This window comes from Microcaecilia unicolor, unplaced genomic scaffold (genome assembly GCF_901765095.1).
Source record: "Microcaecilia unicolor unplaced genomic scaffold, aMicUni1.1, whole genome shotgun sequence".
NCBI lineage: Eukaryota > Metazoa > Chordata > Amphibia > Gymnophiona > Siphonopidae > Microcaecilia > Microcaecilia unicolor.
The window spans coordinates 550-72,638 of NW_021963091.1; the positions used below are offsets into that span (position 1 = coordinate 550).

At 48.3% G+C, this 72,089-nt stretch overlaps 1 protein-coding gene across 1 annotated transcript; it reads left to right on the plus strand.

The window, feature by feature from the left end:
- Positions 1-1,558: 1,558 nt before the first annotated feature.
- On the plus strand, positions 1,559-43,951 carry LOC115458922 (ralBP1-associated Eps domain-containing protein 2-like; the record flags this gene model as incomplete). The annotated part of the gene is made up of 6 exons (XM_030188776.1): positions 1,559-1,623; positions 3,657-3,749; positions 21,661-21,744; positions 28,867-29,012; positions 31,484-31,589; positions 42,989-43,951. Coding segments are annotated over 6 exons (563 nt in total), but the record flags the coding sequence as incomplete, so codon positions are not given.
- Positions 43,952-72,089: the final 28,138 nt, after the last annotated feature.

Below are 72,089 nucleotides of genomic sequence, written 5' to 3' on the forward strand. Positions count from 1 at the left end.
AGATTACCACTCACTTTTCGTCTGCCTCCACAGACCAACGGCCTCGTGGAACGGGTCAATCAAACTCTCAAGCTTCCTACGGATGTACACTAACAGTCGACAGGGAGGGGAGAAGGGACCAGGGGGAGGGGGAATGCACCACCTGTAAAAAAGACATTTCAGCACCCCCAATCATTTTGAATAGTGGCTCCCTGTTCCTAGAGTAGTATGTTCTGAAGTAAAGCATTTTTAGAACATGTCAAATTTTTTTTGTTTGGTGTACATTTGTACCCCGCGCTTTCCCACTCATAGCAGGCTCAATGCGGCTTACATGGGCAATGGAGGGTTAAGTGACTTGCCCAGAGTCACAAGGAGCTTCCTGTGCCTGAAGTGGGAATTGAACTCAGTTCCCCAGGACCAGAGTCCACTACCCTAACCACTAGGCCACTCCCCCTCCACGGTTGCTACTAGAAGGCAGGCTTCTGCTTCTGTGAGACTGACATCCTGCACGTGCAGGACGTCAGACTCACAGAACAGAAGCCTGTGCAGCCTAGTGGAATAGCAACATTCCATGTAGAATCTCCAATAGTAGCAACATTCCATGTAGAATCTCCAATAGTATCTATTTTATTTTTGTTACATTTGTACCCTGCGTTTCCCACTCATGGCAGGCTCAATGCGGCTTACATGGGGCAATGGGGGTTAAGTGACTTGCCCAGAGTCACAAGGAGCTGCCTGTGCAATCGACTCAGTTCCTCAGTTCCCCAGGACCAAAGTCCACCACCCTAACCATTAGGCCACTCCTCCACTGTTGCTACTATTTGAGATCTACATGGAATGTTGCTATTCCACTAGCAACATTCCATGTAGAAGTCGGCCCTTGCAGATCAGCAATGTGGCCGCGCAGGCTTCTGCTTCTGTGAGTCTGACGTCCTGCATGTACGTGCAGGACGTCAGACTCACAGAAACAGAAGCCTGCGCAGCCTTCTACATGGAATGTTGCTAGTGGAATAGCAACATTCCATGTAGAATCTCCATAGTAGCAACATTCCATGTAGAATCTCCAATAGTATCTATTTTATTTTTGTTACATTTGTACCCTGCGCTTTCCCACTCATGGCAGGCTCAATGCGGCTTACATGGGGCAATGGAGGGTTAAGTGACTTGCCCAGAGTCACAAGGAGCTGCCTGTGCCTGAAGTGGGAATCCAACTCAGTTCCTCAGTTCCCTAGGACCAAAGTCCACCCCCCTAACCACTAGGCCACTGCCTCATTTGAGGAGGAAGAGGTGTAGTTGCCTGAAACTTGAATCAAAACTGTTTAAATCTTATTCAGGAAATACAAGTACACAACTTCCCCCCTCCCAGGCTGCTGCTATACCCAAAACATGCCCAGCGTCCATATTTTGCACCCCAAAGTAACTTTTAACCTGACAGTAGGAGGTAATGCCAAGTTCAAAGCAGTTGCCGTGTTAAATCTGTGCTTCTCGTCCACTTTCCCCACACTTTGGATGCTGGTTAAGATTTCCTCAGAGTGCACACTAATGCCAGTTAAAGCCTGAATTTCTACTTCTGTTTCAGCTGCTCGGACTGGTTGGTTACCACCTCCACCACCTGCCCTGCCCCCGAGACCTTCTGCATCGCAGGTAGGGAATAAAACGCCAATCTAAATACTGAAATGGAGGAAAAAAACAAAAAAAAAATCAAATTGCAAGTACTCTAGGGGGTATTCCATAAGGGCCGCCCAATTTGGATTCTTAATGCAGAGTGTTGAGCATGAGTTCTATTAACAGCAATTGGATGCTCAGATTCCATTATAGAATAGAGCATAAGATGGCAGTGGGGTAGCCACGAGTGGGCCCGGGTGGGCGGGGCTCCCCCAGTTTCACTTCAGGCCCACCCACTGGCGACACACATTGTTGGTGTAGCTGGCAGGGATCCCTGGACCCCTCCAGCTGAAGAGTCCTTTCTGCCAGGAGTTCCCCGAGCAATCTCAATCCAGCAGCAGTCAGCAGCATTTTTCCAGCTACTGATGCCTGCACTGCCCCCCCCCCCCCCACTTCTTGTGCACGCTCAGTTCAATTGGCACCACTGCACATGCGTGCACGGGGTTGCTGGTTGAGCTGAGCATGTGCGAGGGGGGGGGGCAGTTCCGGTGTTGGCGGCAGGATACACGTTGGTGACTGGCATGGGGATGAGACTTATTTGGCCTCAGGGGACTTGAAAGACTCTTCAGCTGGTGGGGCCCAGAGATCCCCCCAACCAAGGTATTTATCTTTATGGGGGGGGGGGGGAAGAGAGGAAAGTCCACCCAGTCCTCCACTATTTTCCATTATGGCCGAGGACGCCCATCTCTTAACCACGCCCCCGTCCCGCCTTCGCAACGCTACCACCATGCCCCCTGAACTTTGGTCGTCCCCGCGACAGAAAGCAGTTGAGGATGCCCAAAAATTGGCTTTCGATTATGCCGATTTGGCGACCCTGAGAGAAGGACGCCCATCTCCCGATTTGTGTCGAGAAATGGGCGCCCTTCTCTTTCGATTATGCCCCTGTTAGGGTGAAATCTATAATGATGCCTAAAAAAATCGGCACTGAAAAACCCTGCTTAAGCGCTATTCTATAAGTCGCGTCTAAAGTTCATTGCAGTTTATAGAATAACGCTTAAGCGGAGAGGTTGCGCGTAAATTTAGGCACCACCATTTGTAACAATGGAAATGTTAGTATTCTGTAACAGCAATTACAGTCGTAATTACCGATATTTGCACTTAACACACAGTATCCTGGTGCATCATTTTGGCTACCTGTAGAAGAATTTCCCCTATGAGGGTTGCGTACTAAAGGCTAGATTCTATATATCGCGCCTGAAAAAAAATTGGCCGCCGAATGCAAATATGCCTCGGCGTATTCTATAAAGTATGGCTACATTTAGGCATACTTTTTAGAATACACCTAAATTTCCACATGGTTTATAGAATACGCCGAGCGCCAATCCGTACAACTAAAGTTAGTCGCGGGCAGTTACGCCAATTAGGAACAAACACCACTGCCTAAATTAGGCGCGGACTGGGTGTATTCTATAACAACGGGCATAGATTTGAGAAATACCCACATCCCGCCTATTCCATGCCCATGACCACACCCCTGTTGAACTATGTCTTAGAATTTGCACACATCACCATTACAGGATATGCTTAGTCAGTTGTGTGCTTAAATTCTAATTAAAGCCAATTAGTGTAGCTTGTTAATTGGCAATTATCTACACTGATTGGCTTGTTAACGAATTAAGTTGCACATGCAAATCCAGTACACAACCGGATTTGTACGCACAATGTAAGTTGCGCTATATAGAATCCAGGGATAAGCTTATAGAATACTGCTTTGCACCCAACCAGAGCAGAGCGATCTGCTGCTGCCTGCAGCGCTTTCACATGGAGGTGAGAGGCACTGTCAGGTCAGTGCAGGGGAGAGGGAGCGGCGGCGAGGAGGGTAGCTGGAAATCTCGCCCGTTTTAACGGGCTTAACAGCTAGTTATAAAATAAAGAGTCTAGTGTATACAGCACCTTGTACATCCACAACAGTTAACAACGAGCTAATCCCGCTCTGATGATATGAATGCAGCCGGACAAGCAGGTGACCTACAAAATACATATGATTACTTTTCTGTTTTCATGTGCCGCAGGTTTCCCATTACACCACCCCCACAGAGCAGCTCGTCCAACACAAACCGGCCCTCCAGCAGCCCAGCTTTGCAGATTTTGGGATCGAAGAGCAGGTACTGTACTGAGCAAACGCTAAAAAGCTCAAAATCAGTGACTCCCGTTTCTAAGACTGAACTATGAACAACTGTGTCTTGTCCAAAGCAGGCGTGCGTTTATTTAAACTTAAAATATACTGTGTTTCAAATATTAATCAAACGGGAAAACACAAGAAACTAAGAAACGTACAGTTAGAATATGAAGCTTGGGCGTCCTGGCAGGGAATAAAATTACTGCCTCAGCAGAGCCTTTCTGCCAGCCACCACGGAAAGGGCGGGTGAGACAGGTTCACTTTGTTAGAACAAAAAAAAGGTCAAAGGATGTTATCGGGCGGAAGGTATTTCTAAGTTACTTCAGCGTCAATCTTTCCCGCTAAATAGTTCAGCTGTAAATGTGGCATATCAGACTTTGTTTTGGACAAAGGCAGAAACCAGTAAGATAGGGGAACAAAGTGAACTGCTATTACACTAAAGATTAGATTAAACGTGCTTTATGAAAACTGAGCTTCTGGGCTGTGTTATCAGTTCTGCTGCTTCCGGCTTTTACCGTACAGGGCATCCGCCGCTTTCTTTCACAGCAGTTGAAATGCTTTCTGATTTGTTTTCAAAGACATTGAAGTAGAGAGGAGCGATCTAGTGTTTTTGGATATATATCAAGGGACGTGTCATTCTGAAGAATGGGTTCAGGATTCCTCTCGCCGTGTGGTTTTATTTATTTGGATTTCGCTCACACCTTTTTCAGTAGTAGCTCAAGGTGAGTTATATTCAGGCAGGGGCGTAGCCAGACCTCGGCGGGAGGGGGGGCCAGAGCCCGAGGTGGGGGGGCACAGTTTAGCCCACCGCCGACCCCCCTGCCGCCACCCCTCCCCCATCGTCGCTGCTGCCGCCAGGTACCTTTGCTGGTGGGGGTCCCCAACCCCCACCAGCCCAAAGTCTTTTTCAGTGCTGGTCCTCCGGCTTTTCGCTGATCTGTTTCTGTGAGTCCTGACTCCTGACGTCCTGCAGGTCAGGACTCACAGAAAAGATCAGCGAAACGTGCCGGAGACCGGCACTGAAAAGACTTCGGCTGGCGGAGGTTGGGGACCCCTGTTAGCAAAGGTACCTGGCGGGGGAGGGTGGGCAGCGGTGGAAGGGGGGTTGAAATTGGCAGGGGAGGGTCGACAGCGGGTGGGGGGGGGGGGGGGTTGAAAGTAGAGTGGGCCAGGGCTAAATCTGTTGGGGCCCATGCCCCTGTGGCCCACCTAGCTACGCCCCTGTGTTCAGGTACACTAGATATTCCCCTGACCTTGGAGGGCTCACAATCAAGCTCATTTTCAAGCACTTAGCCTCCCAAAGTTCCATAGAAACCTATGGAACTTAGCCTCCCAAAGTGCTTTGAAAATATGCCTCAATGTAACTTTGTACCTGAGGCAGTGGAGCAAGTCACTCTGTTTCCCGGGCCTCAAAACCCAGTTAATAACAAGGAAGTCAGTGTTTATCTGTGCCATGAATTTTGAAGCCTCTAAATTAGACAGTTTCAAATACTGTCCATTTAGGCAATGCCACTGTATATCCACTAGAACTTGAATTGTTCATATTAGGCGATTCAAGTTATACCTGCTGTTTTATGGCTCTCTTGGCCACCTATTTTATATATCACCACTTATATTCGAGGTCTTTGATCATTTTTAAGTTGGGGCCACTTTGACACCAAAAGGGTGAAGGAAGGTGACAAAATCTTTCCATATGAAGCCACAATACAGACCAATAAGCACCAGTGACATTCGTCCCCATCAATCTGTGTCTCTCTCAAATGCCCCCTCTCTTACTTCGGTTTATGCACAGTCTCTCTTTCTCCCCCCCAGGTGCTTCTTCACCCTGCAACAAATTCTTGAAGTGCCTTCCCTACAGATTTGCTTATATCTTTGGTTATATCAAAAATTGATGACTGTAATTCCCTTTACCATGGTCTACCGTGTACCCTACTCAGGAAACTTCAATTAATTCAGCACACCATGTCAATTATGCCTTAACAAGAAAAAGTTCAACCAGGCCCACCCCCCCCCCCCCAAATCTCTGAGTACTGGGTTCCCATTTCTTCTCCCATTGCCTTCAGATCTGTAATCATTACACATCAAGTCATGCACATTGGGTCGTCTGCCTTTCTCTTTAGTTTTCTCTTTCCATATGTTCTCCTCGTACCTTCGCTCCTCCTCGGTCAACCTCTTCTTACAGTGGTTTTGTTTTGCTACATCTGGCTTGATACCACTTGTCACTCCTGCTTCACCGTTGTTACCTCGTCCCTTTAGAGCTCACTCCCAGCCCCCTCCCCCGGGGATGATTATCTTACCAGAAATTTAAAATGGCTCTTAAGATTCGCCTCTTCAAGCAAGCATTTCCCATAACCCAGTGGTTCCCAAACTTTTTCGGTTCACGGCACCCTTAGTGTCCAAGCAATTTTTGGGGGCTCCACCCCCCAACCACCACATAGGTCCTTTCCCTGCAGCCCCCTCCTCTCACTCCAACACACCTCTGCTCCCTGAAAGTTCAGCACACTCTCCATTCCCTGCAGACCCCCTATTCCCAGAAAGTCCAGCACACCCCTGCCTTCTCCAAATCCAGCATCGCTCGTTACCTTACCTTCTGCAGAGCCAGATCACTGCTGCTTCCTTCCCCTTCCCCCTCTGCCACTGCATTTTCAGGCTGTCCGTGATTCACACAGGCATTCCCTCCAGGGCCTTCCCTCTGCTGCATCCTTTCTCTCTGATGCAACTTCCTGTTACGAGGGCCGGACACGGCAGAGGGAAGTCTCCAGAGTGCCGGTGTGAATTGCGGAGGGCTCGAAATGTAAGCTTCAAAGCACTGCTGCGGCGGCGGGGGAAGAAGGAGGATGCGACAGATTCCGGACTAGTGGGAGGTGAAAGCGGGGAGAGAGGGGAGGCCAGGATTTGCCACAGCGCACAGTTGGGAACTGCTGCCATAACTTGATTTATTTTTTAATCTTTCCAAATTTTATACTTCTTGTCACAGCACATCTTGCGGTTGGCCTACACCTGCCTTCTCTTCATCCTCTTCCTATATAATAATTCTCACCTCCAACGTTCGAATGTCCTGGACCGTGCCTCCCTCAGAGGTGGTCTGCTAGGCAGGCACGCACTGACGTCAGTGACGGCTGATACCAAAGCAAGGGAGGAGTACCTACTCCTCTCCCTGTCTGGGCATCAGCTGTCATTGCGCCGCTCCCTGCCACTTCAGAGCAAGTGGCAGGGGAGCGGGGCACACGACCCCCCCCCCCCCTCGCCCACCGAGTTCCACACTCTGCCCTCCCTCCGATTATCAACAACGCAGAGGAACTTGAACACAAAATCACTGAAGAAGCACACCCGGGAAGGCCAGCACAGCACTTCGGCTGACGGGGGTTGGGGTCCCCCGTCAGCACAGGTACTGGACGGCGGCGAGGGACAGTTTTCGCCCGAGAAGGGGGGTCGACAGGGTCGCGGAAGGGGGGGGGGGGTGAAAACGGAGGGGAGGGCAGAGTCTGGAACAGCAAAGGAGGGTGGGGATGGCCTTGCTAGCGCCAGTTTCCTTCCCTTTGAAACGGGCATTTTTTACTAGTAATTCTATAAAAGTCGCCACAAATTGCATAGCACAAAGTTTGGTTCGTGCCCAATTTGCACTCATACGTACGTGAATAGTGTGCCAATAATGGCTTTTAACAAGTAATTATTACTGGCTCTAATTGAAATCATTAACATGTACATGCGTAAATTTAGGACGTGATCCATGCCTACATTTTATGTGTGTCCTGGAAAGGGGGCACAGAAATAGGGGGTCATGGGCATTTCAGGGCAGAGTGTAACATAGTAAATGACGGCAGATAAAGACCTGTATGGTCCATCCGTCTGCCCAACAGATAAACTCATTTTACATGGTATGTGATACTGTTATATTTATACCCTAGTTTGGATTTGTCCTTGCCATTCTCAGGGTACAGACCATAGAAGTCTGCCCAGCACTGTTCTTGTACTAAAAGTTCTGAAGATTCTGGAATCCTAAAGAGTTACAAGATTCCAGAATCCCAATTAGTAGCAACATTCCATGTAGAACCCCAAAGAGTAACATGGTAACATAGTAAATGACAGCAGATAAAGACCTGAACGGTCCATCCAGTCTGCCCAACAAGATAAACTCATTTACATGGTATGTGTTACTTTATATGTATACCAGTTTGATTTGTCCTTGCCTTTCTCAGGGCACAGACCGTAGAAGTCTGCCCAGCACTGTTCCTTTACTAAAAGTTCTGAAGATTCTGGAATCCTAACGAGTTACAAGATTCCGGAATCCCAATTAGTAGCAACATTCCTGTAGAACCCCAAAGAGTAACATAGTAAATGACGGCAGATAAAGACCTGAACAGTCCATCCAGTCTGCCCAACAAGATAAACTCATTTTACATGGTATGTGTTACTTTATATGTATACTCGAGTTTGATTTGTCCTTGCCTTTCTCAGGGCACAGACCGTAGAAGTCTGCCCAACACTGTTCTTGTACTAAAAGTTCTGAAGATTCTGGAATCCTAAAGAGTTACAAGATTCCGGAATCCCAATTAGTAGCAACATTCCATGTAGAAACCCAAAGAGTAACATAGAGGGGCATAATCGAACGGGGACGCCCATCTGTAAGGACGGCCCGGCGAAGGGGCGAGGAAACCCGTATTATCGAAACAAGATGGGTGGCCATCTTTCATTTCGATAATACGGTCGGGGACGCCCAAATCTTGAAATTTAGGTCAACCTTAGAGATGGGCGACCTCGGTTTTCCGCCGATAATGGAAACCGAGGCTGGCCATCTCAAAAACACCAAATCCAAGCCATTTGGTCGTGGGAGGAGCCAGCATTCGTAGTGCACTGATCCCCCCCCGTCACATGCCAGGACACCAACCGGGCACCCTAGGGGGCACATCAGCAATCTCTGTAAAGTTCGTAGGAAATGGGATGTAAATGGTGACATCGTCTGCATATATAAATGGATGAAGGCCAAGTTTTGAAAGAGCTGCAGCCAGGGGAATCAGCATTACACTGAATAGGGTTGGAGAGAGCAGCGAGCCTTGGGCACTCCACAAATCTGGTGCCATGGAGAGGATAACTGTGAGCCAGTCTTCACCTGGTAGGTCCTGGTGGTTAGGGAGCTGGCTAGCCAGGATAAGACATTCCCACTGACGCCAAAGTGATCGAGAAGCCTCAGCAGGATTGAATGGTCTACCATGTCAAAAGCGCTTGATAAGTCAAATTGGAGTAATACAATGCTTCTTCCTATTGCGATTTCTTGTTTGAAGCTTGTAAGGAGTGTAACCAGCACTGTTTTCTGTGCTGTGAAGGGCACGAATGCCAGATTGCGATGCATGAAATATGGAGTACCCGTCCAGATACTCAGTGAGTTACTTATGCTCTCCATAAATTTAACAAATAGCGGTATTGATGCAATAGGGCGATAGTGCCAATCTAACTAACTATCTTTTTTGGCATCTTTTGGACCGGGGTGAGTGGTATGTTCCCATGGGTGTCAGGGAAAAATCCGTTACCTAGCATGAAGTTCAGGTGCTTTGTGAGAATCAGTTATGAAGCAAGCGGGAGCATTTTAACAGATAGTTTGGGCAGGTGTCCAGGTAGCAGAACTTACTGGAAAATCTGTGGATCTCCTGTGTGATGGCATTGACAGTAAGCGTGGAAAAGCGTGACCTATAAGTTGCATTCACTCTGCAGCTCCTCAGTATCTCTCCACTCTCATCTCTCCCTACGTTCCGCCCCGGGAACTCCGTTCACTGGGTAAATCTCTCTATCTGCACCCTTCTCCTCCACCGCTAACCTCCAGACTCCGTTCCTTTTATCTTGCTGCAACCATATGCCTGGAATAGACTTCCTGAACCGATACGTCAAGCTCCATCTCTGGCCGTCTTCAAATCTAAGCTAAAAGCCCACCTTTTTGATGCAGCTTTTAACTCTTAACCCTTATTCACTTGTTCATAACCCTTATTTATCATCCTCCTTTTAATATTCCCTTATCTCTTGTTTGTCCTGTTTGTCCTAATTAGATTGTAAGCTCTGTCAAGCAGACTGTCTCTTCATGTTCAAGTGTACAGCGCTGCGTACATCTAGTAGCGCTTTAGAAATGATAAGTAGTAGTAGTAGGTTAAGTGACTTGCCCAGAGTCACAAGGAGCTGCAGTGGGAATTTAACCCAGTTCCCCAGGATCAAAGTCCGCTGCGTTAACTGCTAGGCTACTCCGTCACTCAGCCACAATGAACTTGTGCTTGCATGGGATAATGTGGGATATAAATGTCAAGAAATAAATGAACCCTCATACAGTTTCCTGGGGAAGTTTTCCTCACATTTAACCCCCCATATTTTACTGTACTGAGGCCACAGACCAGAGACCCCTCCATAACCCAATCTGTCTGCACCTGGAGCGAATTAATGGACAGTTCAGTAGTGTGAAGGCCGGCTCACCCGCCTCCTTTCTGCCTCCACAATCACTTTTGAAATGTTGTACAGCATACCATGAATGCTGGATAACCCTTTCCCTCTTCTGTACTAAACCTTCTCTTCCCCCCCTCTCCCCCCCACCGTTATTGTGCAGCTGTTGCAAACATTTCAGATACCGTTTTATCAATACGTTAAGGCCAGAAAGATTCCTCCTGCTTTTTTTGGGGTTTCCAGCTCAATCCGTACCAGACTCTCCAGCGCCATGAGTCTTCACGTAAACTTAGCAAGATTTTTTTTCCCTCCATGTTTAGTAATAAAAGTTGCTTTATTAGCATGCTTTGACCATCATCCATCTGTCTGTCTGTGACCTGATATCCCCTGCCAGTATCACAAAACAGCTGTTCTTTTGATTTGTGGCATCTAAGAACGGTAGTTTCGGAGTCTGGTATCTTCAGCTTTTGGTGGGATAAATTTAGTGCAGGAAATGTAGAGAGGCAGGCGAGATGCATTCCACCCGACATACCAGAGAGACAGACGCTGGGACCCTGCGCGAGCTGAAAAGTGATGCCACTGCTGTCACAGCAACGGGGACGCTACAGCACTGGATGAGGGGGAAACATCGCTGGGACATGGCCACATGGCAAAATACATTCCGCCAACAAAACAGCAGGACAGACACACACAAGCAGCACTGGGGTACTGAGGTGAAGGGACAGAAAGTGGTAGAAGCAGAACACCACTCTACACGTAGGGAGTAATTTTATTTACCTCCCCCCTCCTTCCTGCCCAGTCAGATATCACAGTGACAGTCCTCGGCTAGATCCCAAGGCTGCAGCTCCCTCCAGATCCAGTATACATGCACTGGTCCCTGCATCTCAAAAAAGATATAGTGGAATTAGAAAAGGTGCAGAGAAGGGCGACTAAAATGATAAAGGGGATGGGACCACTTCCCTATGAGAAAAGGTTGACGCGTCTAGGGCTCTTCGGTTTGGAGGGGGAGATATGATAGAGGTCTATAAAATAATGAGTGAAGCGGAATGGGTAGACGTGAATCGTTTGTTTACTCTTTTGAAAAATATTAGTACTAGGGGGCATGCAATGAAGCTACAAAGTAGTACATTTAATACGAATCGGAGAAAATATTTCTTCACTCGATGTGTAATTAAACTCTGGAATTCATTGCCAGAGAATGTGGTAAAGGCGGTTAGCTTAGCGTGGTTTCAAAAAAGGCCTGGACAGCTTCCTAAAGGAAAAGTCCATAGACTGTTATTAAATTGACTTGGGGAAAATCCACTGCTTATTTCTGGGATAGGCAGCATGAAATGTATTGAACTTTTTTGGGATCTTGCCAGGTATTTGTGATCTGGATTGACCAATGTTGGAAACGGGATGCTGGGCTTGATGGGCCTTTGGTCTGTCCCAGTGTGGCAATACTTATGTACTTGAGATTCTGAATGGAATCTTGCTACTCTTTGGGGTTCTACATGGAACGTTGTTGCACTTTGAAATTCTGCATGGAATCTCGTTATTCTTTAGAATTCTAGAATCTTGCTACGCTTTGGGCTTCTGCCAGGTACTTGTGACCTGGATTGGCCACTGTTGGATGCTGGGCTTGATGGACCTTTGGTCTGTCCCAGTGTGGCAATACTTATGTACTGTGGCAGCACCATCAGTGGTTAGTGCTCACTTGCCTAGGGGATGTGGAGTGGAGTAGCCTAGTGGTTAGTGCAGTGGACTTTGATCCTGGGGAACTGGGTTCGATTCCCACGGCAGCTCCTTGTGACTCTGGGCAAGTCACTTAACCCTCCATTGCCCCTGGTACAAAATAAGTACCTGAATATATGTTAACCACTTTGAATGTAGTTGCAAAATACCACAGAAAGGCGGTATATCCAGTCCCATTTCCTCTTCTCTTCTGCATCTCTGGGGCCCTGGCCAGCACAAAAAGGATAATTTGGAGGGTTTTTTTGTGTTGGGGGGGGGGGGGGGGGGGGAAGGAGTGGTTCTACTTTAGTAGTAAAATGGCCCTCACTACTCTCCAGATTTAATGTACTACTACTACTACTACTAACATTTCTAAAGCGCTACTAGGGTTACGCAGCGCTGTACAATTTAAACATAGAAGGACAGTCCCTGCTCAAAGGAGCTTGCAATCTAAAAGACAAGAGAACAATCTAAAGACAAGTGAACAATCTAGAGGACAAGTGAACAGTTAATCTGATAGGGTGGATAGATTGGGGTATTTTATATTTCTCGAGCGGTTAGGCGCCGAAGGCAGCCTTGAAGAGGTGAGTTTTAAGCAGAGATTTGAAGATGGGTAGGGAGGGGGCATGGCGTATGGGTAAAGGAAGATTGTTCCAGGCATAGGGTGAGGCAAGGCAGAATGAGCGGAGCCTGGAGTTGGCAGTGGTGGAGAAGGGTACTGAAAGAAGGGCTTTGTCCTGTGAGCGGAGGTTACGGGCGGGAACATAGGGAGAGATGAGGGTGGAGAGGTAGTGAGGAGCTGCAGACTGAGTGCATTTGTAGGTAAGGAGGAGGAGCTTGAATTGTATATATCTGATCGGAAGCCAATGAAGTGATTTGAGGAGAGGGGTGTTATGAGTATATCGGTTCTGGCGGAATATAAGACGTGCAGCAGCGTTCTGAACGGATTGAAGGGGGGATAGATGGCTGATTGGGAGGCCGGTGAGGAGCAAGTTGCAGTAATCAAGGCGAGAGGTAATGAGAGCGTGGATGAGAGTTCTGGTGGTGTGCTCAGAGAGGAAAGGGCGAATTTTGCTGATGTTGAAGAGGAAGAAGCGACAGGTCTTGGCAGTCTGTTGGATATGCGCAGAGAAGGAGAGGTCTTTATCCCCCTGAGTTCTTCAATGTCCTTTTCCTTCTCAAGTTCAGTCTTGCTCCTTTGCGTACTTGCTTATCAGTTCCACTAGACATTTGCTTCGCCTTGCTCGTGTTTTCAAAAGGGTTTAGCTCTCCTGAACCCACATTGTGAGGATGCCAGCTTCCAGTAGGGGCTCCTTCAACTCCCACTGGTTTCCTACCCGTCCCACCAATTCCATTTTGATTTCTTGGATTAATACATTTTCCGCCTCCCCCCCCCCCACCCCCACCCCCGGTTAGGTCATTCCGTGATGATTAATGGGTTGATATATTAAATTTTGTTAACATCAGCTGTTTATTTGCAGAAATGTGTGTTGAACCTAAGAGTAGCCATAGTGGGTCAGACCGATGGTCCATGTAGCCCAGTCTCCTGCTTCCAACAGTGGCCAATCCAGGTGACAAGTATCTGGCAGAAACCCAAAGCACTTGTTCCCAAAGAGTTCACCATGTAAAACAGTGTTTCCCCAAGTCCAGTCCTGGAGTATCAGGTTTTCAGGATATCCATAATGAATATGCATAAACTTGATTTGCATACATTGCCTCCATTATTTGCAAATCTTTCATGCATATTCATTGTGGATATCCTGAAAACCTGACTGGCAAGCAGGGCCCTCGAGAGACTGAGCCAGGCCTCTCCCCCTGGACTGCAAAAATTGTGTGTGTGTGTGGGGGGGCACATTTTGCCCCACCTCCCTGCCCCCCATCGCAACTCCACATACCTTGGCTGGCGGGGGGGTCCTCAAGCCCTGCCAGCAGAAGGCCTTCCTCCAGGGCTGTTCTCCGCCACATTGCCTGCCCTGCAGCTGCTTTTCCCCTCATGTTGCACATGCGGTGGAGAACAGCGCTGGAGGAAGGCTTCTGCTGGCGGGGATTGGGGACCCCGCCAGCCAAACCAGAGGCCCCTAATGGGGGCCCGGTGTCGGAGTTTTCTCTCTCCTGCTCCTGTCAGGACATGATCACCCGGGTCCCATCAGGAGCAGGAGAGAGACAGACCCCAGCACCAGGCCCTCGATGGAGGCCGGGCCCGGAGGAATCTTGCCCCTCCTGCCCTCCCCCCCCTCGGCAGCCTTGCTGACAAGGGATAGATACTCCAGGACCAGACTTGGGGAAACACTGATCTAAAGAAACCAGAGCAACCTCTAGGAATGACAAAGAAATAACTGCAGTTCTGATGTTAATTAAACCGATAGCAAACATACTTTTATCTTGCAAAACAGATGCTGTTGATGAGATGCAAATGAAGCACATATTAGTGAAGTAGGCATGTTTAATGCAGACAGTAATGCATAAACTTGACTGGATAAAAGTTTTGCGCTAATGCGTCTGTGTCATTGTTTGTTTCAGTAGCAGGTAATGAGCTACTTTTCCTATGCTGACCTTCATTAATTACTCATTAGCATAGATTTTTTTATTGACAGTAATGTAAGGTAATTTCTGCATGTTTATTTATAATATATTTATACATTTGTACCCCGCGCTTTCCCACTCAAAGCAGGTTCAATGCGGCTTACGTAGTAATTGGGATGACAAAGTATTGGTGGAGAGAAATAAGTTGAGTATTATCGGAGTAATAAAAGAAATAGGAATGAAGAAATACAGGGATGAGGGGAGTAGGAGAAGTACGAGCAAGGGTAAGTGAGCGATTGGAGGGGTAGATGAGGGATTAGCTCTGTTGACCTGTTTTAAGGCTTGTAATACCTTCAACACTGTGTAGGACCTTGTCCCTTAACCTCTGGAATCTATAAGGCAGGGGAGTAGCCAGACCTCGACGGGAGGGGGGGGCAGAGCCCAAGATGGGGGGGCAAATTTTGGCCCGCCTCCCCACTGCCGCCCTCCTACCACCACTTCCGACCCCCCCCCCAAGGCCGCTATCGCCTCCCCGCCGCTACTCCCCCCACTGCCACTGCGAAGGTAGCTTGGCTGGCGGGGGTCCCCACCCCCCACCAGCTAAAGCATTTGCCCCGCGCTGGTCTCACATTGCCTGGCACCCTGTCCTGTTTTCAGTCGCTGTGCACGCTCGTTTTAATATAACACGTAATAAAATGTAACGTAATATAATATATCATTTATATTCCGCTAACTCCCTTAAATGGATTGAAGCAGATTACAAAACAGTAACTGTTTCCAAAAAAACCCTAAAAGATTACATTAAATACCTTTTAAACAGAAATGTCTTTTCAGGGCCCAGATCGTAAAAGTCTGCCCAGCATTGCACATACCCCTCAAGTCCAGGAGTTGCTGTCGAAGCCCACTCCAGCCTGTCTAGCCATAATCAGGGCACAGGCCATAGACACTGGCCTTATTTCCCAGTTACTGGAGTTACTGTCTAAGCAGCGTGGCATTTGGAGTGGAGGTTAGTGGAGCAGGTTGTAGACTTGGAGAACTGGGTTCAATTCCCACTGCTGCCTGATGGTTGGCAGTAGGTTGAGATCATGGGGAACCAGGTTCAATTCCCTCTGCAGCTCCATGTGACCTTGGGCAAGTCACCTAACCCTAGGGTTACCATATATCCGGATTTACCCGGACGGGTTTTGCCAATCTACCTGTTTGTCCGGATTTCTGGACAAACGGGCAGGCTGGGGGGCCTGCCAGCCTGCCCGTTCGTCCAGAAATCCAACAAACGGGCAGATTGCTAGCCTCCCCTCCCCTTAGTTACTACTGCCCTGGTGGTCTAGTGATCTCTTCCGCCTTCGGGGGGGGGGGGGGGGGTGGCGGGGGGTGTGGTGGGGGAGGAACATGTCTCCTCCTTTTTGGGGGACACAATATGGTAACCCTACCTAACCCTCCATTGCCCCAGGTACAGTAGTACAATGTACTATTTAGGTTGTGAGCTCTCTAGGGACAGACCCGGTACCTGTAGAATGAAACTGTAAACCACTTAGGTCTAAGCAGTATGTAAGTACTGAAATGAATTGTTTGATATTGACCAAAAGTTATTATCATGTGAAAGCTATTGAATAACCTGCATGAAGTGAATTGCTGTTATCATTCCAGTTACACAAAAACCCCTCCAGAAGCCCACCAGTGCAATCTGGTTTTGCTGTTTGCAGTCTAAGCAGAGACACTAGACTGAACCAGCCTCCTGTTTTAAAGGGTCCCTTTCCAAAATAGGCTGAGGCACACTGTCTGGGTGGTGAGTGGGAAACCATCATGGCTGAGGCTTGCTCTGTTGTTACCCCTTCTGTGAAGACCTGGAGAAGAGAGGGGGAGAGGGGAGAACACGTAAGAATTAACAATTATTATTACAACACAGAGACCTCAAAAGAAGAGACCCCGGAAGGGCCAGAGGCTCATGTACAGCACCTTAAAAATCTGTCAGTATCCTGGCTTCCCATAGACCGGTACAGATAGGCTCACTTTTGTCTTTTGACTCCTAAAGGTAAAAAGTCAGTTGATGCGGAATTTTGTTTGCACCTGTTGATCTAGAGACTTGTATTCTAATGTTCTAGAGCAGGGGTTCTCAGCCCATGGGACACACCCAGCCAATCAGGTTTTCAGGATACCCACAATGAATATGCATGAGATTGTATGCAAGTCTGTCTCATGCATATTTATTGTGGATATCTTGAAAACCAGTCTGGCTTCCTGAGGACTGGGTTGAGAACCTCTGCTGTAGACACCAACCAACATGTCCTCCTGTGCTACAAGGAGGTGGGGACATGGGGGTTTCAAATTCAAACAACCCCCCCCCCCCCCCCCCCCCGGGCCCACTCTCATCTAAGGTCTCTCTGGGTTCTGTAGTGTTGTTTAGCTAACTAAGGCCACTAGGTGGCACTTTAAGGACACTCTGGATATTAAATTGCCTGAATGATAGTCGGGCACTCGACCTAGTCTGGAACTGATCATTCCGGTTAGCCTTTTCCAGTGTAGTTTTGAAATCCACCTTCAACTGTGAAATTTAATAAGCGCATTCAGATTGTATTCTCTCTTCTAGGCAATACTGCCAGGTGGCAGGGGCAGAAATGTATCACTTCTACCAGGCCTTTAGCTGCAGTTTGACATTCGTTGCAAGCCAATGCTTCTAAAGTATAAAACAAAAAGATTTTCGAGAGTAATGTAGTCAAAGCCATTTGTTATGCAAGAATTTTGTTTTGCACACTCAACGTTCAGAGTGTATCAGTGCTTTTTAGAACTCCTTACATTTTCTTCTCACAAATAAACCCTCATCTTCTCTATGAGGTGTCAGGTGCTGTGTCCATTGCACTTCTTCAAAGAGACAACACTTGCTTTCCAGTGCCATCACGCTTGTCTAGGGGACATGCTCGGGTTGGGTCAGGGAGTTCTCAGGCATCACGTCATCACCTTACTCTAGAGAGGATTGTAGAGAAAGCTTTTAAAAGGCTGGAAGCGGTGCAAAGAAAAGCTACAAAAATGGTATGGGATTTGCGTTGCAAACCGTACGAGGAGAGACTTGCCGACCTGAACATGTATACCTTGGAGGAAAGGAGAAACAAGTGTGACATGATACAGACGTTCAAATATTTGAAATGTATTAATCCGTAAACAAACCTTTTCTGGAGGTGGGAAGGTGGTAGAACTAGAGGACATGAATTGAGGTTGAAGGGGGGCAGATTCGGGAGTAATGTCAGGAAGTGTTCAGTACTGGTCTCCGTATCTCAAAAAAGATATAGTAGAATTGGAAAAGGTACAGCGAAGGGCGACGAAAATGATAGTGGGGATGGGACGACTTTCCTATGAAGAGAGGCTGAGAAGGCTAGGGCTTTTCAGCTTGGAGAAGAGACGGCTGAGGGGAGATATGATAGAAGTGTATAAAATAATGAGTGGAATGGATCGGGTGGATGTGAAGCGACTGTTCACGCTATCCAAAAATACTAGGACTAGAGGGCATGAGTTGAAGCTACAGTGTGGTAAATTTAAAACGAATCGGAGAAAATGTTTCTTCACCCAACGTGTAATTAGACTCTGGAATTCGTTGCCGGAGAACGTGGTACGGGCGGTTAGCTTGACGGAGTTTAAAAGGGGTTAGATAGATTCCTAAAGGACAAGTCCATAGACCGCTATTAAATGGACTTGGAAAAATTCCGCATTTTTAGGTATAACTTGTCTGGAATGTTTTTACGTTTGGGGAGCGTGCCAGGTGCCCTTGACCTGGATTGGCCACTGTCGGTGACAGGATGCTGGGCTAGATGGACCTTTGGTCTTTCCCAGTATGGCACTACTTATGTACTTATGTAAGTATTTTTTCATAGAGAGGGTGGTGGATACGTGGAATGCCCTCCCGCGGAAGGTGGTGGAGATGAAAACGGTAATGGAATTCAAACGTGCGTGGGATAAACACAAAGGAATCCTGTTTAGAAGGAATGGATCCACGGAAACTTAGCGGAGATTGGAGGGCGACGCCGGTAATTGGGAAATAAAACAGGAGCTGGGCAGACTTCTACGGTCTACGCCCTGATCATGACTGAATAGATAGGGATGGGCTGGAGTGTACATTTTAAGGGGCTTCGATGATAGCTTCAGAACTTTTAGTACAAGAACAGTGCTGGGCAGACTTCTACGGTCTGTGCCCTGAGAATGGCAAGGACAAATCAAACTCGAGTATAAAGTATCACATACCATGTAAATGAGTTTATCTTGTTGGGCAGACTGGATGGACCGTACAGGTCTTTATCGGCCATCATTTACTATGTTAAGGTAACCACAGAATGCAATAGGACAGAAATAATGGCTATTTCAAAAGTTATGTATATTTTTGTACATTTAAGTGGACTTACATGGCAACCACAGTATTTAATAATAGTGTGGGACACTGGGAGGGGAATTCTGAAAAGGTTGCTAAAATGTAGGTGCTACGATGCTGTTTTACTCCCATATTCATGGAGGCAGGGGTGCAGTGTTTTGTATATTTAATATGAGTGTTATTTGAATTTATTGCATTGTCGGTGTAATAGATAGCACTGTGTACTGGGGCTCCCCCCCCCCCCATATAATTTGCAGTATCCTGTGATTGACTCCTTGTGAGCTCTCCCTATTGACTCATAGTTCCAAGCTAGGGTCAGCCCTTTCTCTCTACACCTGCGGGCTGTGTGAGAGAGCCCAGTCTTCCTTACATGCCTTTGTGATCAGGAGCTGTTGTAGGGGGGTTGATCTCTCCTTAATCTACTGTAATTCCAGCAAGATTTTTCACCATTTATTTTCCCTGAGTTCCTCTCCCTTATTTCCTCTGAGAGCCAGCTGGGCTGAGGTTCTTCTGGCCATCTCCTTGCCTCTAGGGTGCCTAGATACAGACACTATGTGCAGAAAGCAACAATTCTCTTCTAAGCAATTGAACTATAAATTGGATTTTTTTTGTTTATTATGAGTACTACAATAAAGCTTCTACTTGGGGATGGTTTAGCTGGCTGTCTAGCTACACTATACTTTGCCTAGAACAGCACAATGCTGTGCACTAAGGGCTAGATTCAGTAAATGGCGCTGAAAAAAATTGGCACTAAGCACTATAAAGGGCGCTGCAAGATGAGCACACTACAGCACAAGTCCAAAAGTCCAGACCACTTGGAGATTGGATCAGTCAGTATCTTCCAAGTACTCAGGCAGTATTTTAAAAATTCAAATTTAAGGTCTTCCCACCATGACTATGCCTTACCTCCCCCCCCCCCCCCCTACACACAGTCCGGCGCTTCTCCCTCCCCTCCCAGCCCTACCCATGGTGCTCTCTCTCGGTCTTTCCCCCATCTAGCATTGCTAGGGTTACCATATGTCTGGATTTACCCGGACATGTCCTCTTTTTGAAGGCATGTCCAGGCAACTGGATGGGTTTTGCCAATCTGCCCGTTTGTCCAGAAATCCGGACAAACGGGCAGATTGCTAGCCTCCCCTCCCCTTATTTACTAGAGCCCTGGTGGTCTAGTGACCTCTTCCGCCTTCGGGACAGGAAAAAGCCCCCTCTTTTCTGCCCGGAGCGCTGCTTCCTGTTGCTGTTCCTTCCTGTTGCTGTTCCTTGGAGCCAATTCAAAATGGCTGCCGAGAGTTGAAGTGACCTCGCGAGACTTCAACTCTCGGCGGCCATTTTGACTTGGCGCTGAGGATCAGCAACAGGAAGGATGCATGCAAGGCAATGCTCCGGGCAGGAAAGAGGGGGCTCTTTCATGCCCCAAAGAGGTCACTAGACCACCAGGGCAGTAGTAAGGGGAGGGGGGTGACGGGGAGGGAGGGTGACGGGGTGTGTGACAGGGGGGAGGGGAAAATGTGACAGGGGGCGGAACGAGGGTGTAACAGGGGGCGGAGCGAGGGTATGACAGGGGTCGGGATGGGTGTGAAAGGGGGCGTGGCAGGGCGGGTGTGTAGTGGGGGTGGGGCATGTGTCTTCCTTTTAGGGGGACAAAATATGGTAACCCTATGCCAGACTATGCAGGGGGGGGGGGAAGAAGCTGTGCATGGTTAAACACATTAGATAGAGTCTAGATTCTCAAGCAGTCTGGATTGCGCAATTTTAAAGGTTCTGGATTTTCAGGTGGTCTGGATTTCTGACATCTGGATTTTTGGTCTTGTACTGTATATAGATTAGGGCTTAGAGCCAATTCCCATTCTTAAATTTGAGTGCTAGAATTTACACATAAGAACATAAGAATAGCCATACTAGGTCAGACCAATGGTTCATCTAGCCCAGTATCCTGCCTCTAACAGTGAACAATCCAGGTCACAAGTACCTAACAGAAATCCAATTAGTTCACAAGAACACAAGGGAAAAAGACAAATGCTCCTAAATTGAAAATTTAAAAAGAGCAAAAGGAGTAGCCAAACTGAGCAAAAGTGGTGAAAGCATCTAGGGCTGTACAAACAGAACTGCCCAACAAAACGTGTATGTGATCCCCTACAGCGCACAGCTATTCCAGATCTGCAGCACCTCATACATACTAATCTTTTGCCTCCTATGCCGGGATTAACCTTTTAATCTTTATTTATATAATAAACAAAAAAAATTATGGGGAACAAAAACTTTAGAAACAAATTAATACTCATTTAAAATCAGCAACCCCAGTATTGAACTGACGCCCAAAATGGCACATCACTGAAGGTAAGCAGATCTCCTGACGCCCACGACAAGAAGGAACATGGTGTTTCGGTTCCACAGAACCTGCCTCTGGGGTGATTTTAAACCAGGTCGCTGAACAAACTTCAAGCCGCGGAGTTGCCAGCTGAATGGTAAAAGCAGTTAGCTTAGCAGGGTTTTAAAAAAAAGGTTTGGCTAATTTCTTAAAAGAAAAGTCCATAAGCCATTATTAAGACGGACTTGGGAAAATCCACTGCTGATTTCTAGGATAAGCAGCATAAAATCTGTTTTACTGTTCTGGGATCTTGCCAGGTACTTGTGACCTGGATTGGCCACGATTGGAAACAGGATACTGGGCTTGATGGATGTTCAGTCTGTCCCAGTATGGCAACCTTAACAGAAAAATGATTGTGATCAGATATTTTTTCTGTTGTAATTTAAAATAAGACATCCTTCGTTTCATTAAAATCCCCCCAAAAGTTGAAGGATATCATTCACAGAATTGTCATTAAAGTAACTTTGAATTTGTGTGTAATGTTTGCTGGATGTAGCAAAGACTGATTTGTCATTACAGGCTGATCAGACATCTGAGATAGAACTCCATCGACCCTTGAAGAAAATGCCAACACAGACAGAAGAGAGCAGCCCGTCCAGAAAGGTAAGATGAGCCCTGTTTGAAAGCCACGCTGTGTGGTTAGGGATGGGTGAAGCCAGGCCTGATTTTTTAACATTTATTTTATTTATTTATTTAGATTTTGCTCACACCTTTTTCAGTAGTAGCTCAAGGTGAGTTACATTCAGGTACTCTGGATATTTCTCTGTCCCAGGAGGGCTCACAATCTAAGTCTGTACCTGAGGCAATGGAGGGTTAAGTGACTTGCCCAAGATCACAAGGAGCAGCAGCGGGATTTGAACCGGCCACCTTTGGATTGCAATACCGGTGCTCTAACCACTTGGCCACTCCTCCACTATAGCAACATTCCATGTAGAATCTCAAATAGTAGCAACAGAATCTCAAATAGTAACAACATTCCATGTAGAATCTCAGATAATAGCAACATTCCATGTAGAATCTCAGATAGAAGCAACAGAATCTCAACTAGTTTATTTAGATTTTTCAGTAGTAGCTCAAGGTGAGTTACATTCAGGTACTCTGGATATTTCTCTGTCCCAGGAGGATTCACAATCTAAGTTTGTACCTGAGGCAATGGAGGGTTGAGTGACTTGCCCAAGATCACAAGGAGCAACCAGCCACCTCTGGATTGCAAGACCAGTGCTCTAACCACTGGGCCACTCCTCCACTCCATAGGTCTTTCAAGTCCTCTAGAATCAATAATGACACTGTTTGCCAACCCAAAATGTAGGAGTGCAAAGCCCATCATGCCCGCAGCAATTAAAAGAACAACTGAGCTGTCTAGATCAGAGCTTCACAAATTGTGGGGCAGGACCCAAAATGGAGCCAGAAAACCCTCAGGGGGGGGGGGGGGAGAGATTTGCATCCTGGGTTGACTTTCCATAGGTGCATCATTATTCTGCATATCTGGGGTCGTTCCACAATTTTATTTGGTTGTGATCATCAGGGCCGCCGAGAGGAGGGGGGTGCGGGGGAGGGTAAGACCCGGCCTCCAAGGAGGGCCCAGAACCAGTGATCAAAAGAGACTGCTCTGCCGGCTATAGGTCCTTCTTCCTGCCGCGTCCCGCCTTGGAGGAACAGGAAGTTGAGTCACAGGAGGCGGGATGCGGCAGAAAGAAGGACTTGTAGCCAGCAGAGCACTCTCTCTCATTTGGTGCTGCAGGAGGGGGGCGGTGGTGCAGCAGCGGCCAGAGGTTTAGCTAGGTGGGTCGCCAGGCCCCCCAAATGAATGCATCATTTGGATAGTAGCTAAATACCGCCAATGTAATGGATACATTTAAGCCCCACCTCCAAAACTCTCCTGGTCCCTCCTTTAACTACATGGATAAATTTTGGACAAACACTGATTTGTTAATCTGAAATCTGTTTTCAACAAAAGACAAGTATGCCGTCAGCACCCACCTCACAAGTGTTGTCTTGTGTTTCCTCAAGACTTTGTTCTTACTATAAAGATTTATATAGCATGATTACAAAAGCTCCCTGGGTAACCTCATGGAGATGCACCAGCCTACATGTCAGACCTGATAGACTTACCACGCAGGAATGGCAAAAGATCATCCCGCACATTCCTTGATCTGCACTTCCCTAACTGCAAAGGTCTAAAATACAAAGTAATGCACGCGTCAAACTTCACCTACTTAAGCACACAGTTATGGAACGCACTGCCGTGCAACTTAAAAATGACCTACGAACTAACGAACTTCCGCAAACTACTGAAGACCCATCTCTTCAGCAAGGCTTATCACAAAGATCAACCAATGTGAATATACATAACTCCTCCACACATAATTAGAAATGTCTTATAATATCTGCTTGTCATACTATAGGGTGGTGGACTTTGGTCCTGGGGAACTGAGGAACTGAGTTCGATTCCCACTTCAGGCACAGGCAGCTCCTTGTGACTCTGGGCAAGTCACTTAACCCTCCATTGCCTCCATGTAAGCCGCATTGAGCCTGCCATGAGTGGGAAAGTGCAGGGTACAAATGTAACAAAAATAAATAGATACTATTGGAGATTCTACATGGAATGTTGCTACTATTGGAGATTCTACATGGAATGTTGCTATTCCACTAGCACACAAATCACAATACCAAAGATTAGAACTGGGTGTGTGCAAACAATTCACAAGCCAACTATTAAGTTAGAGTTATTATAGGGAGCCCTCGGAAAATACTACTTTACGGCAATTTCACATTATTTGCCTAGTAGCATAGTCTCTCTTCATCGGGTCATCCCTTGATAAACTATTGGTGAATGCTGTGATTGTTGCAAACACACTGCCGAAAGTGCTCAAAAAATATATGTAATATGTGCTCTAAATGTAAAAAATGAAAAAACTTAAACTTAACTTGCATGCCACTGCATGTCTCACGTTGTTGGAGTCCACTTAGGCTTCCCCTAAATTACGCCCGACACCGCGGGTTTCAATGTTTTCATCAGGGACTCGGATTAACATAGTCCGCCTTGAATCCACAACAAGCCGCGCACCCGGATTCTCACAGTGCACTGAATTGTTCTTCATAGGCGCTATTTAATGACTGCAAGCTGCCGGCGCGTCACGTCGACGTCACTAAGGGAACAAAAGTCCAGCATTAAAAGATGCCCCCTAGTGTTTGTCACAAAGATACTAAATCGATATCCGTATGTGTGCACATCTATCCATGTGCACAGATATATACATATGTTTACAATGATGATTGAAACATTTCGTTGATCCATCTACAGGGGAATATATACACATATGAGCATAAATACATGCGCCCACATGCCTAGCATAATTCATCAATGATCCATAGTTTTTAAGAGAGAGACATGTGGGCGCATGTATTTATGCTCATATGTGTATATATTCCCCTGTAGATGGATCAACGAAATGTTTCAATCATCATTGTAAACATATGTATATATCTGTGCACATGGATAGATGTGCACACATACGGATATCGATTTAGTATCTTTGTGACAAACACTAGGGGGCATCTTTTAATGCTGGACTTTTGTTCCCTTAGTGACGTCGACGTGACGCGCCGGCAGCTTGCAGTCATTAAATAGCGCCTATGAAGAACAATTCAGTGCACTGTGAGAATCCGGGTGCGCGGCTTGTTGTGGATTCAAGGCGGACTATGTTAACCCGAGTCCCTGATGAAAACATTGAAACCCGCGGTGTCGGGCGTAATTTAGGGGAAGCCTAAGTGGACTCCAACAACGTGAGACATGCAGTGGCATGCAAGTGCCATGAGTGGGAAAGCGCGGGGTACAAATGTAACAAAAATAAATAGATACTATTGGAGATTCTACATGGAATGTTGCTACTATTGGAGGTTCTACATGGAATGTTGCTACTATTGAGATTCTGTTGCTACTATTGGAGATTCTACATGGAATGTTGCTCTTCCACTAGCAACATTCCATGTAGAAGGCTGCGCAGGCTTCTGTTTCTGTGAGTCTGACGTCAGACTCACAGAAGCAGAAGCCTGCGCGGCCACATTGGTGATCTGCAAGGGCCGACTTCTACATGGAATGTTGTTAGTGGAATAGCAACATTCCATGTAGAATGTCAAATAGTAGCAACAGTGGAGGAGTGGCCTAGTGGTTAGGGTGGTGGACTTTGATCCTGGGGAACTGAGTTCCATTCCCACTTCAGGCACAGGCAGCTCCTTGTGACTCTGGGCAAGTCACTTAACCCTCCATTGCCCCATGTAAGCCACATTGGGCCTGCCATGAGTGGGAAAGCGCAGGGTACAAATGTAACAAAAATAAAATAGATACTATTGGAGATTCTACATGGAATGTTGCTACTATTGGAGATTCTTGATGGAATGTTGCTACTATTGGAGATTCTACATGGAATGTTGCTATTCCACTAGCAACATTTCATGTAGAAGGCTGCGCAGGCTTCTGTTTCTGTGAGTCTGACGTCCTGCACGTACGTGCAGGACATCAGACTCACAGAAGCAGAAGCCAGAACGGCCACATTGGTGATCTGCAAGGACCGACTTCTACATGGAATGTTGCTAGTGGGACTCTGGGCAAGTCACTTAACCCTCCATTGCCCCATGTAAGCCGCATTGAGCCTGCCATGAGTGGGAAAGCGCAGGGTACAAATGTAACAAAAATAAAATAGATACTATTGGAGATTCTACATGGAATGTTGCTACTATTGGACATTCTATATGGAATGTTGCTATTCCACTAGCAACATTCCATGTAGAAGGCTGCGCGGCCACATTGGTGATCTGCAAGGGCCGACTTCTACATGGAATGTTGCTAGTGGAATAGCAACATTCCATGTAGAATCTGAAATAGTAGCAACAGTGGAGGAGTGGCCTAGTGGTTAGGGTGGTGGACTTTGGTCCTGGGGAACTGAGGATCTGAGTTCGATTCCCACTTCAGGCACAGGCAGCTCCTTGTGACTCTGGGCAAGTCACTTAACCCTCCATTGCCCCATGTAAGCCGCATTGAGCCTGCCATGAGTGGGAAAGTGCGGGGTACAAATGTAATAAAAATAAATTATCATGTTACCAAAAATTTTCTGTAACACTAAATGCTTATTTTTCTATTATATTTCAACTATCCATGATATATTGTAAGCCACATTGAGCCTGCAAAGAGGTGGGAAAATGTGGGATACAAATGCAATAAATAAATAAATAACCATCCTGAAATCTTCATCACGGCAGTGTGTGGAAGGGAGTCGGGTCTGTGCATCATTTACCCCCATATCTTAGGGGAAGATGCACCAGCAGAAGCACACTCTAAAGTCACATGCAAGGCTGGGACACATTTACTTCTTTTTGATGTTCTATCATTAATTGAGTACTAAAGGGTTTAGCATTTACGTGGTTTTTTTTTTTCAGAATAAAAGAACGGCACATTTCTCGAGGTTTTAGCTTTTTAAAAGAATCCCTCTAACCTTGCTGGTGTTTGCTGAATAACGGGCCAACCTCAGCCAGCACGAGTTCATTTAGAGCTGTAATTGTTTTCTTACGTTATGGCGGGATGTTGACAGGTTGATTACAGTGAGTCTGCTACTCTATTTAAGTCTTTATTGCATGGAAGTTTGAATAAAACCACAATATTAGTGATAAGGTGGTTATTCACACTTTGTTTACTTTCTCACATTGTAGTCATGAGTGCCTAATGTCTGGTTTTGCTCATTTTCATACTTTGTGTAAGAGCACCTGAGGTAGTCTATTTTTGGTATGGAGAAATGAGATGATTATGTTGAACTATATATATATATATATATATATATACTAGTAAAAAAGCCCCGTTTCTGATGCAAATGAAACGGGGGCCAGCAAGGTTTTCTTCTGTGGGCATGTGGGAGTGTGTGTGTCCCTGCCCTCTGCTCTCTCTCCCTTCCCCTGTGCTGTCTGTCCTCTCTGTCCCCTCCCCCCTCGGAGTCGAGTCCTTCAGTGTTAAGTTTCCTGCTGTGCTGTGTTTGTGTTACAGAGATAGTGAGGGCTTCTGCCCTCTCTCCCCTCCCCCCTCTGAGTCCTTCACTGTTACAGAGAGAGCGATTTGATTTCGTGCTTTGTTGTGTTTTCCTTCACTGTTTGTGGTACAGAGAGAGCGAGGGCGGGGCAGACACTCGTGGGAAACCGGATATCTCTCCCCCTTCACACTTCCGGCTGGAGGCTTCATTTAGAACGTTGGTGGTGCCTTTTATATATAGAGATATAGTTTTTTTAAAAATAGATATTTCAATAAGTGTTGTGAAATGTTCTTTGGTTTGGAAGTGATCTTGACTAGAGGGTGATGTTTTTGGGTGAGTGGGCGCTCAGAGGATGAGCAGGGGTGAACCCAGGCCATGAAATCTGGTAGGTCAATATTTAGCATTATTCTACCAGGCAGGAGAGGTTAAATAGGGCTGTTTTAACCAGGGAGGGCTGCTGGATATCAGCTCTGACTGTCGTGGCACTATTTGGAGGTCCAGGACAATGTTCCATCTAAGTGGAGCGCATGAGCGATTGCTCATACATTTTAGGAGCATTGCTGACAGGTTTTACATGATTGCTCACAAAAATGTTTGTTTTTTTCTGCTATATACAGAAATGCATTGCTAATACTGGCGCTCAAAAATTGTTGATTTTTAAAACTTATTGCTCAGACAAAAAAACATTTGAACACACCAGGCCACTCCTTAGAGGAAACATTGGTCCAGGGGTGGAGTGAAGGTGGACCTGGAAGTCCTCCAGGCACAACGGATATTCAGTGTCGGTGCCCGATAACTAACCAGGCGAGCAGGATCATAGAAATAGTGGTCCTAATTGTGCCCAGTTATCTGAATACTGGCACTGAATATTGGCCATAAGACCATAAGAGTAGCCATACTGGGTCAGACCAATGATCCATCAAGCCCAGTATCCTGTTTCCAACAGTGTCCAATCCAGGTCACTACTACCGCTACTTATCATTTCTATAGCGCTACTAGATGTACACAGCGCTGTACACGGGACAGTCCCGATAGAATCCTAAAGAGTAGCAAGATTCCAGAATCCCAAAGAATAGCCGAATTCCAGAATCCCAAAGAGTAGCAAGATTCCAGAATCCCAAAGAGTAGCAAGAGTCCAGAATTCCAAAGAGCAAGATTCCAGAATCCCAAAGAGTAGCAAGATTCCAGAATCCCAAAGAGTAGCAAGATTCCAGAATCCCAAAGAGTAGCAAGATTCTAGAATCCCAAAGAATAACAAGATTCCATGCTACTGAATCCAGAGACAAGCAGTTGCTTCCCTATGTCTATCTTAGTAGCACACTATGGACTTTTCCTCTAGACCCACATAATTTCCAACAGCCATGAAATTTCCAGACACTCAGTTCCAGTACCTGGTTTAGATCCTGCATCAAATATCTGGCTCTAATTCAACCAGAGGCAGTCGGCATTTATAAAACGTTGACCACTGTGTACTAAAAGGGAGCAGGGTTTTAGGACTCTCTTTTCTACTTCGAGCCCTGAATTGAGGCTGGGGGAGAGGAACTGAGAGCTTGTTCTTATGCTCATGAAAATGAATCTCCCAAATCTGATTTTCTCTTTTTGTGTGTGTGTGTTGTCTTAATATTTTCACATTCAGTTCAATTTCCTACCTAGTAAATTATAAAAGCAAACTACTGCCGTATTGGTTTCTTTCATTTCCTGTGTGCAGGAGGTTCCACGCACCCAACTTCCACCCAAGCCAATCCGAAGGAAGTTTCACCCTGATACTCGGACCATAGACAGCCAGGAGCTCTCGCCCACCGTCAGCATCACTTCTTCGGCGATTGCAGCTAGACCACAGCTGCCTGTCCACAGGTAGGGAGATGCCAAGAGGGTGAACCGTGATGGCCACTGGTGCCACACTTCAGTCAGAGGTATTGCCACAGGTGGGCCTAGAGGGGCTCCGGCCCCTCCAGTTCCCCTCCCCCCTCCCCAAGCACAGTCATTGCAAATTACCATGGCTGGTGGGGATCCCAGTGCCCCCTTCTGCAGAAACTTTCATGAGCCGTGGCTGCCTCCAGTGTGTGGCTATCATGGTGCCCATGATAATAATAATTATTTTTTTGTTACATTTGTACCCTGCGCTTTCCCACTCATGGCAGGCTCAATGCGGCTTACATGGGGCAATGGAGGGTTAAGTGACTTGCCCAGAGTCACAAGGAGCTGCCTGTGCCTGAAGTGGGAATCGAACTCAGTTCCTCAGGACCAAAGTCCACCACCTTAACCACTAGGCCACTCCTCATACGTGGCACATCCCATTTATTACCTTCCAAGATTGTAAATGGGGCTTGCCACCTGTAATGTTTTAATTGGTGGCATAGCCATGGGGGGGGGGGCCTCAGGGGCTAGGGCCCCCTCACCTTCAGCTCAGGCCCCCCCCCCCCCTCTGCTTTAATGGCTGGCAGGGATACCAAACCCCCAAAAGAAGCACCAGGAGCCTTCAAATTCGGGACATAATTTCTTTATTCATGTAACTTAGATATCAATTCTTTTCAACAATGTCCCAACACGGGCCGTGTTTCGGCACACAGCGCCTGCATCAGGGGTCAAATAAGTGTGACATCTAAGAAGACGTGCAACTTTCTCCTTTCTGAAGAAGACAAGTTGGAGGTGTAGTCCCGCTCAATACCATTAAAATATGCTTAATCGCTAAGCAGAATTCGAGCACAGGCGATCTCATCTTGTCTAAGTTCCATGAATAAAGAAATTTGTGTGCCGATTGTGAAGGTTTCTGGTGCTTCTTTTTGCTATTTGAACTTTGCTCTGTACTTTGGACCCTCTCGGTGCTGTTTCAGGGATACCAAACCCCACCAGCCGAAGAGGTCACCTGTGCGAGTCCCACTCCCGCCTGTGCTGTCCGAGCAGCAGTGAAGTCAGCAGGCGCACTTCAGCCTCTGACGCTGGCTCCCTCGTGCAGGCTTAGTTAGATCAGTGACTGAACTGAGCATGCGTGGGAGCGCAGACACTGGCGGCTGAAGTATGCAGCCGAGTGGGGTGGGGAGAGAATCGCTGGCCCCCCTCAGTTCACCTTTGGGCCCCTCCCAAAATGTACTTCTGGCTACACCCCTGGTTTTAATGCACATGCAGGGCCGGTGTGCAGCAGGGAAGGAAGGTAGGGTGATGAGGGGTAACGTCAGGGGCATAGCCAGAATTTTCATTTTGGGTGGGCCCAGAGTTTGGATGCGTGGGCCTTCCAAAATCCCCCCTCCTTTGTCATGCATTTTTCTCCGCTCCCAGATCCAGCATTCCCCCCCTCCCCGAGGCATAGGAGCCAACTTTAGAATTATTAGGGGTGCCCAGCATCTCCCCTCTCTCTGAAACTACCCCCATACCTCAGTACTTTTGACAGCAGCGATGTACTTCCACTGCCTGGCCAGCCCTGCAGGCTTCCCTCTGCTGCGTCCTGCCAGGGAGGAAACAGGAAGTGATGTCAGTGAGGGCAGAGCAAAGGGAAGCCTCTTAATCCTAGTATTTTTGGAAAGAGTACACAAGCGATTCACATTTACCCATTCCACTCTACTCAGTATTTTTTAGACCTCTATCATATCTTCCCTCAGCTGTCTTTTCTCCAAGATGAAGAGCCCTAACCACTTTAGCCTTTCCTCATAGGGAAGTTGTCCCATCCCCTTTGTTAGTATCATACAAAATACAGGGCACAAGAATGAGTGTTGCTGGTCATATCTTCCTTTGAAATCCTACAGATGGCAGGGGGCATATGGCTTTATTCTGATTTGGTGTTCAAATTCTCCTTTAATTTTCTTTTTCTTAATGTAACAATGAAAGAAGTTTTGATTTTGAATAATTTCACCTGGCTCTGCCCTTTCTGCCTCGCCTCACCCCATGCCTGGAATAAACTCCCTGAGCCCATACGTCAGGCCCCCCTCCCTGCCCATCTTCAAAGCCCTGCTCAAAGCCCACCTCTTCAATGTCGCCTTCGGCACCTAACCACCATACCTCTGTTCAGGAAATCTAGACTGCCCCCACTTGACACTTGACATTTCGCATTTTAGATTGTAAGCTCTTTTGAGCAGGGACTGTCCTTCTTTGTTAAACTGTACAGCGCTGCGTAACCCCAGTAGCGCTCTAGAAATGTTAAGTAGTAGTAGTAGTAGTTTCTCAGTAATTCTTTTCTCCTTCTGTTCGATGAGATTTGCGCCTTCCCTTGAGTTGAATCTCTCTTTTTTTCTTTTTTTCTTTGACTCTTGCTCAGGCACAGGACAGGTGTTTCGTCTGAAGGTGTTGACCTGCCATTAAGCTGATTTTGTGTTTTTCTCTCTCTCTGGCAGACAGTCCTCCAAACAGAAGAGGGCCATTCAGACAGCGATTCGGAAAAACAAAGAGGCCAATGCCGTGTTGGCCAGGTTGAACAGCGAACTGCAGCAACAGCTCAAGGTGAGGAAAGTGCCAAAAGTGTAAATTACAAGGTTGGGGAGGGGAGGGGGGGGGGGCGCGGCTTTCCATCAATTGCTGAAAATCCTGTTTACCTTTGTAGATGAAGCTACCAGACCTTTCTCAGGCTCCTTGGCCCAAGGATCTTTTTTTTTTTTCTTTTCTTTTTATGCATTTACAAAATATTTCAAGGAATTACACTTGAATAGAAAGTGTTAAAACTAGTATTTAAACTTACAGGAAAAATATAACAAAAACTACTTCACTTGGAATCCTGTGCAGTAGGAATGGATCCTCAGAAGCTTAGCCGAAATTGGGTGGCGCGGAGCAGGTGGGGGAAGAGAGGTCGGTGGTTGGGAGGCGAGGACAGTGGAGGGCAGACTTATACGGTCTGTGCCAGAGCCGGTGATGGGAGGCGGGACTGGTGGTTGGGAGGCGGGAAATACTGCTGGGCAGACTTGTACGGTCTGTGCCCTGAAAAAGGCAGGTACAAATCAAGGTAAGGTATACACAAAAAAGTGGCACAGTGGGAGGCGGGACTGGTGGTTGGGAGGCGGGGATAGTGCTGGGCAGACTTATACAGTCTGTGCCAGAGCCGATGGTGGGAGGCGGGGATAGTGCTGGGCAGACTTATACGGTCTGTGCCCTGAAAAAGACAGGTACAAATCAAGGTAAGGTATAACAAAAAGTAGCACATATGAGTTTATCTTGTTGGGCAGACTGGATGGACCGTGCAGGTCTTTTTCTGCCGTCTACTATGTTACTTGTTTCAACACTCAAGTCCACATTATAAGGGGGAGATATCCATTACACTGGAGGTAATATAGAAAAGAATATTTAACCTTAAGAATTCAGCATCTAGGAGAGAGTGGGCAAATGTAACATAGATTATTTATTGCATTTGTATACCACATTATCCCAACTTTTTGCGGGCTCAATGTGGCTTACAATTCATCGTGGATATGGGATATAGTTAGTTCCTTATGCTCTTTTAGAGGTTACAAAAGTTGTTAAATGAGATGGATCCGTGAAGACAAACTTTTATGCATTGTAAATTACAATGCACGGGGAAATCTAAGATAAAATGTGCCTGCCAGCTGCAAAATTTCTGGTGTCAATATCAAGAATTGTTTGCGTTTCTTTTGAGTATCCTTCGAAACATCCGGAAATACCGATATCGTACATAGTAACATATACATAGTAGATGACGGCAGAAAAAGACCTGCACGGTCCATCCAGTCTGCCCAACAAGATAAACTCGTATGTGCTACTTTTTGTGTATACCTGACCTTGATTTGCATCTGTCATTTTCAGGGCACAGACTGTAGAAGTCTGCCCAGAACTAGCCCCGCCTCCCAACCACCAGCCCTGCCTCCCACCACCGGCTCCGCCACCCGGTCTCGGCTAAGTTTCTGAGGATCCATTCCTTCTGAACAGGATTCCTTTATGTTTATCCCACGCATTTTTGAATTCCGTTACCGCTTTCATCTCCACCACCTCCCGCGGGAGGGCATTCCAAGCATCCACCACCCTCTCCGTGAAAAAATCTCTCTCGGGATCTTAAGTCCCCAAAACAATTTGTGCTTACTTTTAAAGAACATTCTAAGCAGCCATTGTTTATCTGGCAGTAAAGGCATCACGCCTACCAATGCTGCCGCGGCGGCTTGTTCTGTATCTAATGTTTCGGGGAAATTAGTAACATCTAAGGATATTCCTTGTTGTGGTGGTGGATCACGTTGTTTCTGAGGTACATAATAAACTTGAGTAATGGTGGTAAGTTAGTCTCTGGAATCTCAAGAACTTCTTTAAGGTACCATTTTAATATTTCTATCGGACTTATCATCTTTACTCTTGGAAAATGTATAAATCTTAGATTATATCTTCTCATATGATTTTCATATATTTCCACTTTGTTCCTTAGGTTTGGTATGTCCTTCAACATAATAGTTTGAATATTACTACTACTGCTTATCACTTCTATAGCGCTACAAGGCATACGCAGCGCTGTACACCATACATGAAAAGACAGTCCCTGCTCAAAGAGCTCACAATCTAAATATGGAATGTTGCTAGTGGAATAGCAACATTCCATGTAGAATCTCAAATAGTAGCAACAGAATCTCCAATAGTAGCAACATTCCATGTAGAATCTCAAGTAATAGCAACATTCCAGAATCTCAAATAGTAGCAACATTCCATGTTCCACTGCACTAACCACTAGGCTACTCCTCCACTAGCAACGTTCCATCTAGAAGCCTGCCCTTGCAGATCAGCAATGCGGCCGCGCAGGCTTCTGTTTCTGTGAGTCTGACGTCCTGCACATATCAGACTCAGAGAAACAGAAGCCTGCGCGGCCGCGTTGCTGATCTGCAAGGGCAGGGTTCTACATTACTACTACTACTTATCACTTCTATAGCGCTACAAGACATACGCAGCGCTGTACACCATACATGAAAAGACAGTCCCTGCTCAAAGAGCTCATAATCTAAATAGGACAGGCAAACAGACAGAACAACTAAGAGGTAAGGCAATTAAAGAGAGGTGGGGATAAAAGGGTACAGGGCAAGTGAGTAGTGGTTAGGAGACAAAAACAGAGTCAAAGAGGTGGGCTTTTAGCCTGGATTTGAAAACGGCCAAAGACGGGGCTAGACGTACAGGCTCGGGAAGTCTATTCCAGGCGTGAGGTGCAGCGAGATAAAAGGAACGGAGTCTGGAATTAGCAGTAGAGGAGAAGGGGACGGACAAGAGAGATTTATCCACAGAACGGAGTACCCGAGGGGGGGGGGGGGCGTAGGGAGAGACAAGAGTGGAATATTACCAAAGTTTATAGTTTTTCCTTCCACAATTTCAATCCTTTCGGTGCATGCTTGTATATCTACTTCATTTTTTTCTACTTTACTTTCAATTTCATTAACTTTTTGGGTTAATGCATTTGTTTTAATAAATGCCGTGCCGTTTGAGCCACCAGATCCGATCCCACAAGTTATCTAAAGTAGAGAGCTGCACGGGAAAGGGGTTTGCGGGAATCCCGGGTTCCCGCGGGGACGGAAGCAGGGAAATGTAAGCTACACCTGCACCAGCCTCTCATCCAGTGGCGTAGCTACGTGGGGCGATTCACCCCAGGACCCCCCTCCCGGCGAACCCGCCCCCGCCGCCGCCTACCTTTACTTTTGCTGGCGGGGGATCCCACTCCCCGCCAGCCGACGTCTTCTCAGTCCTTCCTGCTCTTCAATTTGTTTGCTGACGTCCTGCACGTAATTGTACGTGCAGGACGTCAGACTCAGAGAACAGTTCTGTTCTCAGTTCTGTTCTCTGAGTCTGACGTCCTGCACGTACAATTACGTGCAGGACGTCAGCAAACAAATTGAAGAGCAGGAAGCGACTAAGAAGAAGACGTCGGCTGGCGGGGAGTGGGATCCCCCGCCAGCAAAAGTAAAGGTAGGCTGCAGCGGCGGCGGGTTTGCGGCGGGAGGGGGGACAGCAATGTCGGCGGTGGGGGGGGGGCGGCGCCGGGGGGAGGGCTAAAATGTGCCCCCTTCCCCTGGGCTCTGGACCCCTCACCCACGGAAGGCTGGCTACGCCCCTGCTCTCATCTACCGAGTACCAAGTTCTTTGACTGCTGTCTCCTCCTCCTCCTCTTCCTTCTTGCTTTAACAGCACAAATGTGGAAAAGTTTCCATTGAGGAGGTGGTAGAGACACAAATGATGATGGAATTCAAAAAGGCATGGGATGAACACAGAGGATCTCTAATTAGAAAATGGAAGTTATAAAAAACCTAACCTTTAGTGGCTGCGTGTGGATGTGTGAAGTAATGCTTAGATGGCGACTCTGGCTGTGATTAACTAGGGCCGACACTGGGCAGACTTGTATGGTCTGTGTCTAATATATGGAAGTCTGGTTTAGGATGGGCTGGAAAGGGCTTAGACAGCAACTTTAGTGGCTGGAACATAAGGACAGTTCTGGACAGAGTTTTACAATCTGTGTCCCACAAATGAGAAGATGCATAGACTGGAGTGGGCTTCAACGACAACTCCAGCACTTGGAACATAAGGATAGGGTCAGATAGACTTCTACGGTCTATGTTCCAGAAACACAAAAGGAAGACCATAATCAAGTATATAATATCACACTCGTTGATTTAATCATGAATTGATAATGAGTGTGACTATTGGGGGCAGACTGGATGGACCATTCAGGTCTTTATTTGCTGTCACTTACTATGTTACAATGAATGCTCTTTGCTCCCGGGCTGATGAGCAGACCTCAGCTCTGACACAGGCATGAGCATCAGATGTCACCTGACCTACTGGCGCCTGTATGTGGTGATCTCTCAGCATGCAGCGCCAGAAAATCAGAGACAAATCTTACCTGTGCACACCAGAGTGTTCCAAGTTTCAGCTTCCATTCCTTCCTTGCCTACAGTGCTGTGGCTCAAATCCAGAGAGAGACTGAGGGAGCTGACTGGAATTTTCTTTTATGTTCCATTAAATTCTTACAGTGATGGGTGGGGATGGGTTAACTTCTTGCGGGGATGGGTGGGGATGGGTTAAATTCTTGCGGGGGACGGGTTGGGATGGGTTACATTTTTGCGGGGATGGATGGGGATGGGTAAGATTCTAATGGGGACGGGTGGGGACAGGTAAGATTCCAGCAGGGATGGGCGGGGATGGGTAAGATTTCTGTCCCCGTGCAACTCTCTAATCTAAAGTTACCTTTGACGGTTTCTCTAGAATCCAGGGAGGCAAATTTAAAGCGTCTGTTTCCTCCTCGGTTTCTGTACCTCGTTGACCTGCAGTCGATACCTTCGGAGTGCTCACTTCAGGAAGCGTTGCTCGTCCTCCTGAGTCCCTCTCGAGTTGTTTGCCTTGGGCTTCACTCGAGTCTAGTTCAGGCCCAATCTTCGGAGCCTGGCTGCTCCGTTCCTTCAGAGGGAGAGCTCGGCCGTGTCGGCTGAGGGGGCGGAACTCTCGTGTTGGGGCTCAGAGTAACATATCTAGTCCTGGGAACGCTGAACTCTCCTCCATTGTGCCGGCGTTCCCTAAGGAACCGCTCCCAACCAATCTATCGTGCCCTGGTGTCCTCAAAAAAACGGTCTATAGGACCTGCAGGTACTGGGGCCGGCGTTGGGGAAGCTCGGACCGCTGCCTTGCCCCTTCTCTTCGGCATTTCACTTAGCAAGAAACGAGGTCTGCAGCTCACCTAGGTGCGTGCGGCCATCTTGGAATCTCCCCCCGGCCCCTGCCTCCATCCTTACCCCAATCTCTCTCGGGATCTGTTTTTGTCTAATTGTTGGGGGAGGGGAAGGGGACAGGAAACAGAGCATTGATCAGAACATGAAATGTCTTTAGTGCGAAGGGCTCTCTCTTATTTTGGCTTTTAAGAGGTTCTTATGTTTCAAACATGGCTTGAGGCACCTACATAGAAGCCTGTCCAGGCAAGGCATGTCCCTGATTGTTTCCTGGAGGCTTCAAAGTCTTCCCATCTGCCTGACTTCTGGGTTGAGCTATTATTTGTAGTTTTTGATTGCATGGCTTTGGACTTTTAGCTAGACCTGTGATTTATTGAGTGATCACTAGGAGAAACACTCCTGCAGGCTTCCATTCAGCAGTCTCTGAAGTGCTGAAGTTGGCTGTCTTTTCCTGAACGCTTGGTTAAGGTGAAGGAGATTGAAACCTACATTTAAAAAAAGTGATGTAAAATCCCTGACAGCCTGCCAGGTGGCTCCTGCTGCTTCTTTGGATCTGGCCTCCTTTTAGGGTTGCCAGATGGAAAAAAATTTCCCCTCCCAAAACCAGCCCAAAACCGCACAGTCAAACCCCGCCTCCGACGTCGCCGCGGGAAACCCGCAGCCCTGGAAACACTGCTTTTGGGTGGTTGCATCACCATGAGCCTCTATTTTGCAAGTGCCTGGAGATTTTTACACCCCTCTCTCTTCTCTCCCCCCCCCCCCCCCCCATAGCTAATCTCACCCAGATGTAGTGACTGTCCTTAGCATGGAGCTGTGCACCAGGGCTCCACCTGGACCGCTGATCATAAGCCCTGGATCCAGCCATTAGGTGGTGCTGTCGTACACTGACTGGGATGCCCTCCCCCCCCCCCCCCAAGGGCTATGAAAGCTACTACCACAGCATCCCCGCTTCAGTGAGCCTGGGGAGAGAATGATCTGACCCGGAAATCAGTCTTGGTTCCTTCTGCCTAGCAGTGCACAGTGCTTCTACTACATAGTAACATAGTAGATGATGGCAGAAAAAGACCTGCATGGTCCATCCAGTCTGCCCAAGAAGATAAATTCATATGTGCTACTTTTTTATTTGTACTGTCCTCTTCAGGGCACAGACCCTATAAGTCTGGCCAGCCCTAACCCCGCCTCCCAACCACCAACCCCTCCTCCCTCCACCAGCTCTGGCACAGACTGTATAAGTCTGCCCAGCACTATCCTCGCCTCCCAACTACTAGTCCCGCCTCCCACCACCAGCTCTGGCACAGACCCTATAAGTCTGCCCAGCACTATCCCCGCTGCCCAACCACCAACCCCGGCACAAACCGTATAAGTCTGCCCAGCACTATCCCTGCCTCCCACCACCGGCTCTGGCACAGACCGTATAAGTCTGCCCAGCACTATCCCCGCTGCCCAACCACCAACCCCGGCACAAACTGTATAAGTCTGCCCAGCACTAGCCCCGCCTCCCAACCACCAGCTCTGCCACCCATTCTAGGCTAAGCTCCTGAGGATCCATTCCTTCTGCACAGGATTCCTTTATGTTTATCCCACGCATGTTTGAATTCCGTTACCGTTTTCATCTCCACCACCTCCCGCGGGAGGGCATTCCAAGCATCCACCACCCTCTCTGTGAAAAAATACTTCCTGACATTTTTCTTGAGTCCGCCCCCCTTCAATCTCATTTCATGTCCTCTCGTTCTACTGCCTTCCCATCTCCGGAAAAGGTTTGTTTGCGGATTAATACCTTTCAAATAGCCACAACTGTGAGGCACAATTTCAAAGCACTTAGACTTACAAAGTTCCATAGGTTACTATGTAACTTTCTAAATCTAAGCGATTTGAAAATGAGCCCTACGTATCGGGTGAACTTTGTTACCTGCACCATTAACTTTGGTGACTCACCATCCAAGATCGCAATTTCCTAGCAGCCTGGGTCTTTTATTCCGGTTCATGATCAAAGCAAAAGCCATTTGAAGGGTTGCATCGTGTTGCTTTATTTAGATTTATTAATGATAAAGAGATTCGCCAGAGGCTTTGTACAAGAGTGTAGAAATCGGAGCCTTTCAGAGAAGAATCACAGAGGCCAGTGCAAATTAGAAGATCCCAAAGTCATGAAACTCGTGCAAACAAAAACAGATATTGATGTAATTGAGGCAGATTATCAGCCATAGAATCAGGGGTGTAGCCAGGGGGGCCTAGGAGGGCAAGGGTCCACCCACTCTGGACTCAGGCCCACCCATCTGCAGCGCACCCTTACTATGGTTAGTGGAGATCTCCTAACTGAAGACTTACTCCAGTTCTCTGATAAGGCGTCCAGCGGCCTAGACTGCCATGCCACCAAGCTCTTCAGTCAACTGGGCGGCAGTGTTCCTGAGCCCAAGCTGGCAACCTAATACAGGCTCACTTCTTACACATGTGCAAAAGCTGAATACATGTAGGGTTACCATATTTTGTCCCCCCCCCCCAAAAAGGAAGACACATGCCTCAACAACACCACGCCCCATTTCACACCCACCACGCCTCCTTTCACACCCTCGCTCCGCCCCTGACACATTTTCCCCTCCCTCCTGTCACATACCCCGTCACTCCCCCTCCCCCCTCCCCTTACCTTACTACTGCCCTGGTGGTCAAGTGATCTCTTCGGGGCAGGAAAGAGCCCTCTCTTTCCTGCCCGGAGTGCTGCCCTGCATGCATCCTTCCTGTTCCTGATCTTGGCGCCGATTCAAAATGGCCGCCGACAGTTGAAGTCTCGCGAGGTCACTTCAACTCTCGGTGGCCATTTTGAATCAGCACCGAGATCAGGAACTGGAAGGATGCATGCAGGGCAGCGCTCCGGGCAGGAAACAGGTGGAAGAGGTCACTAGACCACCAGGGCAGTAGTAAGTAAGGGGAGGGGAGGCTAGCAATCTGCCCGTTTGTCCAGATTTCTGGACAAACAGGCGGGCTGCCGTCCATAGACGGCCCGCCCACCAGCCTGCCCATTTGTCCAGAAATCTGGACAAACAGGCAGATTGGCAAAACCCACCCGGTTGCCCGGACATGTCCTCAAAAAGAGGACATGTCCGGGTAAATCCGGACATATGGTAACCCTAAATACATGTGAGGTGCTGTCATTGTGAGTTTGAGGGGCACCAGGGGCAGGGAGGGAGCAATAGGGGGTGGGAGAGGGGAGTGGGGAACAGAGGGGCAGAGAGGAAATTTCATACCCACTCATTAAGCCCTCCCAAAACTTACTGCCTAGCTATGCCATTTTGTAGAAGTGTGCAAATTTGTTTTTAATTAATTAAGGAAACATTCAGTAGCTGAATTAATTGTGTGTTCAGTTAAAAAAAATATTAAATAAACATTTTTTCTAAATAGCAGCCTCCTTTCTGTGGGGTCGTTTTACTAAGGCATGCCGAAAAATGGCCTGCACTCGTGTAGGCACGTTTTGGATGCACACAGATCCATTTTTCAGCACGCCTGTAACAGGCCTTTTTGGGGGGGGGGGGGGGGGACGAAAATGGACGTTCAGCAAAATAAAAATTGTCGCGCGTCCATTTTGGGTCTGAGACCTTACCACCACCCATTCACTTATGCTAAGGTCTCACACGTTGTAATCGTCCTCGTGCGTACAATGCCGATTACCGCCAGGTTGGCACCGCACGTCGGAAAATAAACAATATTTTCTGACGCATGTAAAAAATGGAATTATTGCCCAGGGTCCCCGGTAGTCGGGCGGTAGTTGAAAATTTATTCATGGTGGACGCATGTAAGCGCCTACATGGCTTAGTCAAAGGACCCCTATTTGAAGGCCAAGCCCAATGGCCCTGCTAGAAATGTAGATATTTCTATATGTCTCATAGGCAAGGCCATTTTTAATTCTTGGGTAAGAACATAAAAGTTAGGGAATGAACGTAACAAGATCCTATGCATAACAGGCCTGTACAGAATACTCGTATTCGATTCGATGCAGCCTCAAATACATTATTCGTATTCAGCTGAATAATGATTTAAATTTGAATACAAATAATCCAGGGCCCTACTGTGCTAAATCCTACTGAAATAATCTCTGATTTCACATTGCTTCTTTTATCAATGCCCGTTATTCGTATTCGGCCAAATAATGTTTATCGTTATTCGTATTCAGCCGAATAGTAAACTATGCAATTCGGTACAGCTCTAACGTATAGCTCAATGCTGTGTTGGGTAGGGGTGTGAAGTGCTTTTTGTTTTATTCTCTGTTGCGCTGTTGGTGGGGAGGGGTTTCGTTCCATTTGCTTTCATTTCTGTTTTAATGTACACTAAACCCACAGCCAACACTGCCCAATTAAAATGGTCCCACCCCAGCCCCCGACGGCCCTCTAGACTTCCCAAGCTCATATGAAATGACACGAATAAAATGATGGGCAGGAATGATCTCCAGTCGCTCCTACCCCACTTCTGCTCTATTTCAAAATGGCGCCAGCTGATCCAAGGCCCACCCCCCCTTTTTTTTTTTTTACTTCTGTTACTACGGGTAGGCTGAGGAGTATGGAAATGCATCAGGAGGTGAGAGAAGGTGGAATTTTGAATCAGCCTGTGTGGATGGGGGAAAACCCAGAATTTAAAAAAAGGAACAAAATGTTTGTTTTGAAAGTGGCATGAAACAACCTAGGAAATGTATTCATCATATCATCTTCCCCTCAAACGATCGATCTTGCAGTGGAGTACCAAGGGGGGGAGGCGGTCCGCCCCGGGTGCACGCCGCTGGGGGGGGGGGGGGGGGTGCCGCACGCCTGTCTGCTCCGCTCGTTCCATGCTCCCTCTGCCCCGGAACAGGTTATTTCCTGTTCCGGGGCAGAGGGAGCACGGAACGAGCGAAGCATTGTTGCCAGGGTTGCAGTCTTCCCGCAACACTGGGCGGGTTTTCTTTGAGCAGCTGCGGCAAAATTTCGGCGGCTGCAGGGTGCGGGTTTGGGCTCTTCTCCTGTGGCCGCTGTGTGCTTTTTTCCGGGGCTTCTATTGGTCCAATTTGGTCCAATAAAAGCTTTTCCGGGGCTTCTATTGGTCCGATAGAAGCTTTTGAGGGACGTGGTCGACATCAGGGGCGGGGGTGATGTCAAGGGGCGTGACTGGTGACGTGGGAGGCGGGATTTGACAGGCTGGTTTTGGGCTGATTTTGGGCGGGGAAAATTTTTCCCATCTGGCAACCTTGGAGCGAAGCCGACAGGCGCGTGGCACCCCCCCAGTAGGTAAAAATGTACCCGGGGGGTTGTCCTTTTGCTGGGGGGGGGGGGTGCATCGGCGATCCACCCGGGTGTCAGCCACCCTAGGAACGCCACTGCAATCTTGCAGATAATCAGTTTGCATCCCTACCTCATCAACAGACAACTTCATCAGTTGTAACAACGTTTTACTCTGTAAGCTACATTGAAACAATGCAAATTGGAAAATGTGGGATATAAATGCCTATATAAATAAATACATATTTCCTGTTGTTTCCTGTCTTAACTGTGAAATGGACACATGTATCTACCGTGTTTCCACGAAAAAAAGACATCCTCCGAAAATAAGACCTAGTAGCGATTTTGCTACATTTGTAAATATAAGGCCTACCCCCGAAAATAAGACCTAGCAAACTTTTTTTTTGCAGCAGGGCCGCCAAGAGCCGGACAAGACCGTCTCCCGCCCCCCCTCACCCGAGGTCGCCCCCCCACCTGAGGTTGCCGGGCCCGCCCTCCGTCGCTCCGGAACTAACCTTAAACTCCTTTCACCTTCGCAACGCAAGTTCCCAGCAGCAAGCAGCAGCAGGGCAGACCTCTCCTTCCTTCCATGCCCCGACCTCGCCTGACGTTACGGTATGTCAGGCGAGGGCGGGGCATGGAAGGAAAGAGAGGTCTGCCCTGCTGCTGCTTGCTGCTGGGAACTTGCGTTGCTAAGGCGAAAGGAGTTTAAGGTTAGTTCCGGAGCGACAGAGGGTGGGTAGAGGGGGTCCCGGCGACCTCGGGTGGGGGGGGGGGGCAACCACGATCCCAGAAAAATAAGACATCCCCCCCCCAAAATAAGACCTAGCGCGTTTTGGGGAGGATAAATTAATATAAGACAGTGTCTTATATTCGGGGAAACACGGTAGACTTGCTCAAGGTTGCAAAGGGAGAATGATCTTGTTATAGATTTCAGCAATATTTTCCTTTCTTTGTCCATTTTCTATTTCTCCAGGAAATTCACCAAGAACGAGTTGCCCTGGAAATGCAGCTGGAGCAGCTCCGGCCTGTCACCGTCCTATGACCTTTGTTCTAGTGCTGCGCCACAGCCTGGGACACCTTTGCCGAGAAGGAGTGTTGCACCCATATCGGCCTCCTTCCACTGTGCTGCTCAGAGCAGTGAGGTGCGCAAGACAAGGTATTCTTCAACCTCTCTGGTCCATATTCAGCAGAGGATGAGGAAGACGAGATGCTGTCCGAGCTGCGAGATCTAATGTGGAGCAGACGGCCCGGTTCGAGTGCACGGGCGGGCCTAGTCATGGAATACAGTTCACCACCGAAAACAATCTTATTTCAATAAAAAGTGTTGCTTTTTCAGGACTTGACTGGTCTCATGACCATCCAAACAGGGCCGAAGGTTTTTTTGGATAGGCTGGTTCTAAAATTCTGATAAAGAAAAAAGTTTCCAAAACATAAGGCAGAGTAGAAGTAGCTGGTTTCCTGTTGAAGTTGGAATTGTACTATCATATTAGTGGTCAGCTGAGATCTTTCTGAGTAGATGCAGGTTTTTAACACAAGAATGTCCGCATCACATGATTACATGTTTTATACTGGGCTACAGCCAAGCAGCGTTCAAGGAGCCCCTTCTCACTCTCCAGGTTTTACCAAAACCTACGCCTCCAAAATCCTCTTCTTCTTACCTAGAAGCGTCAACTTTTCAAAATTATTCAGGATGCTAAGCCCAGTGAAAATAACCCCTCCCTGGACACATACAAGGAATTTTCTCAATAGGGGGGTGTTCAAGCACCCACAGAGCCCGGCTGTTATACTTATAGCCTTCTAGGAGAAATGTTATAACAATAATCGGATTTGAGAGCGATTGTTGTGGTGGTCCAGGTCGTGCCACGTCTGAGTAAGAGGAACTGATGTTTCAGCCATTGTGCTGTGGCTTTCTTCAGGCGAGCTGGCATTTCTGGACAAACAGGCAGGCTGGTGGGTGGGCCGTCTAGGACGGCCCGTTTGTCCAGAAATCCGGACAAAGGGGCAGATTGCTAGCCTCCCCTCCCCTTACTTACTACTGCCCTGGTGGTCTAGTGACCTCTTCCGCCTTCGGGGCAGGAAAGAGCCCCCTCTTTCCTGCCCGGAGCGCTGCCCTGCGTGCATCCTTCCTGTTGGTGATCCTCGGCGCCGATTCAAAATGGGAAGGCTTCAACTTTTGGCAGCATGCAGGACAGCGCTCCGGGCAGGACAGAGGGGGCTCTTTCCTGCCCTGAAGAGGTCGCTAGACCACCAGGGCAGTAGTAAGGTAAGGGGAGGGGGGCAATGTGGTATGTGACAGGGGGAAGGGAAAATGTGACATGGGCGTGTGGTGGGGCGGGGCATGTGTCCTCCTCTTTGGGGGACAAAATATGGTAACCCTACCTGACAGCAACTGCAAGGCTGATTGTTGCGGCTTTCGTTGGATTCTAGCTCTATTGCGTATGTGCCCTTTGGAACCGCAAGCGCTGTTTTAGCCCCTGACGCAGCCTCTAGTGTGGTGAAACGTGGCCACTTCTGGACATTGGTGGCCTCTTTTTTTGTTAGGGCAAATATGGTAACCCTACCTACCCACCCTGGAACACCTCAAATCCTGCCCCTTTTACAATTGGCCATATAAAGATTTGATGCATCCTGAATGCCATTGGCCAAAATGTCAGTTGCATTAGTGTTTTGTGTATCATCTTCCCCAAAACAACAATTGAATTTATGGAGGACTAGTGATCCAGTTAATATAAATATTAGTATTGGGCTGAAGGGTCCGTAAATCCTGGACTGATTTCAAAGTTCCCCTCTGCATTGCTGGGTAGGTCATGGAAAAGGTGATTCTACAACCTCGGCTTCTATATTTACATGCACGTTAATAATATACATGTAAAAGCTAGTAGGATGCCTATGTGCTATTCTTCAAACACCTGCTAAACTTACAAAGTGGGTATTTGCAAGGGGGTGCATAAAGGGGTGGAGCATGGGCAGGAAATAGGCGTGGCTCATGCTTACATGTTGTGTAACTTACAAAGTGGGTATTTGCAAGGGGGTGTATACAGGGGTGGAGCATGGGCAGGAAATAGGCGGGGCTCCTGCTTACATGTTCTGTAACTTACAAAGTGGGTATTTGCAAGGGGGTGTATACAGGGGTGGAGCATGGGCAGGAAATAGGCGGGGCTCCTGCTTACATGTTCTGTAACTTACAAAGTGGGTATTTGCAAGGGGGTGCATACAGGGGTGGAGCATGGGCAGGAAATAGGCGTGGCTTATGCTTACATGTTCTGTAACTTACAAAGTGGGTATTTGCAAGGGGGTGTATACAGGGGTGGAGCATCGGCAGGAAATAGGCGTGGCTCATGCTTACATGTTGTGTAACTTACAAAGTGGGTATTTGCAAGGGGTGTATACAGGGGTGGAGCATGGGCAGGAAATAGGCGGGGCTCCTGCTTACATGTTCTGTAACTTACAAAGTGGGTATTTGCAAGGGGGTGTATACAGGGGTGGAGCATGGGCAGGAAATAGGCGGGGCTCCTGCTTACATGTTCTGTAACTTACAAAGTGGGTATTTGCAAGGGGGTGCATAAAGGGGTGGAGCATGGGCAGGAAATAGGCGTGGCTCATGCTTACATGTTCTGTAACTTACAAAGTGGGTATTTGCAAGGGGGTGTATACAGGGGTGGAGCATGGGCAGGAAATAGGCGTGGCTCATGCTTACATGTTGTGTAACTTACAAAGTGGGTATTTGCAAGGGGGTGTATACAGGGGTGGAGCATGGGCAGGAAATAGGCGGGGCTCCTGCTTACATGTTCTGTAACTTACAAAGTGGGTATTTGCAAGGGGGTGCATACAGGGGTGGAGCATGGGCAGGAAATAGGCGTGGCTTATGCTTACATGTTCTGTAACTTACAAAGTGGGTATTTGCAAGGGGGTGTATACAGGGGTGGAGCATCGGCAGGAAATAGGCGTGGCTCATGCTTACATGTTGTGTAACTTACAAAGTGGGTATTTGCAAGGGGGTGTATACAGGGGTGGAGCATGGGCAGGAAATAGGCGGGGCTCCTGCTTACATGTTCTGTAACTTACAAAGTGGGTATTTGCAAGGGGGTGCATACAGGGGTGGAGCATGGGCAGGAAATAGGCGGGGCTCCTGCTTACATGTTCTGTAACTTACAAAGTGGGTATTTGCAAGGGGGTGCATAAAGGGGTGGAGCATGGGCAGGAAATAGGCGTGGCTCATGCTTACATGTTATGTAACTTACAAAGTGGGTATTTGCAAGGGGGTGTATACAGGGGTGGAGCATGGGCAGGAAATAGGCGGGGCTCCTGCTTACATGTGTAACTTACAGAGTGGGTATTTGTAAGGGGGCGTATACACAGGTGGAGCATGGGCAGAGCAGAGGTGGGGCTCCCACTTACACGTGTAACTTGCAGAACATGTGTCCCAACTGTATGGCTGGTATAACTGCAGGCATCTAATATTAGGTACACTGATATCTGGGTTACACTTTTATTCTATAACAGGTGTCTAGATTCTATTGTAACATCATGAGAATTTTAACCGCTGTTTTAAATTCTCTATGTTGTGCACAGTTCATTCAGGAGCCGATGCTCAAAAGTCGCCATTAAATACGGCAGCCGGGTTTTAATCTAGCAATTTCTAAACAGCAACCAATGGTCAAAGGGAATTGCATGCAAACGAGATGCACGGAAAATTTGCAAGCAGCTCGGTAGGGAAAGCACCTAGCACATGTGGAGAACAATCTCTCAGTAAGAGTCCATGTTCTGTGCACGCCCAGGAATCACTTTGTCCCACTGCTCCTTTCCCCTTCAGTGCTGAACTTAACGTGCTTTTCCGCAGCCTCCCCGATTTATTTTTACGGTTCTTACTTGCTTTCCCTCTGGCTGCCTCCCTGATTAATTTTGCCTGCCTACTTGGTAAGCTCCTCCTTGTTTAAACCCCTCCCAGCTGACATCATAGGGGCTTCCCCCCCTAATAGGCTGTCTGCATTTCTTTCTCCACCCCTCTAAGTTGCTTTCCTGCTCCTCCTGCTATCGAAAAATGCAAGCAGACTGCACACAATAAGAGACCTGCCATGAATTCTAGCACGTTAAAGGTAGGCGCTTCTTTCTCTGCATCACACTGAATGCTCATTATAATACTAATGAGCTTGTTGTAATGCATTTGCATAGTAACCCCCCCCCCCAAACCCCTTTGTGCATTAGCAGACATTGCAACCACGGTAAACTTTGTGCATTGACTCCTCAGACCATTAAGTTAGTGCTTCCATTGGTGGCCTACGGCAGCCCTGACAGCCAATAGGAAGGAAGAGGTTGCCTCCATTTTATTTCCAGCTCTCATCTCTAGGCCTCTAGCCCTAATTTGATAGACAGCTTCCTTGAAGCCAATCTTCAGTTGCGGTCTTTCTGTGAACGTGTTGGGTTTTTTTTTTCCCTGTTCCTGCACCTGTCTGGAAGTCAGGTGATCACACTAGAAGTTTCCAGAGAGGGTAGAAGCCTCTGGAATTTGAGGGAAAATAAGAGGGTTTATGATAATTTGGGGAAGGGTCTGGTGGCAGTAGTTACCTTCCCCCAATGTTTTATAAGTTCCCTCTTTGCCTGCCAAATTTGCCTTGGGTTCCATCTCCCGCCTTTGACTCATGCCAAGAGGGAGATCCCTCCTGTCCAGCCTGATGCAGAAATATCTGAATGTAGAAATCAGCCGGTCATAGTCCCACCAGTTGGTACTAAAAGGCACTTGCTAAAGGAGTAAGGGACAAGTAACAGACTGGAAACCTGGGCCCAGATGCATCAACCATACGTAAAAAAATTACAAACGTTAAAGTCCGAACCGAATTTAAAAAAACGAACAATGCTCAAAAAAAACAAGTTGCACAAGTTCGGTGCGGATTTAAAAAGTACAATGTATCAATGATTCGTAATTCTGTTCGGTAATCGGCCCTTAAATCATGCGCAGAGCAGCCAAGCGTTATGCTGGCTGCTCTGCGCATGCCAGAACCGTCAGAACAACAACAACAAAACCCCCACAAACATGTGGCTCCCCGCTCCCGACGCTGCTAAAATTTAACTTTTTATTTTCAGTTTTTAATTTAGTGAAGGGTGGAAGCGTGGAACAGCGGTGATCTGGGGGGGGGGGGGCAAGGCCGTCCATACAGGACGCTTCTGACAAGCGCCTTTGCCCCCTCCCGATCCTTTTTTAAGGTATGTTTATTTTTTTTAGTAATGCAGGGGAAAGCGGGGAGCCAGTGTTTGTGGTGTGTTTATTTTTTTTCTCACTTTTCATGTTTAAACATGCCAGCTTTGATTTTTCTGGTACAGGGGGCAGCGGGGAGATGACAGCTCAGGCCTTTACGACTGGTCTGACCACACGTTAAATATGTTGAGGAAAATGATTCGGTGTAATCGTCGGTATTGTTAGTGCATCCCGAATCACCCACATTACAATGGTAGTTACTCCGTTTTCGCTAGCTGCTTGCTTCGTTGGAAAAAGGCCTTTAATGCATGCAACGGTTGGGAATTTCATTCGTTAAAGGGTTGTTAGAGGGTTGTTAAGGTTTAGTGCATCTAGCCCCTGGTTGCTTGTTTAGTGGGAAGATATGGGGAACCTTCCCACCCCTGTGCAGCAGTGGCGTTCCTAGGGGGGCTGACACCCGGGGCGGATCACTGATGCCCCCCCCCCCCCCGGCGAAAGAACCCCCCCCCCCCCCCAGGTGCACGCCTGTCAGCTTCGTTCGTTTCCATGCTCCCTCTGCCCCGGAACAGGAAGTAACCTGTTCCGGGGCAGAGGGAGCACAGAACGAATGTGCACCCGGGGCGGACCGCACCCACCGCCCCCCCCCCTTGGTAAGCCACTGCTGTGCAGTCCAGGGAAGAAGGGCAGAGGGTTCATTTTGGATACCTGTAGTATCATCAAGGCAGCCTTTACTTCTAACCATAGCAGGCAGGAGGAGAAAAGATCTGTTTAACATCTGAAACAGCCTTGCTGCAGAGCCACAGTGTCTGTCACAGATACTAAATTGGCTGCAAGTGATTACTGACTAATTGACTTTTGATAACAGTTAACATCTGCTTAAGTGAAACAGCAAGCCAAGTATGCAAGCCAAGCCAAGCCCTCACCACACAGGTGAGTGGTTTGCAGTGGCGTTCCTTGGTCGGCTGCCACCCGGGGTGGATCGCCGCTGCACACCCCCTTTGGGTGCAGTGTTGTCCGCACCCCCACGGTGCAGCACAACACCCCCCCCCCCCCCGGCTGCAGTGCCCCCCGGCGCCCCCCCCCCCCCCCCCCCCCCCCCCCCCCCCGTGCATTCTTCTTACCTGCTGGGGTTCTGGGAGCAGCCGCACAGCTGTTGGCTCTGCTGGTTCCCTGCTTCCTCTGCCCCGGAACAGGAAGTAACAGCAGAGGGAGCAGGGAACCAGCGGAGCCGACATGCTCCCTGCGGTGGACCGCCCCCACCGCCCTGCCCTCGGTACACCACTGGTGGTTTGAGTAATAAGGAGAAGCTGTTTATAATTGGAGGAGAGGAGAAATCTATTGTATATAGCTGAAGTGTTGGAAGCTGTATCCTCATCAATTGAAGAACAGTAAAAGTTCTGGTTTTCAGAAAAAAAGTACTGGTGTGGTCTCCATCATTGTCCGAAGTCTGGTGCAGAGTTTGCTCAGCCCGACAGGATATTCCTGAGTCCAGCCCTGGTCCCAACAAATCAGTTATTTATGTGCCCTCCATCCCACCAACCCAAGCAGTGACTAGGCAGTCACCTAGCTCACATCTGCCACCAGGGGCTTGCACCATTATGGAATAGGCACCTACCTAGGGTTACCGTATGTCCGGTTTTACCTGGACACGTCCTCTTTTTGAGGACATGTCCGGGCAACTAGGACCGTCGGCACTCAGCATTGCAAGGGGAACAGGATGCAGGGCAGGAAAGAGGGGGCTCTTCCCTGCCCCGAATAGGTCATTTGACCACCAGGCCAGTAGAGTGAGGGGAGGGGAGGACACCCTTAGGGGGGTGTGATGGGGGGTGGAAGGGACGGGGTGATATGGGGTGGGGGTGTGGGGGCGTGGCATGTGTCCTCTTTTGGGGGGGGGGAACCAAATATGGTAACCCTACACCTACCACACGGCCTCAGGGTGCCTAAACAGAAGTACCCAGTTCTAGAATTGCCCCCTTTCTGGCCCTGTCCTTTTGGAACACAGTTGAAGAGAGTGTCTTTGTTTTTAAGTAGTAGCAGTACAGGCTGGCACAGGATGGCAAATGGCTGGCACTGGTGGCACCAGATCATGCCCACTGACCAGGCAAACTCCAAACACAGCTGTTTGCTTTCAAATACTTGCCTTCTACACAGTGGTGTACCTAGGTCGGCTGCCACCCGGGGCGGATCACCAATGTGCACCCCCCCCCCAGCGCATCAACCCTCCCCCCCCCCCCAGGTGCATTCTTGGCTGCTGGGAGTAGTCACGCGGCTCTCGGCTCCACTGGCTCCCTCTGCCCCAGAACAGGAAGTAACCTGTTCCGGGGCAGAGGGAGCAGGGAAACAGCGGATCCGACAGGCGTGCAGCTACTCTCTGCACCCCTCCAGGGCCGTGCAGCCGGGGCGCATCGCCCCCTCCGCCCCACCCTTGCTACGCCGCTGCTTCTACATAATCTCTCCTCTGTCTAGAAAAGGTCTTGTTCAAACAAGCTAAATCTCATTTAGAGATTTCTATCAAACTCCTCGTACTGCTTACGAATTCTACATCTTTATAGCGTGCCATAATCTTTTACCCCACCGGCTGTATCAGCATTGCTGCACAGCTTTGTAAAAAAGGGGGGGGGGCAGGGTTAAACTCTAGGTTTCATTTGTGTTCAGTGCCCCTGACCTGTACCAGAAAGCCTCAGCTTTGTTTGGAAAACTCTTTTACCTATCTGTAGCATTCCCAAGTCTTGGTTTCCAACGTGAATGCATTTAGGTTCCATGTGAACGGTCAGCGAACTCTTTTCTGGGAATCCTTGTTGTGGCCAGAAAAAGGCAAACTGCTGGAAGCCAAAGGTCATCTGAGGAGCACACATTGTTTGGGTTTGGGAGGAGACTGACATGTTGGCTCTCAAGGTTGGTTGTCACAGCAGGAAGATAGAAGCATTGAAGAGCAACAGCTTGCAGGAGTTGGTGGCCAGAGGACACCACTGTCCCAACATCTTGAATGTCTTCCAACACAGATAATGAACAGTGCTAGATGCTTTTTTTGGTATTTGTCTCTTTCCCTGAGGTGTCTTCTAAAGCTCCGTCATTAGCCATCAAGACTGCAAGAAAATTCAAAGGGATCAAGCATTATGGGATACAAGATGAAAGTGTGACCATATCTTCACCTGTGCCAGAGCTGGTGGTTGGGAGGCAGGGCTGGTGGTTGGGAGGTGAGGATAGTGCTGGGCAGACTTATACGGTCTGTGCCAGAGCCGGTGGTTGGGAGGCAGAGCTGGTGGTTGGGAGGCGGGGATAGTGCTGGGCAGACTTATACGGTCTGTGCCAGAGCTGGTGGTGGGAGGCGGGGATAGTGCTGGGCAGACTTATACGGTCTGTGCCAGAGCCGGTGGTGGGAGGCGGGGCTGGTGGTTGGGAGGCGGGGATAGTGCTGGGCAGACTTATACGGTCTGTGCCAGAGCCGGTGGTGGGAGGCGGAGCAGGTGGTTGAGAGGCGGGGATAGTACTGGGCAGACTTATACGGTCTGTGCCAGAGCTGGTGGTGGGAGGCAGGGATAGTGCTGGGCAGACTTATACGGTCTGTGCCAGAGCAGGTGGTGGGAGGCGGGGCTGGTGGTTGGGAGGCGGGGATAGTGCTGGGCAGACTTATACGGTCTGCGCCAGAGCCGGTGGTGGGAGGCAGGGATAGTGCTGGGCAGACTTATAGGGTATGTGCCAGAGCCGGTGGTGGGAGGCGGGGCTGGTGGTTGGGAGGCGGGGATAGTGCTGGGCAGACATACCGTCTGTGCCAGAGCCGGTGGTGGGAGGCAGGGATAGTGCTGGGCAGACTTATAGCGTCTGTGCCAGAGCTGGTGGTGGGAGGTGGGATTGGTGGTTGGGAGGCGGGGATAGTGCTGGGCAGACTTATACGGTCTGTGCCAGAGCCGGTGGTGGGAGGCAGGACTGGTGGTTGGAAGGCGGGGATAGTGCTGGGCAGACTTATATGGTCTGTGCCAGAGCCGGTGGTGGGAGGCGGGACTGGTGGTTGGGAGGCGGGGATAGTGCTGGGCAGACTTATACGGTCTGTGCCAGAGCCGGTGGTGGGAGGCGGGACTGGTGGTTGGGAGGCGGGGATAGTGCTGGGCAGACTTATACGGTCTGTGCCAGAGCCGGTGGTGGGAGGCGGGGCTGGTGGATGGGAGGCGGGGATAGGGCTCGGCAGACTTATACGGTCTGTGCCAGAGCCGGTGGTGGGAAGCGGGACTGGTGGTTGGAAGGCGGGGATAGTGCTGGACAGACTTGTACGGTCTGTGCCAGAGCCAGGGTTGGGAGGCAGGGCTGGGGAGGTGAGGATAGTGCTGGGCAGACTTATACGGTCTGTGCCCTGAAGAGCACAGGTACAAATCAAAGTAGGGTATACACAAAAAGTAGCACATATGAGTTATCTTGTTGGGCAGACTGGATGAACCGTGCAGGTCTTTTTCTGCCGTCATCTACTATGCTACTATGTATTATATGGTGGTCTACTTTGCTTCTATCTCACCAGCTTCCACTCCCCCACCCCTATTTTTATATTCTTCCCCTTTTGCTGCCGCTATATCTGCTCCAGAACACAAGCCTGAGGCCTTGGGTGACCTGTTACCAATGCAAGGCCAGTGTTGTGTAATAAAAGTTGTATATGGCTCACATGTGATAATAAAGACAGCAAAAAAGGAGGGAAAAAAAGTCCTCAGGAAGCAAACAACAAGCAATGAGTGAGGAAAATGTTTGTTAAAAAGTCCATTGTATTTATTAAAATTCAACACACAGGCAGTTCAGCTGGAGGCATGACCGGACACGGGAACGTGTTTCCGCAACACTGCCTGTGCCAGGAGCCCAATCCTCTACAACGCTGGCTCTTCTCATTTTAAAAGAAACCGAAGAATGTAATAAAAATGAGGCCCTGGCCATGGAGCGTAAAAACCGCGATCTCCTCTGCAGCCATAATGCAAAAGACAAGAGCAGCTGTATCTCTGCCAGAGCATGAGCTTGAGGCCTTGGGTAACCAGGCTGTTACCAGTGCAAGGCCAATGCAGCTTGATGTGTTGTGTAACACAAGTTGTATATGGCTCGCACGTGACGATAACCTTGTAAGAAATGCCACTGTGTTGCATGGACCTGAACGCTACATTCTGCAAGCAAATCTAGCAGCAGACTTCAGGGTTTGTATAAGTTGCCAGTTGTGATGTGGGGTGCTGAATTAAAGCAAGGTTACAAACAAGCACGTACTCAAGAGTCAAAGATATCAGGTGGCTCATCCATCTTGTAGGCTCAGCCTAGAGCAGGGGTGTCCACCTGTAATCCTGGAGAGCTGCAAACCACTCTGGTTTTCCGGAGATCCCTAATGAGATACACGAGATATATTTTCATGCACTGTTTTACTGTATGCAAATATATATCTCATGCATATTCTTTCCAAAATATATTTATAAGTAACTATACAACCCTTTACTTATAACATTACAAACTCTTTATTCATATATCAAAACCTACATAAAAACATTCATTTGTTATACCTATACTTAGGAATTAATCCTATTCTTCCTAATTGTACACTAAAAAACTGTACTGAAGGGGGAAATATACTGCTTAAGATACAAAACCACTTTACTTCATATTAATTATCCTTCTTTTAGAAGCAGTGTTTTCTCAAATACACCTTTAAAAAAAGGCAAAGCCATTTATCTTGCAATTAAATGGTCCCATATGTATTCATACTCTATGTCACGGTTCCACCATGCGCTGTCTATGTTAATCCTAAACAATATTCTCTCCCAAAGGACAGATATAAATAAGTACATAAGTAATGCCACACTGGGAAAAGACCAAGGGTCCATCGAGCCCAGCATCCTGTCCACGACAGCGGCCAATCCAGGCCAAGGGCACCTGGCGAGCTTCCCAAACGTACAAACATTCTATACATGTTATTCCTGGAATTGTGGATTTTTCCCAAGTCCATTTAGTAACGGTTTATGGACTTGTCCTTTAGGAAACCGTCCAAACCCCTTTTTAAACTCTGCCAAGCTAACCGCCTTCACCACGTTCTCCGGCAACGAATTCCAGAGTTTAATTATGCGTTGGGTGAAGAAAGTTTTCTCCGATTTGTTTTAAATTTACTACACTGTAGTTTCATTGCATGCCCCCTAGCCCTAGTATTTTTGGAAAGCATGAACAGCTTTTTTGAATGATATTCAGCTAGAGTGTGTAGTATTAGATTACCTTTGTGAGCTCTAGCACAAACTGCAGGTTGTTTGTTCGTTGAACCCCACTAACTACCCTTCTCCTTTGAGAATACTGACCATTTAACCCTACTCTCTGTTTTCTATCTTTTAACCAGTTTTTAATCCACAATAGAACACTACCTCCTATCCCATGACTTTCTGGTGTCTTTCTGAAAATCCAGATACACAATTTCAACTGGCTCCCCTTTATCCACATGTTTGTTCACCCCTTCAAAGAAATGTAGTAGATTGGTGAGGCAAGATTTCCCTTCACTAAATCCATGTTGACTTTGTCTCATTAATCCATGCTTATGTATATGCTCTGTAATTTTGTTCTTAATAATAGTCTCTATCATTTTGCCCGGCACCAACGTCAGACTCACCGGTCTATAATTTCCTGGATTTCCTCTGGAACCTTTTTTAAAAATCGGCATTACATTGGCCACCCTCCAATCTTCCAGTACCACGCTCGATTTTAAGGATAAAATACATATTACTAACAATAGCTCCGCAAGCTCATTTTTCAGTTCTATCAGTACTCTGGAATGAATACCATCCGGTCCAGGAGATTTGCTACTCTTCAGTTTTTAGAACTGCCCCATTACATCCTCCAGGTTCAAAGAGAATTCATTAAGTTTCTCCAACTTGTCAGCTTCAAATACCATTTCTGTCACCGGTATCCCACCCAAATCTTCCTCGGTGAAGACTGAAGCAAAGAATTAATTTAATCTCTCCGCTACGGCTTTGTCTTCCCTGATCGCCCCTTTTACTCCTCGGTCATCTAGCGGTCCAACTGATTCTTTTGCTGGCTTCCTGTTTTTAATATACCTAAAAAACTTTTTACTTTGTGTTTTTGTCTCCAACTGGGATTACGTTTTCAGTCTCATCTCCTGCATCTATGGTCAAGGCATAGCATGCTGAGAAGGCAGCATTTGCAGCTTGCTGGAGGGAGTCTCTGCTGTTGTACAGTAGTGCCACCTATAGGCTGGCTCAAAGAATGCACGTGTATTGGTTTTGCAGAGGTCAAATCAGTAGTACTTCAAGCCCAGCAGCCTGTCTTCCACAGTGGTCGATCTGGGCCTCTTGGAACTATGTTGCAGTCCATGACTCAACTGTAGGGTTATTGATGTGATGTCTGGATTGGAACAAAAAAAGGGGGGGTGGAGGGGACTCCCAAGCATTTGCAGATGAAAGCTTTTGGTGCCTTTGCTAACTAGGGCAAGTGCTGATGGAGGTCAAAATCTAGAGGACCAAAAGGAAGGGTGCAACTGGGCTAAAGAGACACCAGTGCCCCTCAGAATAGCCTGGTGAAGTGGTTCTCAACCTAGTCCTCAAAACACGCCTAGCCAGTCAGGTTTTCAGGATATCTACAATGAATATGCATAAGATAGATTTTTATTTATTTTTGTTACATTTGTACCCCATGCTTTCCCACTCATGGCAGGCTCAATGCAGCAGGCAATGGAGAGTTAAGTGACTTGCCTAGAGTCACAAGGAGCTGCCTGTGCCGGGAATTGAACTCAGTTCCTTAGCTCCCCAGGACCAAAGTCCACCACCCTAACCACTAGGCCACTCCTCCTCAGGGTGCAAGTCTCTCTCATGCATATTCATTGAAGATATCCTGAAAACCTGACTTGCTAGGTGTGCCCCGAGGACTGGCTTGTGAACCACTGGCCTAGTGGGTAAAACAACAAAGCAGTGGGTAAAAAACCAGGAGTCCCAGAGTGAAGATGAACCGAACTTTATTAATCAGTACTGATTAATAAGTTTGGTTCATCTTCACTCTGGGACTCCTGGTTTTTTTACCCACTGCTTTGTTGCATTGTGACTATCCGTGGGACATCGTTGAGTTCTCCACGTTTGTGGATTCTCTGCTAGTGGGTAAAACAGTCATCTGCAAACAGGGAAGCTGGAGTTTCCATGCCACTGCTGCTCCCTGTGAGCTTGGGCAACTCACTTAACCCTCCATTGCCTCAGGTACAAACTTAGGGGCACTTTTGCTAAGCTGCAGTAAAACCTGCGTGACCTGCACTGTAGCTAGCACGTGGGTTTCCCACATGCTGAGGCCACTTTTAGCGTGGCTGTAAAATGGCCGCATTTTCCATTTTCTCAATGAATAGCCACATGCTAATTTCCCAATTAGCGTGTGAGCACTTACCGACACCTATTTTCCCTAACCATGCACTAATCAGTTATTTTTTTTTAGCGGGTGAGAAGCATGTGCAAACCCTAAAACCAGCACAGGATGCCTGAGTTGCCCCACAGCAGTGGATTTTGACTTGCGGTAAGCATAGGGTTACCATATGTCCGGATTTACCCGGACATGTCCTCTTTTTGAGGGCATGTCCGGGCAACCGGGCGGGTTTTGTCAGTCCGCCCATTTGTCCAGAAATCCGGATAAACAGGCAGATTGCTAGCCTCCCCTCCCCTTAGTTACTACTGCCCTGGTGCTCTAGTGACCTCGTCCACCTTCGGGGCAGGAAAGAGCCCCCTCTTTCCTGCCCGGAGCGCTGCATCCTTCCTGTTGCTGTTCTCGGTGCCGATTCAAAATGGCCGCCGAGAGTTGAAGTGACCTTGCGAGACTTCAACTCTCGGTGGCCATTTTGAATCTGTGCCCAGACCAGCAACAGGAAGGATGCATGCAGGGCAGCGCTCCGGGCAGGAAAGAGGGGGCTCTTTCCTGCCCCAAAGAGGTCACTAGACCACCAGGGCAGTAGTAAGGTAAGGGGAGGGGGGTTACGGGGTGTGTGACGGGGGGGAGGGGAAAATGTGACAAGGGCGGGCGAGGGCGTGAAAGGGGCGGGACATGTGTCCTCCTTTTTGGGGGACAAAAATATGGTAACCCTAGGTAAGGACACGTTAGTGCTTACTGTAGCCTAGTAAAAGGGCCCCTTAGATTGTAACCCCCTCCAGGGACAGGGAAATACCCAGTGTACCTACCCTAGCTGAGATAATATTTAACCATCTCTGACCTCATGTGCAACTTTGATGTCCCTGTACAAGTCGTTGGTGAGGTCCCACCTGGAGTATTGTGCTCAGTTTTGGAGGCCATATCTTGCTAAGGATGTAAAAGGAATTGAAGCGGTGCAAAGAAAAGCTACAAGAATGGTATGGGATTTGCATTACAAGATGTATGAGGAGAGACTTGCGGATCTGAATATATATACCCTGGAGGAAAGGAGAAACAGGGGTGATATGATACAGACGTTCAAATATTTGAAAGGTGTTAATTCACAAACGAACCTTTTCCGGAGATGGGAAGGCAGTGGAACTAGAGGACATGAAATGAGATTGAGGGGGGTGGGGGGGGGCAGACTCAAGAAAAATGTCAGGAAGTATTTTTTCACGGAGAGAGTGGTGGATACTTGGAATGCCCACCTGCGGGAGGTGGTGGAGATGAAAACAGTAACGGAATTCAAACATGCGTGGGATAAACATAAAGGAATCCTGTTCAGAAGGAAGGGATCCTCAGAAGCTTAGCAGAGATTGGGTGGCAGAGCGGTGGTGGGAGGCGGGGATAGTGCTGGGCAGACTTCTACGGTCTGTGCCCTGAAAATGGTAGATACAAATCAAGGTCAGGTATACATATAAAGTAGTGCGTTGAATTTTAATTGCCAAACCTTAGACCATTCTTCTAGCTTCCGCAGATCCTTTTTCATGTTTTCCACTCCCTCCCGGGTGTCCACTCTGTTACAAATCTTAGTATCGTCCGCAAAAAGGCAAACTTTACCTTCTAACCCTTCGGCAATGTCACTCACAAATATATTGAACAGAATCGGCCCCAGCACCGATCCCTGAGGCACTCCACTGCTCACCTTTCCCTCATCCGATCGAATTCCATTTACCACCACCCTCTGGCGTCTGTCCGTCAACCAGTTCCTAATCCAGTTCACCACTTCGGATCCTATCTTCAGCCTGTCTGTGATGTGATTTGTGACACTGTTCCAAGGAATTTAGGAGGTTATTAAAGTGATCTTCCTCAGCATTTTACCTGCTGGCTATCCAGTCATGTAAACTTAAACTATGTAAATCAAGCTACAAATCACACTTGTATGTCTGCAAGCAAGGAATCAATAAAGTTTAAATGTTTTGAAGTGAAGACAAATGACTTGCATGATTTTGCAAGTTCTAATAAGAGTGAGTTGATCCGAATGGGTCTGCTGTTTCCTTCCTTTTGTGTTTGGGTGTAAATTCTTGACTGCAGGAGGCACACGGTATCTGCTGTAGGTTTAGTTACTGATGCCCAGATGATCGAAAGCCCCGCGCTGTTCCAAACACTCCCTCCTCTTCCAGCAGCGCCACCTTAAAAATAGCAGCGCCCAGCCTTGACCAGTGCATCCCTTATATGGTGTGAAGCCTCGCCCAGCGCATCCCAGGATGTACTGGGCAGGGCTGGGTGCCGCCATTTTCGAGGCGGTGCTGCTGGAAAAGGAAGTATACCTTCCTCCTCCATCAAAGGTACGGGGGGCAGGAAATAGGGCCGCTAGACCACCAGGTTTGGGGGGGGGTTGATTTGTGGCCCACTGGAGGGCTTTTGGGGGGGGGATGCGAGCAGGGCTGCTGAGAGGGGGGGGGCCCGGCCCTGGGGTCAGGCCACCGGCGTTGGGGTCCCCGGTCTCATCTGCCTGACTCCTCAGTTCCGGGCCCCCTGCATTCAAAGCGGCAGTCACAGATCGTCTCCCTTCCGGCCTTCCCTCCCTGTGTCCCGCCCTCGCGGAGACCAGAAGTTACATCAGATGAGGGTGGGACACAGGGAGGGAAGGCCAGAAAAGAGGCGATCTGCGACTGCCGCCTTGAATGCAGGGGGTCTGGAGCCATGCAGGCAGGCAGGTGAGACCGCGGACTGCAGCGGCAGGGATCGGCAGCAGCAGGGGGAGCGACAGGGGGTGGCAGCGACGAGGGGTGCGGAGGTGGGGCGGCCTTGTCCTGGGCCCGGCCGAGTCTCTCAGTGGCCCTGGATGTGAGGGGGGGTTAGGGGGACTGGAGACCCACTGGACCTCTAGCCCCCTCTGAACTTGTGTTGGGGGCGGGAGACTGGAGGTCCGCTGGATCTCCAACTCCCATATCCCTGGCTGAGGGTTGGGGTTCTGCTTCTGTGCGGGGGGGGGGGGGGGTGTTTTGTGGAGAATGGGGGGCATGCTAGCATTCAAATGCATGCTGGACAGGGCTCACCATTCCTCCCCAATGGTCTGCAAAGCCTAATGGCAGCTCCGAGCTGGTGTACAGTTTGCCGCAGACAGCACATCGCTGATCGTTGGGGAGGAATATGTTTAGCATGCATTTGCATGCTAGTTGCATTCAGAGCGCATTGTTTCACGCGCTCGGGGGCTCTGATCATGGGGTGGTAGCAAACGCAGGCGCTAGTATGACGCTAACAGCCTCTAGTGCCTGCGTTTGCTTCTGATCATCTGCCCATGAGTGAACTCCACAGTAGCTGTTGCTGGAAGCTGTCCAGTGTCTTGCATAAGCGAAGGGCATGTTTTCAAGTGTCCTTCCAGCTTGTGGCTTGTGCCGGCTGCCTCTTCCTCTTAGCCAAATCCAGCACAAGTTGCCTTTTGAGGGGAAGGTAGACGCTTCTTGAGTGCATGAGAAAGGAGTGGGAGACCAGCATGTTAGAACAAGGCTCCATGGAAACCAGAAGCGCAGGCCTCCTCCTGTCTTCCCATAGATCAAGCGCAGGTCAACTCTCCTTTTCACTCCAAGTGTGGGAGACAAATAAAAGCATTTCAAGTACATCATGGTTCACTTTTGAAATTCTTTGTTTGAGGATTTGTCTGTCTGAGGGTGGCTGGAGTCGATGTAGCGAGAATGCAAGCAAGGGTCCCAAAGTCGGAAAGGTCCATCTTTCTAGGAACTGCAACTTAAACCATCGCCTCGGTAGGAAAACACAGATGGTTAAATGCAGTGCATGAAGTGAAACCGGAAAGCTGGGATGGTTTGTTTCGTATTTAACTTAAAAATACTTCCAGCTTTGTGTGAAACAGTATGTGAGGATTGCTATTCTGGGCTCATTTTGCTCCAGGCAGCCTCCTGTAGGTAAAATAATTATCCTTCATACAAACCAACCTCATAACTCGACAATTTACAAGACAGATTACACAACGCTCTGCTGTACACAGAACAGGGGCCAGTGCTTCTCAATCCAGTCCTTGAGGCAGACCTAGTCCCATCAGGTTTTCAGGATACCCCTAATGAATATGCATGAGCAGTGGCGTGGGAAGGGGGGGCGGTCCGCCCCGGGTGCACGCTGCTGGGGGGGGGGTGTCCGCTCCGTTGGTTCCTTGCTCCCTCTGCCCGGAACAGGTTACTTCCTGTTCCGGGGCAGAGAGAGCAAGGAACCACGGAGCCGACACAGCTCCCAGCAACGTGGACTCGGGGGTTGGATCGGCCCTCCCGCCCGCCTCTCGCTTTTAAATCAATTAAAAATGTGCTCCGGGGGGGGGGGGGGGGGGGGGGGAGGGTGCACTCCGGAGGGTGGGGGGGTGCCGAGGGGGGGCACCGTGCTGCACCCGGGGGGGGGGGGGGGGGGTACAGCAGTGACCCACCCCGGGTGTCAGCCGCCCTTGCTACGGCACTGTGCATGAAATAGGTTAACACATACTGCCTCCTTGGTATGCAAATCTATCTCATGCATATTCATTATGGACATCCTGAAAACCTGATGGGACTAGGTGTGCCTCAAGGACTGGGTTGAGAAGCATTGGAATAGGGGCAATTCTGTAACTGGGCACCACACATGCAGGGCGTTGAGCAATAAATTCTCTTTGCTCTCCACCAACCCCCTAGTCCAGCATTTCTTCTTCTCTCTCTCCCCTCCCCCTTCCTTCTGCTTCCCCCTCCCCCAAGGTCCAACATCTCTTTCCCTCCCCTTTGCTCCGTTTTTCTCTTTCTCATTCTCTCTCTCTTCCCTCTGCTCACCCCCCAGGTCCACCTCTCCTCTCCCCTCTCCTTTTGCTCCAGATCTTTCTCTCTCCCCCCCCCCCCCCCCCAAATCCTACATCTCCCCCTCCTTTGCTCTCCTCTTATTCCACCACTCAGTTTCAGCAGCTGTTCCCCTCTTCTTCTGGCATATCTCTAACCCCCTCCCTCCCTGCTAAGGCTCAGCATCTCTTCCCTCTCCCTCCTCCATGCATAAGCCTGGCATCTCTCTACCCTCCTCCCCACACAGGACCGGCAACTCTCTGCCACTCCTGTGGTCCTGAAAACATGTGTGGATCACTGGCAGAGGCAGCAGTTGAAACAGGCTGCCTCTAACTGGCCCTGACTGGGCCTTTCCTGTGCAGCAAACCATCTACAGGAAGTTACATCATAGAGGTAGGAAGCAGCACAGGAAAGGCCCAGCCTGTTTGAATCATTGTCTTTACAAGACTCTTTGTTCACCAAGAATTCATTAATAGGAGGAAAAGGTCTGAGATGCAGTGGCATACCAAGGGGTGGGGGCAGTCCGCCCCGGGTGCACACCGCTGGGGGTGTGCTGCACGTCTGTTGGCAACGCTCATTCCCTGCTCCCTCTGCCCCGGAACGGGTTACTTCCTGTTCTGGGGCAGAGGGAGCAGGGAACGAGCGAAGCCGACAGGCGTGCGGCACCCCCCCCCCCCCCAACAGGTAAAGATGCACCCGGGAGGGTGTCGTTTCGCCGGGGGGAGGGTCCGTCGTTTCGCCGCTGGGGGGGGGGGGGGTGCTGCGTGTCTGTCTGTAACGCTCGTTCCCTGCTCCCTCTGCCCCGGAACAGGAAGTAACCCGTTCCAGGGCAGAGGGAGCAGGGAACGGCAGGAGTCAGACGCTAGAGAGGGAGGGCTCTGGTTACAGAAAGGAGTGGAGCAGTGTGTGGTTAATGCCACCATGTGTACAAGGCAAGTTTGGAGGGCCATGTGCAGTGGGGATGCCTGAGAGTGCAGTGGCAGCAAAGAAAAGGCTGCTGGTGGGCAGATGTGCAGCAGACAGGAGTGAACAAGCTGCAGGAACATCAGGGAGGGAGGGGGACAGCGGTAGGAGAGAAAATATGCACGAGGGCAGAGGAAGAGTCAGAGAGTCACGGAGTGGTAGGAAAGAAAAGAAAAGGCTGTTGGTGTGTGTGTGTTGGGGGGGGGGGGTTAGGAGTATATGCGGGGGAGAGAAAAAGCTGCAGGAGCTCCCGGTGGGGGAGGAGAAGAACGTTGCCAACAGACGCGCGGCACCCCGCCCCCAGCAGGTAAAGATGCACCCGGGGGGAGGGTATCCGTCGTTTCGCCGAGGGGGGGGGGGCGGAGGTTGCGCTGCACCCGGGGGGGGCGCATCGGCGATCCGCCCTGGGTGTCAGCCACCCTAGGAACGCCACTGCTGACATGTCAGCAGATCGATTTAATAATAATAATAATAATAATAATAATAATAATATAAACCCCCTAGTGGTGGAGCAGGTAATTACAATAAGTAAAGAAATAAATATATAGGAATGTCATAGTTTCAAATAGGGTTCCCAAATAAACTCCACGCAACCAAGGGATTTGACGTGAAAAAATATTAAATATTTTATTAAATGGTAAAGTAAATAGAAACACTTGGTTATGTTCCTTAAAGTTGGTACCAATGGTAAAAGTTTGAACTAGTGCAAGGTGTTAAATACTTTGCGATAAGTTACAAGGGCAATAAAGATGTTCAAAACTATAATTACAGTTACCAAGACCCCAACCCCACTTCTGCAATAACATAAAACATCCCAAACATGTACACAACCCCAATTATTGTACTGAGATCTGAGATATATATATATTTTTTTCTCAATTTGTGTGCACACAATAACGTTACCGGTGAATCAAATCTTCGCTAGCATCGCTGTTCTCTTGTGTTGGGTACCTTGGTCTTCTCCACATCCACATCTCCTCGGTTGGTGAGAGGTCAGCTGACCGAATCAGGAACTCCTGGATACCTACTTCTCTGACTCAAAGAACTAAAAAAATGAAAACCCTGACTCCCTGTGCTCGGTGGGTGTGTGTGTCCTAACCTCAATCAGTATTTTCTTTGGCAAGGGACCTTGTGGGCTAACTAAATTCAAATAAAAAGATAAGCAAGGGAAATTCCTATCTAGCCCTCCCAAAACATGACCCCTTTTCTTTTATTTTGTTACACACCCTCTACTCTAACTGACGGACTGCTAAACTAAACCTCCTAAAGGCAGGCCCTTAACTGCAGGCACTCACAAGGCTTGAGGCTTAGGCTGGGCAGCTCCTTCCCCAGGGCAGGCTCGCTTAGGTGCGGACACTCGAACCAGCAGGCTTCTGTGTTGGATCCTCCTGAGGAAGACACTCACGCTGGCAGACACTCTAAAAACTGTTCCTTTGGAGTCTGGGCATTCAGTGCGGGGGGGGGGGGGGTCTCTCTCTCTCTGAGGCTTCTTCTCTTTCCGGATAGGCTTCTTTTTTACAGGACAGGCAACCACACAGTTGGCTTTCTCCTCTCTGGACAGGCAAGCACACACACGGAGGGATGCGCTGGGTGGACTTCTCTGGGATTCAGGGTCCTTGCTATGCTGCTCTCTCTTCAGCTCTGCTCCCAACACGTCCCAGCTCTCCAGTGTGGTCCCTCTTCCTCCTCTGCTTCTCTCTTTGCCTGAGGAATGGCTTCTGTGGCTACTGCTACAGCTCCTCTTCTTGGCCCCAGCTCTCCTGTTCTCCTGCAGCTCGGCTCCTCTTCTGCCCCCCCGGCTCGCTCTTCTAGACCCCCTTCTCCTCCTCCTCTGTTCCTGTCTGCTTTGGTGCCCTGCCCCTTACAGAACTCACCTAGGGTTACCATATGTCTGGATTTACCCGGACATGTCCGGGCAACCGGGTGGGTTTTGCCAATCTGCCCGTTTGTCCGGATTTCTGGACAAACCGGCAGGCTGGTGGGCGGCCGTCCTAGGAGTTAGGGCCCCCTGGATGTGGGGACCTAGGGGTCCTGGTTGCACCCCCCCCCCCCCAATGTCAGCCTGGAGGGGTGTACCATGACTCATTTCATGACTTTTCTGTATGGTTTGCTCAGATATGCATGTAAGGAGCTTGCCATGAGTATCAACTGAGCTTCTTTGATTGGGCATTGCCATATTGGCACCATTAAATATGCCAAAAGTAGCCAAAGTAATCTTTGAAGCTGAGTTGACAGGTCCTTAACTTCTGGGCAGTGCCCACTTTGTAGTAAAGAATGAAGCGGGGATTTACTGTTCCTGACCTGTAGAAGATAAGAAGATCTCGACTATGCCCTGAGAGTAGCCAGGGTCCAGATCAAGGGCCAGAAGGATGAGAACTCAAATATATATTTATGGACTGTGCTAAGACTCGTTTTCATTTTGCACTTGAAAAAAACTCTTACAAACCCAAATGCAGAAGCACAGATGAAAACAATATTTTGATGAGAGAAAATGTTGGATTCAGCGTTGAAATTTGATCTTGGAACCATTTGTTCTAAGGTCATTGGAACTTTCAAGCAGCTTAACTTGTTTGTTGGAAGCGTGAGGGCGGGTTTAGTCAGTGAAGCTTGCACTGGGCTGAATTGAACAAGGCTGGTATTGTTTACTATAAGTTCTGTTTCCCCCCCCCCCCCCCCCTTGAAAACAACCACATGATCTCACCTTTGTTTTCATTTACAAAATTATACCCCTTGTTTTGTGAGAAATAAAGCCTGGGCTCAAACCTGCAGTTCGCTCTTCAGCCTACACTGATATATTTATTGGGATTTATTTACCGTCTTTTTGAAGAAATTCGCCTTTAGGTGGTGTACAGCAAGAAAAAGGCAAACATAAGCAATAGACAATTACAGCAGTAAAAATATTCAAATAGCAGTACAAAGTATGTCATAGTTTGCTACTGAAAATGTCAACACAATACACATTAAAACATCTTAATAGACGGCATAAGGTGTAAATATCCCCCCTTCAATCCTTTCAGAACTCTGCTGCGCGTCTTATCTTCCGCCTAGACCGATAAGCTCATATCACCCCTCTCCTCAAGTCACTTCACTGGCTTCCGATCAGGTACCGCATACAGTTCAAGCTTCTCCTTCTTACCTACAAATGCACTCGATCTGCAGCCCCTCCTTACCTCTCTACCCTCATCTCCCCTTACACTCCTACCCGAAACCTCCGCTCACAGGACAAATCCCTCCTCTCAGTACCCTTCTCCACCACCGCCAACTCCAGGCTCTGCCCCTTCTGCCTCGCCTCACCCTATGCTTGGAATAAACTCCCTGAGCCCATACGCCAAGCCCCCTCCCTGCCCATCTTCAAATCCTTGCTCAAAGCTCACCTCTTCAATGTCGCCTTCGGCACCTAACCATTGTACCTCTATCCAGGAAATCTAGACTGCCCCAATTTGATTGACTGCACTTTTTTGTCCTTTACATTGTAAGCTCCTTCGAGCAGGAACTGTCCTCTGTGTTAAATTGTACAGCGCTGCGTAACCCTGGTAGCGCTTTATAAATGTTAAGTAGTAGTTTTAGTAAGTGAGGTGGAACATACAGACAGATAAGAGAGTAACAGGAGTTAGATAGAAATAAGGGTGACTAACCTGAGGGAAAATTGCACGTGGAGTCAGAAAAGGAGTGCGAAAATAATTTCAGCTAAGGTAGGAGTGGAAAAAGCAAGTCCTTCTACAGTTGTGGAGCAGGTGTTTGGCCTTGTGAGTGGGACTAGCTAGTCAGTTGGGAGAAAGAAGAGCCAAGCTTTTACCTGCTTCCTGAAGTACAGATGGCATATTTGAGATACGTTTTTAACATTTCACTACATTTAACATATGAAATGAATCAATTCTGATTGGCGAAGAGCAGTGTGAGTGTGGGGGGGGGGGGGGGGGGTCCAACCTCAATCCTCGAGGGCCGCAATCCAGTCAGGCTGTCAGGATTTTCCCAATGAATATGCATGAGATCTATGCACCGCCTCCATCCTATATAATAAAACGCACCTCCAACATTCTGAAGCTGACTGCATGGCTGAGGCATTCCTGCTCTCTGTATCCATCTCCTGAATTGACATCACGTACTTCCGGGTTCGTCACAAGTAGAAGTGACCAATCACACGAGGTTTCTCGGCTTCAGAATGTTGGAGGTGCATTCTATTAAATAGGATTGGTCAGTTCCTTGAAGCACAGCCAGAGCTCAGCGTCCTGCACAGTAACGCTCAGACACCAGAGAGACAGAGGGGGGGGGGGGGGGGGGGGGCTGACACCAGAGAGAGGGAGGGAGGGGGGGCCTGACACCAGAGAGGGGGGGAGGTATCTGTCACACACACACTCTCTCTCACACACTCTCTCTCTCTCTTTCTCTCACAGTCAATGTCTTTCTCTCTCTCACTCTCACACACTGTCTCTCACACACTCTATGTCTCACACTGTATCACATTCACTTTCTATGTGTCACACAGTTACTCACACACTCTCTTGGTCTCATACACTCAGTCTCACAGAGAGTCTGTGTCTCACACTCTCTCGCACACACTATCTGTGTGAAACACACTCTCTCTCACACTGTCTCTCATACGCACTTGCACACACTCTCATTCTCACACACACACTCTCTCTCACTAGACACACTCGCACCCAGACTCACTCTCTCTCTCACACACATACTCGCACATTCACTCTCTCTCTCACAGTCACTCTCACATACACTCTCTCAAACATACACACTCCGAGGAAAACCTTGCTAGCGCCCGTTTCATTTGTGTCAGAAACGGGCCTTTTTTACTAGTTTTATATAAATAGATCTAGGGTTCTTCAGCTTGGAGAAAAGATGGCTGAGGGGAGATATGATAGAGATCTATAAAATAATGAGTGGAGTGGATTGGGTAGACGTGAATCCCTTTTTTACTCTCTCCAAAAATACTAGGACTAGGGGGCACATGATGAAGCTACAAAGTAGTAAATTTAAAATGAATCTGAGAAAATGTTTCTTCACTCAACATGTAATTCAACTCTGGAATTTGTTGCCAGAGAATGTAGTAAAAGCAGTTAGCTTAGCAGGGTTTAAAAAGGGTTTGGATGATTTCCTAAAGAAAAAGTCCATAGACCATGATTAAAATGGACTTGGGGAAAATCCACTGTTTATTTATAGGATAAGCAGCATAAAATGTATTGCACTTTTTTGGGAATCTTGCCAGGTACTTGTGACCTGCATTGGCCACTGTTAGAAACAGGATACTGGGCTTGATGGACCAGTATGGCAATACTTATGTACTTATTTCCAAGAATAGACTAACACACACCCTGATGAAGTCTAGTAAGATGGAGGACTGTCAAGGGTTATTTTTGTTGTGAATGCAAGATAACCACTTTCTGCCATTAGTTACCATTTTAAGTTATGATTTATCAGGAGTTTATTCCCCCACCCCCACCCGCTAAAATGAATCCCTCAGTGTCTTTAGAATATACACTTCCATAATTTTTAGTTTCCTATTGGGATTCTGCAGTAATGAATTCTTGGTTTGTCTACATACTGGAAAACAAGCAACTAGTACTTACCAATCCTGTATTTAAGCAATAATCCTTCAAATGAGATCATTACTGACTAGTAATGGCCTCCTTGCAGGCGCCAGAGGCTACTACTACTATTACTACTATTTAGCATTTCTATAGCGCTACAAGGCGTACGCAGCGCTGCACAAACATAGAAGAAAGACAGTCCCTGCTCAAAGAGCTTGCAATCTAATAGACAAAAAATAAATAAAGTAAGCAAATCAAATCAATTAATGTGAACGGGAAGGAAGAGAGGAGGGTAGGTGGAGGCGAGTGGTTACAAATGGTTACGAGTCAAAAGCAATGTTAAAGAGGTGGGCTTTCAGTCTAGATTTAAAGGTGGCCAAGGATGGGGCAAGACGTAGGGGCTCAGGAAGTTTATTCCAGGCGTAGGGTGCAGCGAGACAGAAGGCGTGAAGTCTGGAGTTGGCAGTAGTGGAGAAGGCAGGGAACAGATAAGAAGGATTTATCCATGGAGTGGAGTGCAAGGGAAGGAGTGTAGGGAAGGACGAGTGTGGAGAGATACTGGGGAGCAGCAGAGTGAGTGGCTGAAGATTATGCCACGTGGCTTCAACTTAAGAGGTATTTTTAGGGAAAAAAGGCCCTGATCAGGCTGTCAGAATCGAAGACACAGTTCTATTTTGTGTGCAAGGCTTGATTTTATAACAGGATGCCAAGAGGAGAGGTTCAAAAAGGCACCTATTTTAATAAAATAAGCACCCAGAACTATCTGGGTGGAGGAGTGGCCTAGTGATTAGAGCACCGGTGTTGTAATCCAGAGGTGGCCGGTTCAAATCCCACTGCTGCTCCTTGTGATTTTGGGCAAGTCACTTAACTCTCCATTGCCTCAGGTACAAACTTAGATTGTGAGTCCTCCTGGCAGGGCCAGTCTTAGCAAGTGCAGGGCCCTATGCAGACCGATTTGGTGGGGCCCTACCCTAGCCCCGCTCCATCCCATTGATAAGATTATTCCATTTTTAGAACATTTTTTTATTTACGAAATTTCAAATAAAGACAAATGAAGCTAAACTTGTACAAAAAAACCTGATTGAAATAATAATAACCTCCCCTCCCCAGAAATTATTCAGTTCAAGTCCACTACAATTAGTAGCGGGCCCAAGCCGGGGGTGGATGCCGCGCCGGTGGTGGCGGGAGCGGAGTGGCCGAGCCGCGGGAATGGGGATCATCTCAGGCGACTAAGGCGAGCAGCGGTGGAGGTGTGAGCGGAGGCACGAGCGAGGCAGAGTTGAGGCGCTGCGCGGGGCCCTATGCGGTCACCTTGGTCGCCTTTGCCTAAGACCGGCCCTGCCTCCTGGGACAGAGAAATATCCAGTGCACCTGAATGTAACTCACCTTGAGCTACTACTGAGAAAGGTGTGAGCAAAATCTAAATAAATAAATATGCCCTGCAGCAGGGCTGGTCTTAGCAATTTTTACGGGGCCCTGTGCAGACCACTTCAGTGGGGCTCTCTTCCCCTGCCCCCCACATCTCACCTCCCTTACTTAGTCCCATTCCTGTTAACAAGGTTTTCTAAAAATTTTATAATAAAATAAAAAGCTTTTGTGCACTACTATAAAACCTTATATGCTCGTGCGCCCCATGATGGAGCCCGGGACACCATTTTTTCAGGATCTGGACTTGCCCTTGCTTTTGGAGGCAGAACAGAGGGTGTTGTATGCTCTATCCACTCCATTTGAAAGGTATTAATCCGCAAATGAACCTTTTCCGGAGATGCGAAGGCGGTAGAATGAGAGGACATGAAATGAGATTGAAGTGGGGGCAGACTCAAGAAAAATGTCAGGAAGTATTTTTTCACGGAGAGAGTGGTGGATGCTTGGAATGCCCTCCCGCGGGAGGTGGTGGAGATGAAAATGGTAACGGAATTCAAACATGCGTGGGATAAACATAAAGGAATCCTGTTCAGAAGGAACTTAGCGGAGATTGGGTGGCAGAGCCGGTGGCGGGAGGCTTCGTTCTGTTTCTGTGAGTCTGACGTCCTGCACGCACAACGTGCAGGACCAAAACGAAGCCTTCGGAGGAAGAAGAGGATCTCAGCTGGCGGGGATTGGGGTCCCCCGCCAGTAAAGGTAGCCCACGGCGACGGCGGGGGAGGGTTGGCAGCGGGAGGGGAGTCGAGAGGGTCATCGACAGGGGGGTCCAGGGCCAAATCTGGGGGGCCCAGGCCCCCCAGGCCCCACGTAGCTACGCCACTGTTTTTGTGTATGCCAGCCACCTCTGTGCTCTCAGAAAGAATTGTTTCTGCTTCAGGACAAATTATAGCTGCAAGACGCAGTTGTCTGAAGCCAGCCAAAGTGGACAAAATGATTTCTTATATAATAAAATGCACCCTCAACGTTCTGAGGACAACGTTCTGTGAAGCCATGAAGCCATCTGACGTCACTCCCAGGCTGAAGGGTTCGTGGATTCGTGGTGTGAAGCCTTCAAGCCAGCCAGCCGTCTCTGCCCCGCCCTCGCCTCAAACCAAACAAATCCGGAAGCGAAGCGTCAGGGAAGGAGGCGGCGCTCCCGACGTCTAGCCTTCCCTTCGCTGTGTTCCGCCAAGGCGGAACACAGCGAAGGGAAAGCTAGACGTCGGGAGCGCCGCCTCCTTCCCTGACGCTTCGCTGCACGAACCGCCACGGAGGTAAAGTTAAAAAGAAGAAAAAAAAAAAAAAGGATGCATGGATGCGAAGGGGGGGGGCATGGATGCGAAGTGGGGGGGGGGAGAAGAGGGCGGGCCAGGCTGGGACATGGGAGAGAGAGGAGCATGGATGCGAGGGGGGGGTCATGGAAGGGAGAGAGGGGACTTGCTGGAAAAGGATGAATGGAGGCGGCAGGGGACAGAGGAGCATGGATGGGCATGGATTGGGAGGGCAGGGCTCAGGGAGAGAGGGGAATTACTGGAAATGGATGAATGGAGGGGGCAGGGGACAGAGGAGCATGGATGGGCATGGATTGGGAGGGCAGGACTCAGGGAGAGAGGGAAATTGCTGGATAGGGATGAATAGAGGGGACAGATGGGCATGGATGGATATGGATTGCAGGGCAGGCCTCAGGGAGAGAGGGCAATTGCTGGATAGGGAAAAATGGAGGGGCCAGGTGACAGATGAGCATGGATGGGCATGGATTGGAAGGGCAGGACTCAGGGAGAGGGGAATTGCTGGATAAGGATGAATGGAGGGGACAGATGGGCATGGATGGATATGGATTGCAGGACAGGCCTCAGGCAGAGAGGGGAAATGCTGGATAGGGAAAAATGGAGGGGCCAGGTGACAGAGGAGCATGGATGGGCATGGATTGGGAGGGCAGGGCTCAGGGAGAGAGGGGAATTGCTGGAAAAGGATGAATGGAGGGGGCAGGGGACAGATGGCCATGGATTGGGAGGGCACGGCTCACACTCTCTCTCTCATATACAATGTCTTTCTGACTCTCACTCTCACACACTCTGTCTCACACTGTATCACATTCACTCTCTATGTGCCACACAGTCACTCACACACTCGCTTGGTCTCATACACTCACTCTCACAGAGAATCTGTGTCTCACATACACTCTCTCTCTCGCCCACACACACACTCTCTCTCTCACACTGTGTCTCACATACACACTTGCACACACTCTCATTCTCACACACACACTCTCTCACAAACACACTCACACCCAGACTCACTCTCTCTCTCACACACTCACACTTTCACTCTGACTCTCAAACAGTCACTCTCACATACACTCTCCCAAACATACACACTCCAAGGAAAACCTTGCTAGCGCCCGTTTCATTTGTGTCAGAAACGGGCCTTTTTTACTAGTTTCTTAATAAAAACTGGAAGATGTAGGACTTGACCAGACTTCACTTTTCACATGATGTAACAGTGCATGGCGTGCTCACACTGGAGTTTTCCTTTGTTCAATTGCTACTGACTGTTGTTTTTTTTTTTACCCTGTGTGTTATAATATTAGCATGTGGGCCTCACTATTTCAATCAAGTTAAATCAAATCAAATTGAATCAAAAAAACAATTTTTTTGAAAGAAGTGAATCGTACCGAATTAAAATTTTTTTTGACTGAATCAGACAGCACTAGGAGGGAGTTGAATAGAAGACGTGAATCGATTGTTTACTCTTTCCCAAAATACTAGGACTAGGGGGCACGCAATGAAGCTACAGAGTAGTAAATTTAAAACAAATCAGAGAAAA